The following is a 72,089-nucleotide window of genomic DNA, read 5'->3' on the forward strand; positions in this document are numbered from 1 at the left end:
AAATATACTGGTTATATTTATCTTGTATAAATATACTGGTTATGTATTAATGTGTGACAAATTATCCCCAAATTTAGTGGCCTAAAATAGCAATAAACATTTATTATGTTACATAGCTGGGACTCAGGAAATCAGGAATGACTTCAGAGAGTGGTTCTGGCTCAGAGCATTTCATGAGGTTGTTGTCAAGATGGCTGCAGTCATCTGAAGGCTTTACTTTCCAGCATGGCTGTTGACTTTCTGAAGAGGTAATAACAAAGAAGGAGCAAGTGAAAATCTTCAATGATTTTTATGACCTAGCCTGGTGACAGGTCAACCCTATTCACTGTGAGAGGGGACAACACAAGGGCATGGGTATCAGGAAGTAAGAGTCCCTAAGGACATCTACTACTACCATATGATCAGGTTTTCCATGACATTTCTAACTTGTAAACTTTTGTCTCATTGTCCAGATGTAGATCAAATGTAGATGTATTTGTACCCTGAATACCTCACAGTCTTAATTTAAGGATTATATTAAGATATTGGGTGCCATCAAAGGCTTTGTGAACTGTAAAGTCCTAATCAGAAAACTTTTTCAGTTTTCTTCCCAAACTGCCGATAAATATGGAAGTTTTTGTTTGTGATTATAAACTTAACATCTCGGGAGTTCCTGTTGTGGCACAGCAGAATCGAATCCGACTAGGAACCGTGAGGTTGAGGGTTCGATCCCTCACCTTGCTCAGTGGGTTAAGGATCTGGCATTGTCATGAACTGTGGGACGTGGCTCGGATCTGGCGTTGCTGTGGCTATGGTGTAGGCCGGCAGCTTCAGCTCCAATTAGACCCCTAGTCTGGGAACCCCCATATGCCACGGGTGTGGCCCTAAAAAATAAAAATTAAAAAAAAGTAACATCTGGATTTCCCGTCGTGGCACAACGGAAACAAATCCAACTAGGAACCATGAGGTTGCGGGTTCCATCCCTGGCCTCTTTCAGTGGGTTAAGGATCCGACGTTGCCTTGAGCTGTGGTGTAGGTCGCAGAGGCTGCTGGGATCTGGCCTTGCTGTGGCTGTGGTGTAGGCCAGCAGCTGTAGCTCTGATTAGATCCTTAGCCTGGGAACTTCCATATGCTGTGGGTGTGGCCCTAAAAAGACAAAAGACAAAATAGTAATAATAATAATAAAAGAATAAAATAAAATAAATGCAACATCTGCATTACACACAATTTAGAAAACTCTTAAAATGTTTTATCTAGTAATTAAAACCATTTTACATATTTCCACAACTCACAGGTAAATAATAACCATTATTATTCCAATCTATATTTTACTCTAAACAAACGTAGTAAAAAGCAAACAAAAATATTTTTGTTATGGAAAATTCCAATTTTATACAGAAGCACAAGGACATATGAACTCTCACATTCTATTCCCCAAATTCAACAATTATCAATTTTGTGTCAACTCAACCCTGCACCTTAGCCTCAATTATTTTGAAGGCAAATTCCCAGATAAATAATTCCATCTGTAAAAGCGTATCTCCAAAAGATAAGGACCTTTAAAAATATGACAATACTAGTATCATATGTGTAAAAAACAATAATAATTTCTCAGCATTATCAAATACCCAGTCAGGGTTCAAATTTTCTCCAGTCTCATTGTTTCACAGGTTTTCATAACCACACATTTAACTTGACTCCATCTAGGTTAAGAATTTTAGTTTTCCCTTCACCCACTCTCTTGGCCCTTGTGCCTCCCCTCCCGTAAGGTCCTGCTGACAAGCGGCTCTATTCTCTTCCAGGAAGCGGAGAGCCGGGTATGCCTTTAAATTGCTGGAAACTGTGGACTGAGGAACCAAAGTCGCACCTTCCCTTCGAGTTCCGAGGGAGCTCTTTTTCAGTTGCACTGAGGATAGTCTCCGCTCACACGATTGGCAGCTGGAACCGGAAGCGCTTGGGAGCCTGCGGCCGGGCCGAAGATTTTACCGCGAGAGACGTGCCAACCGGCTGGGGTGCGCGGTTTCCACCGAGATTGGAGCCCAGAGGAATTCGTACGCGGTAGCAATGGAGCGGGGCGCGGGCGACCGCACTGCCAGCGCCCTGTTCGCGGGGTTCCGAGCCTTGGGGCTTTTCAGCAATGATATTCCACACGTGGTGCGGTTCAGTGCCCTGAAGCGCCGGTTCTTTGTGACGACCTGCGTGGGCAAGAGCTTCCACACCTATGACGTGAGTGATTTCTTCCTTCGCCCGCTTCCCGGGAATCACCCTCCCCGGCTCCCAGCTTTGTCCGGAGGCGATGCCGCTCTCCCCCCCAACCTACATTTCGCGGCCTTATCACCTCCACGTGCTGATTCAGCCCTTGTTGTCTGCTTGGGAAGAGTTCCGGAGGCAGTATGGCTAGGGGGAAGCACAAGAGAACTTTTCAGTTCTGTAGGAATATATTTGCTTAGTAAATACTTGTTGAACATCCTTTGAAAACGTAAATGTGAATGAGAAAAGTTCCTAGTGCTTGCCACTATTTCTAATTAGAAAGACTTGCAAGGTAGTCTTATGCATTTCTTGACAAGAGCTGAGTTAGAAACACAGATTAAAATATATTGGGAGAACTGGAGGGGATGAAATTAATTTTGATGTAGGGGACTGTCCGCATTTGAGAGCAAACTAATTTCCCTAAACTTCCCCTGACTAGTTAGTTTCTACCAATGTTGAGAGCCTGGCACAGTGCCGGGTACCATAAGCCTTGCAGCAGTTTCTTTGCTATAAGAATGTTCGTTTTTCTGTGGCATCCATATAGTATATAAACTAGGAAACTACATCTCAGAAAAATGAAGTTACTTGCCCAAGGCCTTTCTAGTTGTTAGTGATAGCTTCTCTCCTTTAACATCTCAGTCATTGGAATAGCCTTTTGCAGTGTTTCTTTAGTCCTCTCCAAATGAGAGTATGGTCTGTGCAAGGAGGGACCTTTTCTTGAAAATGAGAATAGTCAGTGTTTTTTGTTGTTGTTTTGTCTTTTTCTTTTTAGGATCACACCCACAGCATATGGAGGTTACCAGGTTAGAAATCCAATTGGAGATGTAGCTACCAGCCTGCACCACAGCCACAGCAATGTTGAATCTGGGCCCTTCTGCGACCTACACCAAAGTTCAGGGCAACACACCTCACTGCAACTCGGATCCTTAACCCACTGAGCCTGGCCAGGAATTGAACCTGGGTCCTCATGGATACTAGTTGGGTTCATTAACCACCAAGCCATGTCGGGAACTCCAAGAATATTCAGTGTTAATTGAGCACTTTTAATGGAAAGTGTTATAAAGCTGCATTCCTTGAAGGATTGTGAAAAGCAAAAAGATTATTAGCAAGAATTGCTAGCTGTTGGTAACTGGTTGAGTTAGTGGCAGAGAAAGTGAGGAAGAAAAATTGAAGGTCCTCCCCAACATGGTGTTGGCATGGTACCACTTAACATTTATTGAGCATTTACTGTGTGATTGGCTCCATTCTAACTGTTTTACACAAAATTTACTTATGGAATCCTTGTAATAATCTGTAAGCTAGGTACCTATTTTAATCTTTATATTACAGATGAAGAATTCGAGGCACAGGAAGGTTGAGTAACTGTTCACAGAGTCACACAGCTGGATCAGTAATCATAGATTGGGGCTGGAACACTACAGCCTGCAAGCCAATTCTCACAACCATTTGTTTCTGTATGACTCATGATGTTTTTGTTTATTTATTTATTTTTCGATATGTGTTTGTGTTTATTCACTATAACATAATCTCCAAGTAAAATTTGCTAGTATATGCAGTATAATAAGGTTTTGGTGTGGAATGGAGACATGCATCTGCTTCCATTTAAGAAACATAGATTACTTAGTTGTTCTTCAGTCTTACATTCTTATATTCTGGGGATTGAATTCCCACCAATACTGCTCTGAGCTCTGTGCTGAGATGGACAGTTATGACATTTTTAAATGGCTGGGGAAAATAAAAAAAAAGAATACTTTGGAGCATATGAAAATTTTGAAAATTGTATTTCTGTATCCATAAATAACATTTATTGAAATATAGCCACATGTTTATATATTGTATGTGGCTGCTTTCATGATCCATTGTCAGTTGAGTCAATAAATCCACATAGCATTCAAAGCCTTAAAATATTTACCATATGACTTATATGGAAAATTATATGTGAAACCAACCCTTCAGTCAGCACTGCTGATGAAATAGTTGAAAATAAATGCTTTCTTAATAATGAAAATGTCAGTAAGTGCCTTTATAGGGAAGGAGAGCATAGCAAATTTATGTATGACATTAGATCTTAATCTTCAGGTGTTAGATTATTAATTTTTTTTTGTTAATGAACATCTAATCATTTTTTCATTTTTTTTAAACAGGTTCAGAAACTTAGTCTGGTTGCAGTGAGTAAGTACAGACTTTAACCTGAATTTATGCTTGTTTAGTATCTTTTATTTATTTATTTATTTATTTAGTCTTTTGTTCCTTTTTTAGGGCCACACCCACAGCATACAGAGGTTCTCAGGCTTGGGGTCTAATCGGAGCTGTAGCCAGGCTACAGCCAGAGCCACAGCAACACGGGATCTGAGCTGAGTCTGAGGGATCCAAGCCACGTCTGCAACCTGACACCACAGCTCATGGCAACACCGGATCCTTAACCCACCGAGCAAGGCCAGGGATCAAACCCGCAATCTCATGGTTTCTAATCGGATTCGTTAACCACTGAACCACAACAGGAACTCCTAGTATATTTTCAATTTTTGAAAAAGTCCATGGCAGGATCCTGTGTTGCCTTCAGTTCATGTCTCTGGTCTTTTTTAATCTAGACTAGTTTAGCAGACTTTCTTTGTGTTTTACAACATTGACATTTTTGAAGAATATATAGTTCATGTTTTCTCATAATTAGATTCAGGTTTTGCAGTATGGCAGAAATAACAAAGAAACAGTGCTGAATTCTCAGTGAGTCTTATCATTAGGCACATGTTGTTAGTCCTATTTCTGGCAGTAATACAGTGATAGCTTTGATCACTTGGTTAAGGTGACGTTTGTCAGGTGGCTTCATTTTAAACTTTATTCTTTGTAACTAATAAATGTAAAAAGTGTATGTGGTAAGATACATTGAGACCGTATTAATACTCTCTTACTTTTCAAAGTTTCACCTGCTGCTAATGTTAGCATTTAGTGATGATTCTTGCCTGAATTGGTTATTAGTATGATGATTACCAAATAGTGATTTTTCTGATTCTATCATTCTATTGTAAGAGAGTTTTCCCTTTTTCCGCACATTGGTATTTTTCCCAATGAAAGAAATATTTATTTTTTGGAAAACTGTTCAATAGAAGAAAAGTCTTGCCAGGGCTGAGAGGTTCTGGTTTCACCATCAAATATGATCTTTGTAAGAGAAACAGAAATATAGGGAATCCAGTGTGCATGTCTGATAAACTCACATTTTTATTTATTTATTTATTTTTGCTTTTTTTTTTTTTTTTTAAAGGGCCGCACTTGCGGCATATGGAAGTTCCCAGGCTAGATACTGAATCTGGGCTACAACTGCAGGCCTACACCACAGCCACACAGTGGGGGATCTAAGCCATATCTGTGACCTAAACCACAACTCACGGCATCACTGGATCCCCAACCCACTGAATGAGGCCAGTGATCCCGCATCCTCATGGATACTAGTTGGATTCGTTTCCACTGTACCACAACAGTAACTCCTTAAACTCATATTTTTAAAATGATTGTAGAAGACAGTAGAAGGGCACTAAAATCTAAATCAAATACTGAAGTGAATGATAAACCTATAAAAATAGTATTTTGGAAATGAAGTCCTAAAGCAGAATGTCAGCATGAAAAATAGTTAATTCTATTTTAACCCTCCTGCCCCAAAAATAGGAAAGAAAAAGAAAAAGCCAGTGTGACCATGGTAGTAAGAGAGGAGATAGGAAATCCTGTGATATGAGAAATGGCAGAGGTGATAGACATATATACTCTGAAGAATACTGAGTAAAATCCATACTTATTTTAAAGGTCAGTATGTAGAATATCATATGGGTTTTTTTTTGTTTTTAATTACTCCAAAGGGTAGAGTTAGACAGAGTTCTGGGTTTTGATTTACTTAAAATTTTTTCCTGGGGAGTTCCTGTGTGTCGCAGAGGAAACGAATCCAGCTACTATCCATGAGGATATGGGTTTTGATCCCTGGCCTTGCTCATTGGGTTTGCTGTAAGCTGTGGTGTAGATTGCAGACAAGGCTCGGATCCTGAGTTGCTGTGGCTATGGCATAAGCTGGCAGCTGTAGCTCCGTTTGGAGCCCTGACTTGGGAACTTCCATATGCTGAGGGTATAATCCTAAAAAAGCAAAAAAAAAATTTCCTGCAGTTACGAGGAACTTGATGTTCCTGAAGGCATTTACATGACCATTTGCCAGAGGTTTGTGTACTTAGTAAAGATTTTTTTCCAAATAACGTCAAAAAGCTTATTTCTTTAGAGTTATGTTTTTATGTCTGCAAATACCAGACATTAATTCTCTTAAGAAAGGTTAAGGTGATGTCATAGTCTCTGTGTGATTGTTATTATTAGATGTCTAAAATAACTTTAAAGTCAAAATTTTATACTCTGATTTTCACGCATACATATTTTAAAATTACAGCCATGAAGAATGTTATGTGTATACTTGAGGTATCTAAGATCTTAAAAATCCTTACTTCTTTGAAAAAAAATTTATTTTTTTATTTTTAATTTTTTTTCCCTAGGTAATTCTCTTCCACAGGATATCTGCTGTATGGCAGCTGATGGAAGGCTAGTCTTTGCTGCTTATGGGAATGTTTTCTCTGCATTTGCCCGTAATAAAGAGGTTTGTATCACCAAACTATTTTACTTTGCTTGGCTTTTGTAGTCAGTAGTTAATTGTCATTGCAATGGAAGGAACATTAATACTGCCATTCTTCCTCTGGGACACTCTGGATATGTACCTATTTTTTTTCTTTTTTAAAAATATATTCACTTTTCTGGAGGAAGAGAAAATTGATTTCATCAAATTCTCAAAATTAGTTACAACTGGTGCTTCAGATCAGTTTTCATTGCCAGGGCTCATTGTTAGAATTATTTGGGCAGCTGCTAAAGCATTTTCATGTTCAATGTTTCAGGTCCCATGTCTGGAGTTTTCTACTTTGTTTATTTGGTTGGGTAGGATTTAGTTAAGAGTATTTTGAAAATGTTTTCCTAAGAGATTTGTGTTTGCACTACTGCTTAATGTAGATTGACTTTTTCATTATGAACAACACAGCCCATGACTCATTTTCTAAGAACCAAGTGCTTGTTTCCTATGTAGAGAAAGCGAGATTCTCTTTTTTCTTATCCTCCTCTACTCATTGGTTTCTAAGTTTGACCTACAATAACCAATTTGAGAGGTGACCTGGCTTTAATGGTGCAGAGCGAAAGGAAAGTGGCTAGGGGGATGCCTGGATAGTCAAGTGATAGAATCTCTGTACTTCTCAAAGTTGTACTTGAACTGACATTGGTTCCCAGCATCCTCCATTATCACTACCTGTGATACAGGAAGATAACTTACCTATAGAGTTCTTCAATGGGAGTTGTTTGGATTTTTAGAAAGTAAGGAAAAACAACATTTTTGTTTTGCAAAATATTGTAGCTTGTAGTTTTCCCTGAGAGATACATACAGAAAGTAGCAGTAGAAAGGTATCAGAGACTGTCAGCTCTAGGAAGCTGTTACCATCCCTAGGGCCAAAGGGACAAGGAGAAGAAATAAGTATTCCTGGAGCCTGGTTCAAACTGAAACCATGGGGAAGGGATTGTAGTTACTGAGGATGTAGCTACTACTGTAAGGCTAAGGCTGTCTATGTCAAAACAGAAAGCTATAGGGAAGACGTGTCCTATATATGTCTCCCTCGTTTCAGGTGGAAGCCAGCTGGTGATAGATTTTAGAGGTCAGCTTTCTAGAACATACTGGTCTTCTAGGATACACGTAGTTGTGTTGGTTGGGTTGGGTTAGGGACCTAGCTGGTTAAATGCCTCCCCCTAAGCTGAATTGAGAAGGTAAGCCTTGGAGGTCTCAATTCTGTGTTCCTTGTCTGTGTTTTCTTATTGGGCTGGCTGAGGGATCAGGTGAAAAGGCATTGTTCCTTATTGTGTGTTAATCTAACCTTGGATAATCAAAAGTTGGACCACATTTCTTTATGTGAACATCTTCCGGATTATCATGCTTTTTGGTTAGTGTGAATATTACATGATGAATGAGTATTAATAAGAAATTTTTTTGAACTTGAATATTGTAGGTAGTACATACCTTTAAAGGTCATAAGGCAGAAATTCATCTTTTGCAACCCTTTGGGGATCATGTTATCTCTGTTGATACTGACAGCGTTCTTATTATTTGGCACATATATTCAGAAGGTAAGAATTAACCAATTTATTGCTTTATCTTGGGATAGTATGTGTGTAGCTAAAATTAAATATCTGTGTAAACATAACCAGAGGTTTCATGTGTAAGCAGTAAAAAAAATTTTAAGAGTCTTCAACATGTATAAGGAAAAAGGTTGTAAGTAAAAAATGGATAAGCAATTTTAGTCAGCTAGTTGAACTATTTATAACCTGTTTAATGTGTTTATCTGAACTAATACTAATACATTGCATTGCAGTTCTCCAAGTTTAGCGGCATATTATTTTCTCTGTAAGCTTTTGGTAAGCAAGACTGTAATAGTTTTTTTGAAGATCCAGTAATCTGAAGGAAAACATGCATCGTTTTTCTAAGAATATGAGTCAGTGTCCTTTAACTGATATTCTTAAAGAGTATCACTGAGCTATGTTTATGGGACCATGTTATCTTCAAAGGTTAGGAATTTATCACCAGAATATCTCCAGCTTATTTCTGCAGTTGTGAAAGTGGGTCTATCATGAATTAAAGCTTTTTAAGTGTTTTAATGTGTTTACATTTTTAGCCTTTGTTACGTCTTGATTGACTCATTTTTTTGGTGTAGTATGTTTATTTTTGGTAAAAATCCTAGAGATTACCCTCCTGGGAGTCATTCATGTTCTTGTTCAGATTAGTCACTCTTTGTTTTATCTTTGCTCAAGTGAAGGGAACAGAATTCCAACTGTCCCATGCAAATAGATGTTAAAAAGCCTTTTATAAAATTAGGGAGTCTTACCATTCAGCAGGCTTTCTATTGATGCTGATGTCCGTCTTTTTGCTACTGTTGTGGCAGCACGTTGACCCAGTGTCTTCAGGGAGCTGTTTGTAATGCTCCTAAATAAAACTGATAGAGGCAAGAATCTTTTAAAAGAGTATTTAAAGTTTATGTAATTGTCGCTCATCTATGCTTCTTAAACTGGGATACGCATACCCCTGGGAGTGTGCAGCAGCCAAATAGTATGTGAGGTTAAAGATTAAGAGAAGTGTATGTTCTCTGATAATCAAATTTATTGGGAAATTCAGTGAGGAATTGGTTTCATCGTGGATAAGCTATGAAGTAGAAAACTCAATTTATACACACAAATTATAAACATGTAAGGTTTCAAAAAATGTTTTGATCTTTCAGCAAAAGACGATTGGCTGTGCTGTTCCCTACTCCATAGGGCTATTAAGTTCTTTTCCTCTCCTCTTCTAGAGGTTCTCCTGTGGAAATGTGAGAAGCACTGTTATTAGTTTCACTAAGGTTTGCCTCTGACTTTTTACATGTTTGAGGGGCCCATCAAGCTCTCTAGATATTTGATCCTTCACTTCCCAGCAGAGCTCAGCTCAGTACAAGCACTTTACTTGAAATTAGCTACCTCCTGATCAGATTATAAAAGTAGTAAGTCTGGTCCCTAGTATTATTTTTTTATAATGCTTGTTTCATTCCTATAAACCAGTTGGGCAGTAAGTGAAATTTTTAGTAGTACCGATATCAGAGCTTTTAGAAAATTCTTGATAGTCTAAATCATATTTGCAATTATATATGCAATATTTGCACATTTATTTCATTTCTCCAGAAATGTTTATAAGCTCGTATATGTCTTTGATTTATATTGATACATAAATCTTTGATATAGTAGACTTTAAGTGCTAAATATATGAGCATATGAAAAATATTTTAACCTATTTGATTTTTTTAAATTACATGTTATTTATAACTTTTACTTTTGTAGAAGAATACCTGCAGCTGTCTTTCGATAAATCAGTATTTAAAATTTCTGCAATTTTGCATCCGAGTACCTACTTGAATAAAATACTTCTTGGCAGTGAACAGGGAAGTCTCCAGTTGTGGAATGTAAAATCCAAGTAAGCACTTTGTTTAGAACATAATGTAGGTGATTACTACCTTATCCTCATCCACTGCTCCTTAATGCATACTTAAGTCTCTCAGTTCTCCCTGCCTTCATATGTTTATTTGGAGGGCTATTTTGGAGTTGTAACTCACGGCAACACATATGTAAAGCTGGCCTATGGTCCTGGCACATGGTAGGCAGCTTCATAAACACTTGTTGTATAGTCTCATGGCCTTAGTCACTCTAAAGAATTCATATAGCTGTAAACAAGACCTTAATACACAAGATCAGAAAATGATTATGAGATTGTCACTGGGCAACTTCTAGTTTTTGAAAGGTAAGAAGGCAAAGCAAATCAGTGTTAATTTGGTGCTAGCATTTAGGAATGGTTTTCACAGTAAAAGTACATTCTCATCAACCACAAACATGGGGAGTATCTTCTATAATGTTGGTATAGCTGGAGAGCTAGATAGATAATTTTTTTTTTTTTTTTTTTTTTTTTTGCTTTTGCTTTTTAGGGCTGCACTTGCGGCATTTGGAGGTTCCCAGACTAGGTGTCCAGTCGGAGTTGTAGCTGCCAGCCTACGCCACAGCCACAGCAAGGCCAGATCTGATCTGCGTCTGCGACCTTCACTACAGCTCACAGCAACCAGGTCCTTAATCCACTGAGCAAGGCCAGGGATCACACCTCATGGATGCTAATCAGATTTGTTTCCACTGAGCCAGGAGGGAACGCCCTACATATATGATTTATGTATGTAGGGAACTCCCTACACATATACCTCTGCCTGTTATTTGAACATTTATCTAGAGAAAAAAGTGGCAGCTCAGGTTTCTTTGTATAGCAAGCATTCAAAGGGAAAACAAAAATGTTTGACCTTCCAAGTTGTCCTTCCCAAAGCCCTTAAAAATTTGAAAGGGATAATAAGATTTTCAGAGGTTTAATGTTTATCATAGTTCTTAGTTTCAAATCAGTGTTTCTGTTCAATTTAGCAAATATCATTGACTACCTACTCTATACTAGTCTCAGTGTTAATGACTGAAATATTCTCTGCCCTAAGGTTATCTCTTTAGGTTCTTTATGTGATGTTTACTTTATTGTAGGTTAAGTATCCCTTGGATGATCTTTGAGTGACCTCATCTGTTACTACCACTTAAAGAATTTAATATGTGATTAAATACTTTATTGACATCATACCAGTTTCAGATATTTCTTCTCTGCGGACTCTATCCTTCATGGCTTGATTCTGAAATTTGGAGTGACAACATTGTCATATCACAGATAACATATGAGGAGTAGTGTAGTCATAATGCATTCCCTTTTGTGATATGTTTCTAGGAACACATTGTAGTAAAAAAATGAGATCTGCCAGTATTTTAAGATTTTTTGTAGTCTGTAATATAACATGGTTTTTACTTATGTCTTTTTTGGGGAAGGGTCTATTTAATTTTCTAAAGAAGTTGCATAGGATAGTAGTTAATTAGCAGCTTAGAATCTGGAATTGGTCTTCCTGGGCTCTATCGATGTTAGCCATGTGATTTTAGCCTAATTTTTTTTTTCACATAATTAAGTTTCTTAGTGTCTTTATCTGGAAAATGTTGATATCTACCTGATGGAATTGTTTTGAACATTAAATATGTTTATATATATTTAATATATATACTTAGAAGACTGTGAGACAAAGAACTTAATAAATATCACCTGTTACTATTTTACCTTTTAATAATACAGTGTTTTCAACTATTTTTCTTCTTATAGTAAACTTCTGTATACATTTGCTGGATGGAAAACTGGAGTGACTGCGCTTCAGCAGGTTAGTATTTTTCTGTTAAGTCAAAGAAGAAATGAAGTTCATAGTAGGATCTTTCAGTTTCAGGGGTCCACTGTATTTTTAGACCTAAAGATAAAATAATAATATTAACTAGTATATCTTTATAAATACTACCTTAAAAAATAATGTTTTGGAAAGGTAATTGAAAACAATACCTTTGTGGAAACCTTTTTGCCCGGAATTAGCTCTGAATCTGTGTTTGCTGTGGAACTACGTTTACTAATCATTTTGTAGTCCAATGCTTTATAAAGAGTGAAGTTGAGTTTTTTAGTGAAGCAAGGGAGATTGTAGGTCATGCAGAGGAATTTCTTAGGATTTTGAGATTTGTAAGTAGGTAATTAGGGCCCAAATCTTAATAATTCATTAAATGCTGTACTATTCCAGAAGTAACTGCTTTTTTGTGAGTCTGTAGGACATGTTTGAATGAATAACTGTCTGCAGAGGATCAGTATTTTGGACACATATGTAGACCATGTACCCTTGTCTTTCCAAATATTCATTGTTTATTCCTGCCCAGTTCGTATACATTCTTTCATTCTCTCTCTTACTACCTTCAACCTTGATACACTTTTAGCCCCCCAGACAACCCCAAAGGCATCAGATGATTAGATCCTTTGAGGGCAAGGCATCATATTTGTTTTAGTATCCCCAGTTTCTACACAGGGTCTTATGCAGAGTAGTTATTTGATGGCAAAGTAATAAAATGTTTAGCCTGATTCCATTTTATATGGTATTGGGCATTAATCTTCTGTGCTAAAACAGAGAAACTTGCTATGGAATCTGTAAGACCATTGTATAAAATGAAGCTTATAATCATAGAGCTGGAACAGACTTAATTGTAAAACTTATTTGCCTTTTGAGTTTCCCTGTAGCTTAGTAAGTTAAGGATCTGGCATTGTCACTGCAGTGGCTTGGGTCACTGCTGTAGCATTGATTTGATCCCTAGCCTGGGGAATTCCACATACTGTAAGAATGGCCACAAAAAACAAACAAACAAACAAAAAAACTTACTTGCCTTTTAACAAGTTTTATGGGTTTTTCCTGTTTTCCTTGCGTAAGCAGTTCTTTACTTCTTTTGTAATTGGCTTTTTCTGTTGCCATGCAAGTGGGAAAGTCTTCTAAGATTTGTTTTTCTGTTTCTGTGCAGTCAGTGATCTCTTGATTTCACAATCAGCTGCCCTTTGTATCATGACTGTTTTCTTAGCAATTCGGCTATGTTTTAGGGGCAGGGAGGTAACTGATGATGACTACCAGATTTGAAACTGGGAAGTAACTTGGAAAAATCATTCCTAAATAGTTCCATGCCAAATGTCAATTAGAGTATGCCAGAATGGTAATATTTAATTGCTTTTACTGCCTCCAAAAAGATAGTCCATTATTTATTTTGATAACACAAATAATGATGTATATCATCAGGATTATTAAAGCTAGTTGATTAAGACAATAAATTGAGTAATTTAATTTTCAGGCACCAGCTGTGGATGTTGTTGCTGTTGGTCTTATGTCGGGTCAGGTGATCATTCACAACATCAAGTTTGATGAAACATTAATGAAGTTTCGTCAAGACTGGGGACCTATTACTTCGATTTCATTTCGCACAGGTAACTCTTAACATGTTTATTGGTAAGAGTTAAAAACACTTAAAATGCATTATTTTGAGGCTTATAGAAGTTTTCTTAATATTTTCTTATAATTTAATCTAATAGAAATGAATGAAATACTAGAAAGAAAGAGCCAAAGGAGTATTCATAGATTGTATATAGTCTTCTTTTTTAACTATATTAATGGATAAAAGGGTGGAAAAAGGAATTATTAAGTTGAGTTGTTTTATGGAGCATGTTTTTCTTAATATATTTTATTTTCATAACAGATGGTCATCCGGTAATGGCAGCTGGAAGCCCATGTGGCCATATTGGACTCTGGGATCTAGAAGACAAAAAGTTAATCAATCAGATGAGAAATGCACATTCTACAGCAATTGCTGGGCTAACATTTCTCCATAGAGAGCCACTTCTTGTCACAAATGGTGCTGACAATGCTCTCAGGGTACTGTGATTATTATTTTTATCTTTGCTAATCTGTCCTTCCCTTTGGGCTATTTCAAGCCTGCTTTAATGTATCAGCCCAGAACCTTGAAGCTGAAGGGAATATGAGATAAGATGCTGATATAGATGAAACAGAAAGCTTAGCAGGTTACATGATTTCAGTTAAGAGAGGGAGTTACAGTTTTTCTTTCCCCCAACTCCCATTCCAGGGTCAGCGGTCTCTACGTAGTGCCAGTTGATTTATCTAGAAGATGATTTGACTCCTTACAGATCACTTAACACATCGTGCAAAAACCTTACTTTGTTTATTTCTTGGCAGATATGGATATTTGATGGTCCCACAGGTGAAGGCCGGCTTTTGAGGTTCAGAATGGGACATAGTGCTCCTCTTACCAAAATAAGATACTATGGACAAAATGGACAACAGATTCTTAGTGCAAGTACGTTTCTACCTTGTGCTATTAGTTTATTCCGGAAAGTACTGTGAGTGGAGTGTTTAATATTTATTAGGCTTGCTATTGACATATTTTTAGATTCAAATGTCCCTCCGAGTGACTTAGAAATCTGTGTAAAATGAGGTGATTGGTTTTGAATACTTTAGGAAACACTGTAGCTGATACTACTTTCATTTAGAGAATCATTCTGTTTGCTAATTGTTAGAGGCAGGATGGGAAAATTCCAGAAATGTGGCCATTGCCTATTCAGTTAATCTGTTGATGATTATTAGTGCCTCATTTTATCCTTTGTTCTTACTAAATAGCATTCTATGTGCAGTTGGATATTATAAATTAGATGGTTGCAGTTGGCTCTCTTTAAAGTGCTGCAGACTAACTTCAAGCTTTTCATAGAATCTGCTTTTATAAGAGCAGTGATTCAAATGGTCCATTGTTTTGCTGAAGCTTGATTAGGCATTTTCTATCTGTATCAACAGGTCAGGATGGAACCCTTCAGTCATTTTCCACGATACATGAAAAATTTAACAAGAGCTTGGGACATGGTAGGTTATTTGCAAGATGAGGAAAAAAAGCTCCTGGACACACACACACACACAAATATTTCAAGAGTCTGTGAGACGACCAGACGAGTTTTCATTGATAAAGTTCCTCTTTCCTAGGATGAAATAAAAATTCCTTATATGAAAGAGTAGTAGTAGTAAGATTCCTAAGATCATTGGTGATATAGAAGTAGTGGTTGAGGTGCTGCTATAAGATTATTAAAGACTTAGATATCTTAGATGGTAAAAACACACCAAAAGACTTTGATGATCTAACTTGAGGCCATCAAAATTTTAAAGATGGAAAGGAGTTTAGAGAATGCATCAAAGTAAGGAATATCTCATCTTTTTGCAGATAGGACTCTTTTGATGCCCTATCCCATCCCATGGTTTCTGTCATTTGAAAGATTTTGTTTATTAAATAAAAATGTTCAGTTTTGGAGTTCCCATTGTGGTGCAGCAGAAACAAATCCAACTAGGAACCATGAGGTTTGATCCCTGGCCTCACTCAGTGGTTTAAGGATCTGGTGTTGCCGTGAGCTGTGGTGTAGGTCACAGATGCAGCTTGGATCTGACATTGCCATGACTGTGGAATAGGCCAGCAGCTACAGCTCAGATTAGACCCCTAGCCTGGGAACCTCCATATGCCATGGGTGTGGACCTAAAAAGACAAAAGACAAAAAAAAAATGTTCAGTTTTATTTATAATTACACTTCTTTGAGAGCTGATATGCTCGCTCTGCATGCATGTATATACTTCTAGATGAATTTCAGGATTATTTTAAAATCAGTATCCAAAATAATTCTTGGAATCAAAATGGAGTGATTTGGTATTTTTAAGAACTGTCACATTTAGAAATATGATATATCCTCATTCAGGTTGTCTTTAATGTTCCTTAGTGAAATTTTTTTGGTTTTCCTCCTATTGGTTCTACATATTTAAGATTATTCACTGATATTTTATATATTTTAGTATAATTTGGTTTTTTTCGATAATATTTTGAATGCTGTACAGACAGCATTTTTATTTCTAACTACAACTCTATTGCTAATAGCGGTCATAATATCTTTATTTTGCACCTGGCTTAAATGGGAATGTCTTCAACTTTATAGTTCAAGGCAATGGGTAGTTTTTCTTTTATATACATTTTTTCATTAAAAAGAATTCATAACTGTATTGCACTCTCCCCTCACCCCAGGATTAATAAATAAAAAGAGAGTCAAACGTAAAGGACTTCAGAATGCCATGACAGTGAGACTTCCACCCATCACAGAGTTTGCAGCTGGTAAGTAACTTCATGCTGTGTTTCGAGTTCTGCTCTGTTATTGATTTCCTCCTATGTATTTCTTTGTTTCTTCCACTTTAGTAAATGTTTTTATAAGGATTAATAAGAACCCAGAATCCATCCCAAGTGCATACTAATCTTGCGTGAAGACTAAAAATGAATTATTTATAATTTGAACTTGTTATCTATTAATTTCAGGCTTTGTTCTTCTCTATAAGCTATTAATACGGAATATTTGACATTTCATTTTGTAGCCCTTCTGTTTATTCTATTATGTGCATGGTATAAGAAAGTCACTAATGGAAAAAGGTGAGAACTGAGAACATAGAGCTCTGGCTAATTTAATAAAGATCTAACCACACTGAGGTCTTAGTATGCTGTGTCCTTTGAGCAGTGTTTCATTCGAAGAAGTGATTTTTTAAGAAAAATGTAGATAGGTGATAAGATTATTGAGGGAAAACTGTCATAGAAAAAAACTGCTTAGGTACCATTTCCATTTCAATGTTATGGAAATGGTGATTTTCATCATTTCAACCTGATGATAGTAGTTTTTTTTTTAACTTTCATCCTGACCACTCTCTTGTCTATTTTTTGTCTTGGAGCCTGAGTGATCTTTCTAAAACATCTGAATCATTCACCTGTTTAAAATTCTTTCAGTGGCCCCTTATTACCTTTTGGGTGGAATCTCCTCTTCTTAACATGGCTCTCCTCTTCTTAACATTACCCTGGTAATATGACCCAGTTGCCTTTCCCTCCTCCCAGTCCTCTCAAGAAAATACTTGATTTATTTGCTGTGCTTAATATTGTTCAAGTTACCCTGTGTCTCTCATCCCCTATCAGCTGTGGAACCCCCCCCATTAATTTCTACTTGTTTTATTGCTTCTTTCAAAGAGCCATTCGTTACTCTCCCCACATCTCTTAACTCTTAAACTCTTCCTGAGTGCCCTTATGAGACCCTATCACACTTCATCGTGATTTCTTCTAATCAGAATCTCGTTAGATCGAAAGCTGATAGCTATCAGGAATCACCTGTTTACCATTCTGTCCCTAGTACTTAATTACAACATAGAATATGAACTGCTTAATAAATAATAGGTGAATGAATGAATGAATGAGAGAAAGAAAAGCAATTTGATTTTTGATTTTAATTTTGTCTTAGAGGAAGCTCGTGAAAGTGACTGGGATGGTATCATTGCTTGCCATCAGGGTAAGCTATCTTGTTCAACCTGGAACTATCAAAGATCTACAATAGGTGCTTACTTTCTCAAGCCCAAAGAGCTGAAGAAAGATGACATAACTGCAACAGTAAGTGAACTTGTTTATAAGGGCACTTTCTTCTATAATACTGTCCTGTGACTCTTGTTTTACTCAAGTTTATAAATAGTATTGGTTGAAAGAACAAAGAACGTAGTTTAACATTTTGAAATTATTGTCTAATAGAATTAAGCCTTCCAGCTTGGAGAGAATTATTTATTTATTTATTTAGTCTTTTAGGCCCGTACCTGCTACATATGGAGGTTCCCAAGGCTAGGGGTCAAATTGGAGCTGTAGCCACCAGCCTATGTCACAGCCACAGCAACGCGGGATCTGAGCCACCACAACTCACCACAACACCGGACCCTTAACCCACTGAGCGAGGCCAGGGATGGAACCTGCTACCTTACGAATACTAGTCGGATTCGTTTCCACTGATCCATGACGAGAACTCCGAGAGAATTATTTTAAGTTAAACTTGGCTTAATTAAATATAGTATATTCATTACTTTAACTTTCCACTTAATATAGGATTATTCAGAATACTGTTTGAGCAAGATTTCAGCATTTATCAGTACACTCTTACCTGAATTTATGTTGCGTATACAGTACTATATTCAGTGAATGAATCTTAAGATTCTTCCTTTTCTTTCTTTCTGTTTTTCTTTCTCTTTTCCTTTCTTCCTTCTTCCCTCCCATCCTCTATCCTCTCCCTCCCTTTCTTCTTTCCAGTATAGGAGTAAGATTTAGCTAAATCCTTAATGAGTTATAGCTGTAGAAGTTATTTAAATCCTTTATTTCTTGTATTTGTCTGAGTTTTGTCCAAGCCTTTTAAAAAACAGTTTTTAAATGCCAGTGTTAACGTCTTACTTCTCTTTTGAAATTTTATTTTATTTTGATAATGTGTAAGTCTTTTAAGGTATAAAGAAACGATGTTAAATTTGGTTTGTGCAGTTGTTGCCTCTGCTTTGTCAAAAATGTTTTACTGATATATAATTCACATACCATAAAATTCACTCACTTAAAGTATAAAATTAACAGGTTTTAGTGTCTTCATTGTGTTGTGCAGTTATCACCAAAATGTAATCTCATTTTAGAACACTTCTGTGACAATGCCAGATCCTCAACCTGCTATGTTACAGGAGAACTTCTCCTGTGATTTCTTCTAAGAGTTTCATAATCTTAGCTTTTAAATTTAGGTTTGTAACTCCTTTAGAGTTAATTTTCACACATAGTGTTTTGTGTATGTGGAAGTTCATTCTTTTGCATTTGGATATCTAGTTATGTCATTGTCATTTGTCCAAAACACCGTTCTTTCCCCATTGAATGATCTTGCTACCTTTGTCAAAAATCATTTGACATGAACGTGAGGGCTTATTTCTGGACCCTCACTTTTCTTTAATTGTTACATATGTCTATTTTTATGCTTGTGTGACACTGTCTTGTTTATGGTTACCTTTGTAGTAAGTTTTTTGAAATCAGGAAGACTTTATTGTCCAAGTTTGTTCTTTTTTTTCAAGAGTATTTTGGCTGTTCTAATCTGTTGCATTTCCATTGCATTTTAGGATCAGCTTGTCAATTTTTGCAAATAAGGCAGCTAGGATTTTGAAAGGGGTCTTGTTGGTTCCTTAGCTCAATTTGAGGACTCTTAACATCTAAATGTTACTTCTGATCCAGTAACATAGGATGTGTTTTGATCCATAAACATAGGATGTCTTTGCATTTATTTAGCACTTTAATTTCTGGCCGCAATGTTTTGTAGTTGTCGGTATACAAGCCTCATACTTCTTTGATTAAATTTTTTCTTAGTGTTTTATTATTTCCAGTGCTGTTGTAAATAGAATTCTTAATTTTGTTTTGGATGCTCATTGCTAATATAAGGAAATATAATTGATTTTTGCGTATTGACCTTGTATCTTATAACCTTGCCGAACTTATCTCTTAGTTCTAATAGTTTGTTAGGGGATGTCTCTGCTTTTGAAAATGCATATTAAAATTAAAACTTCGCATTTTGAACAGATTTCTTTGTAATTATGTATGCTGTAGTATCTTCACTAGTTCCTGATAGCATAATTATGTAACATTAGCATAAACATTTATGAGTTATTTAAAATAGGTAAGATTATGTTTGTGTTCTATTTAGGAAGATAGAATGCTTTTGGTTTTTTATTTTATTTTATTTTATTTTTTTGTTTTTCATCGTTTTTAGGGCCACACTTGCGGCATATGGAGGTTCCCAGCTAGGGGTCAAATCGGAGCTGTGGCCACCAGCCTTTGCCAGAGCCACAGCAATGAGCCACATCTGCAACCTACATCGCAGCTCACCCACTGAGTGAGGCCAAGGATCAAACCTGCAACCTCATGGTTTCTAGTTGGATTCATTTCCATTGTGCCATGACGGAAATTCCTAGAATGCTTTTAAATATTAGTTCATAATTTTATTTCTTTTCTTTTTTTTTTTTTTTTTTTGTGTGTGTGTGTTTTTGCTATTTCTTGGGCTGCTCCCGCAGCACATGGAGGTTCCCAGGCTAGGGGTCGAATCGGAGCTGTAGCCACCAGCCTACACCAGAGCCACAGCAACGCGGGATCCGAGCCGCGTCTGCAACCTACACCACAGCTCAGGGCAACACCGGATCGTTAACCCACTGAGCAAGGGCAGGGACCAAACCCGCAACCTCATGGTTCCTAGTCGGATTTGTTAACCACTGCGCCACGACGGGAACTCCTAGTTCATAATTTTCTATCTAAAATTTTTTTAAGTAGTAAGCTATATTATCTGGAAAAATACATGTAAGTGCAGCATATTTATGTGAATGCTGTGTAAATGTGTCTTGGCTCAGTGTAGCAATTTTATGCTGCTTTGTACTGTTGAATATCCTTTCAAATATTTTCTTTTAGGTCTTAGAAGTCATCTCTTTCTTTAGGCATAAATTCATCAGTCTTTTGAATGAACTCTGGGATGGGTGACATCTGACTGATCCGCAGTGGCAATGAAGGATTTCTCTGGCCATGGTGCACTACAGAGCCAGTCCCATGTTTTTTTGTTTTTTTTTTTGTCTCATTGAATAGAATTTACTCATTTACCACAAGCAACCAAGCAGTCCCATGTTTTTAACAGAAAAAAAAATGCATCTTTTTAATTATTGCTGCTTTAAATATTGTTACCTTAAGTATTAAAATGAGTTTATTTTACAGAAACTGCTTATAAACTAAATGTTTTCCATGCAATATCTTATGTATTTCCTTACTAACATGTTGTAATTAAAATATTTTGGGCTTTTTCATTGGCCATCCTAACATACATTTTCAGTTTTATATCAACTATAGAAGCAATTAACGAAAGTAAGGCAAGGTACAAATTAGGCAGTAGAATGCTTTGACTTTAGCACTGTTGTGACTAAATTAAAAATTGAAGGCCAGCTGATAAACCATTCTCCTGACTTTGTAAATTTCAATTGAATTAACATTGGTTATGTTTTGTCGTCATAGATAGTAATTTCTTCATACCTCCTAGAGAATGAAGGTAGAATCAAGCAGATATTTCTTATATATCCAAATATAACTACATTATGTTTAAGAAAATTAATGAAGCATTTCATTTATCATGGTTTTTTTTTAAAAATCGAGATAAGTATTAGATTGAAAATTACTTTAGAAACCATAAAGTACAATAAAAATGTTAGTTATTTTCTAGTCATTTGTGTTTAATTTTTTTTTTTCCTTAAGGCAGTGGATATAACTTCTTGTGGAAACTTTGCTGTCATTGGTCTCTCATCAGGAACTATAGATGTATATAACATGCAGTCTGGTATACATCGAGGAAGTTTTGGCAAGGATCAAGGTATTGAATTTTTTTTAATTTTTTTTTAAGAAGTAGTATAAATAGATGTAAGGCTAATAACTATCGCTGGCATTTATTAAATTCTTGAGTGCCAGGCATTTTGCTGAAGTTGTAGGTGGGTTATCATCAATCCTATGTGGCATATACTGCCATTTTACCTACTAGAAACACCGGGTTAAGGATCCGGTGTTGCTGTGAGCTGTGGTGTAGGTTACAAACGTGGCTCATATCTGATGTGGCTGTGGCTATGGGGTAGACCAGTGGCTACAGCTCCAATTCAACCTCTGGCCTGGGAACCTCCGTATGTTGCGGGTGCGGCCCTACAAAGACAAAAGTAAAATAAAGTACTCAGAGGATGAAGTCATACTTGTATTAGAGGGGAGTGGATATTATAGAAATTAAAGTTTTTGTTTTCTTCTCTTTGCTTTAAGCAGAAAATATTAACTATTTTTTGACACCTTCATGGCATTAACCTGATGGATTTTTAAATTACTTGAGTGTTATAATCGTCTCTCTGTTCCCTAAAAATCCAAATTAATTTAAAGGTATTAGAGGAATTAAATAGCAGGTACCTAGATATTTAAATAATCACTCTGTGTAATATTCAGAGAGGAGATGCCAACTTATTTCGTTTTTCTTTTAACATGTACTTTAAAAAGCCCATAAAGGATCCATTAGAGGTGTTGCAGTGGATGGATTAAACCAGTTGACAATTTCAGCTGGTAGTGAAGGATTACTCAAGTTCTGGAACTTTAAGAACAAAATTTTAATTCATTCTGTGAGCCTTGATTCATCTCCAAATATGATGCTATTACATAGAGACAGGTAAAGTTTTTCTTTTAATGATGGTGGACTTTCTTCTGGATGTTTTCAGTAAAAGTTCTTAATTTAAGTAAAGTACAGTAGACCTTTGAACAACACAGGTTTGAACTGGGCAGGTCCATTTATATACAACTTTCTTTCACTAAATGCTATAGCACTACATGATCCACTGTTGGTTTGCAGAACCATGGACACAGAGGGCCACCTATAAAGTTATATGCAGCTTTTTGACTGCGCAGAGGGTGCCTTAGCCCTCATGTTCAGTGATCAGTGTACCATAATTTACCAAGTGGGTAAAACCAGACTTTCATAGAAAAGAATAGCATTTTGCCTAATGTCCCCCAAAAGTATGCCTGATTAACAAAAATGAAATGACTATGAGATTTTGGCTCAAGGTTTTGTTTGTTTGTTTATTAAAATTGGTGCATTTATCTTACTAGTGGCATTCTGGGACTCGCCTTGGATGACTTCTCCATTAGTGTTTTGGACATAGAAACTAGGAAGATTGTTAGAGAGTTTTCTGGACACCAAGGCCAAATAAATGACATGGTAAAACAAACTTTAGATGTTTAAATAAAACTGATTCATTTCTACATCTGTTTAGGTTTAAAATGTTCAAATAAATGAAACTTTTATCTTTTAACAGCACTAAATTCATCGTGTGTGGAGATGTTGAAAAATAATTTGGAAACTAATTTGAAAGATTTTTTTTTTTAAGGAAAATTTGGAAATAAACGGAGTTTTATATTTCTCAGGAAGTCAATGCTATTAAAATCCCAAAGTTCATCTTTTCCTCTTAAACTCTAAACAAGGCCAAAATATACTTTGGAGAATGAATGATTCATTGAAACTTAAGTATATCATTTTTTACTTAATACTAAGCTAAGCTGAGAGAACTTATTTCTCTTTTTCTACATGCATAATGAATTAATAGTAGGAGACCAGGAAGATCTGGTACTTGGTTTATTCTAGTTTAGTGTTATTTCTAGAGTTGATATGTCTTAACTTCAAGAGTTTAATTAATAAAAATGTGTTTTAGCTTACTATTATGTTCTTGTAGTGAGAAATATTTTCAGAAGTACTCTAGTATTAAAAATGTGTGTTGATCGCTTCTCGGCGTTTTGGCTAAGATCAAGTGTAAAAATATATGTTGAAGATTTTGTATCAATTGTAGATAACTTGTTTAACTTGAAAACAGGAAAATCAAAATAAAATCCTAGCTATTTAGTGGTACTCCCATCAGCTACATTTACCTATCAGTTCTCACACAAGAATCTGAATTTTTAATGTTTACCTATTGCCTTAAAAACAGGGGGAAATGTGGTCAGGAAATTGTTTTGTTCTGCAGATAGGAAATTGGCAGAACTACCCATTAACAGAATTTGTTGCGACAGCATTAATAGAAATGGGAGTGGGAGTGGAGTTATTTTCATGAAATTGCATTTTTGAAAACATTTCTCAGTGCCAACTTAACTCTTCCTTTTTCTTTGCTTTTTAGACTTTACTTTCAAGTTATGTGTTTGGAATTTCTCCTAGTCAATAATAAATTACTCCTGTCCAGTTAAATTTATGAGCATTTATAGTATGACTTTTCCTATTAGAGTCATGTTCCCATTCTTTGTAATCTGCACTGTCCTTCTGTAAATCGACCTTTCTGTATCTTAAGATTTGATTATCACTGCAGCCTGGTGACTAAGTTAGTGGTCACTTATCCCAGTATCATTGGATGATTGTAACCTCTATGGTGTGTTTAGACTCCCTGATGAACAATCTATTACTATTATAACCTTGTAGTTTTTCCATTTGGGTCTTCTTTCACATTTGATCTGGTTTAAGCCTCACATGCTGCAGGCAAGGAGAGCTGTTATTTTTCCATTTTTATCAGCTGCGAAGATTCAACTTCTTAAAGGTGGCAAAGTAATTTATTTAAATTTATTTTGAAAACCTGACTATTGTGGTTTTAAATTATATTTTGAAAGTAAACATCATAATAAGGAAGAAAAGATTTTTAACTGAATCTACAAGTAGAAATAGGACATCTTTTTTTTTTTTTTTTTGTCGTTTTGCCATTTCTTGGGCCACTCCTGCGGCATATGGAGGTTCCCAAGCTAGGGGTCGAATCGGAGCTGTAGTCACCGGCCTACATCAGAGCCAGAGCCACAGCAACGCAGGATCCGAGCCGCGTCTGCAACCTACACCACAGCTCACAGCAACGCCGGATCGTTAACCCACTGAGCAAGGGCAGGGATCGAACCCGCAACCTCATGGTTCCTAGTCGGATTCGTTAACCACTGCGCCACGACGGGAACTCCAGAAATAGGACATCTTTAGTAACTTCACTATTTTAAGAGAATTTGTACTCTTGTTTTCAAAATCATTTTGGATTAATTCTTAGAAAGTTAGTCCAATATATAGACTCTTTCAAGGAAATGCAGCTTTTGTTGCGTTCACAGATATTTTATAACTGAAATTAGGCTAACAAAATATTTCTAATTGAATATTCTCAGAAGAGCAGTTTCATGTTAAAAACAATTAGTAGTCAAACAATCTGTTAATTGTCTAAATTGAAAATTGGTGATACTATTCCTTTTTAAATGTTTCATGATTCATGTAAAAGTCTAATCTTTAGCTGTATCCAAAGTAGTGGTGTATAAGAAATGGTATTTTTTTTTAATGTTAGATAATGTATAAATTTTATGCAATCAAACTTTTTTAATGAAGCATGCATTATCTTTTTATTTCTTATATTATTTAAGCTGTTAAATATATACAATACATATAAACACAATATATACCTACATAAATACATATATATGCACGTGTGTGTGTATATATATATATATTTTTTTTTTTTTTTCTTTAATTTAAAGGCTTTCAGTCCTGATGGTCGTTGGTTAATAAGTGCTTCAATGGATTGTTCTATTAGAACTTGGGATCTTCCATCTGGGTGGTAAGTTTTTTGTTTTTTTTTTTTTTTTGCTATTTCTTTGGGCCGCTCCCACGGCATATGGAGGTTCCCAGGCTAAGGGTCTAATCGGAGCTGTAGCCACCGGCCCACACCAGAGCCACAGCAACGCGGGATCCGAGCCGCGTCTGCAACCTACACCACAGCTCACGGCAACGCCGGATCGTTAACCCACTGAGCAAGGGCAGGGACCGAACCCGCAACCTCATGGTTCCTAGTCGGATTCGCTAACCACTGCGCCACGACGGGAACTCCTGGGTGGTAAGTTTTTAAATGCCTAATCTTATCAGAAGTTTTCTCAGTCGTTGGCTTTACATGTGACTTTTACCTGTAGTTAATGGATTATATACTTTTTGGTTTTTTTATTTTTGTTTTGTCTTTTTGCCATTTCTAGGGCCACTCTCTCAGCATATGGAGGTTCCCAGGGTAGGGGTCTAATTGGAGCTGTAGCTGTCGGCCTATACCACAGCCATAGCAATGCAGGATCCGAGCTGCATCTGCAACCTACACCACAGCTCACGGCAACTCCGGGTCCTTAACCCACTGAGCCAGGCCAGGGATCGAACCCGCAACCTCATGGTTCCTAGTCGGATTCGTTAACCACTGAGCCACAGTAGTTACTCCTGGATTATATACTTTTTGAATGTGAATGTATTTGGGGATTTTTCTAACCTGACTATATTTTATCCTTGGAGTGTTTTTTTATCTCAAATAGCAGGGAGTAGGACCTGATAATGGTGAGGCTATATGCAATCTCTTAGGTTCTCTCCTCCTGCAAAATTGAGAAAAGGAGTGAGTTGCATGAACCTTAAGAAAGCTCATTTGGCCTTTTTGATACTCCAGAATAGAGATCAGACTTTAGGACTGCAAACTTTTATTTTGAGTATTTTTTGGTGATGGTTGTTGTTGATATTGAATTTAGTTAAAAGGTTAGAACCCCTAATTCTGCTTTGTGTAATTATGTGTTTTCTATCTCTAACATAATTCCTGAAAAAAAGACATTTAGCAACATTAAGGTAATGAAAATGTGTGTCTTAAGATTTGGGTACAACCCAGTTGTATCCAGAAATCTGTCACAGATTGAACCTTGCTACTAAAATAGCACTTGAAGAGAAAACATTAAATTCTGTTAAATAATTTGAACACTAGAGACCTACAAAGACAGAGTACTTCGTTGTTAAAAATTATGTAGAAATAGTTACAATTTGAAATCATATCATTTAACATAGAATTGCTTAGAGTTTGAAAGGAGTGATAGGAAAAGGAACATACTATCAGGAAAGGGAAAGGTGAGAAAGATGAGAAGGAAGCTAGTATTTTTCAGTCTTTTGAAATATTCTTAACTTAATAAGTTTTGTCCAATTCTCTTTCTTTCTTAGGAATTGCATAAGCTCATACTTGAAAGAAACTTGACCTTTAGAAAGGAAAAACTGTGATGTACTCATTTCCCTTCAGGTTTGACATAGGAATGAGGCATAACTACCTATAGAGCAGATTTGGAATATGCACAGTAAGGGTGTCAGTAATGGGTCTGGAATAACTAGGGAGTTTTGTCCACAGGTGTGTCTCTTTTTTTATTTAAAACAGAGTAAAGCAAAATATAATTAGTTGGAGTTCCCATCATGGCTCAGTGGAAACAAACCTGACTAGTGTTCATGAGGACATAGGTTCGATTCCTGGCCGCACTCAGTGGGTTAAGGATGTGGCACCTCTGTGAGTTGTGCTATATGTTGCAAACATAGCTGGGATCTGGCGTGGCTGTAGCTGACAACTGTATCTCTGATTCAACCCCTAGCCTGGGAACCTCCATATGCCATGGGTGCAACCCTAATAAAGACTATATATATGTATATGTATGTGTGTATATATATAAATGTATATAAAATTAGTTGACTGTGTACTATAGCTTCTTGGTACTTACTTACTTTAAAAAAAAAAAAAGCTCTTTTTGAAAAAAGGTACCATTAGAGATACTGATTAGTCTTTGGCTTCTTGGACTTTTGCTGTTTTCTAAAAGTGAACATTACAACTTGAATTGCTTTACAGTAGGAAAGTTGTACAAGAAATAGAGTTGACATAATGTCCTTTCATTTTCCTTTTTGGTAGTTTTAGTTCACATTAGATAGGAGAGACAGCTTAATGTTCAGTAGTACTAAACTGGCAAAATATTTTTTAAAAGTGGTGAGCATTTTTTTAGAATGGAAGAATTAGGATCTGAAAGTGGCATTCAAAGCCACCCGTTTTTGATTCGACGTTTATCATTTTTTGGTGAATTTCTTATTTTAGTAAACAGATTTAAATCTGATAGGCTTTCAACTCTAGTATCTTATTTTTAGGTAAACACTGAGGCAATTTCAGTGAATACAAAAACCTAAAACTGGGAGAAACACAAGAGCAAGAAATGAGTCACATAAGGATTGTTAAAAGAAAGTATAACTACACCAATTGGATCAAAGTATACTTTGCATAAAGAAAAAAATAACTACTTTGGTTAAGACGTGAAGTGGAGAAGATGAGAAAGCTTGAAAAGCAGTATCACACAACTGCTATTGCCTAATTGCAATTAAGCTAACATTTATCATGGGTTGCAAGGCATTTTATATGCTTTTATTTTTTCATCTTCTCTCATATCCCATTAGGTGTAGGTACTATTACTATTTTTATGTTTTATAAATGAAGAAATGGAGGCTCAGAGAGAAGTTAAGTGTTTGCCTAAGGCAGCATAGTTTGCAAATGATATTTTGTAAGCACAAGAGAAAAAAAAATTTCCCAGCAGTTGTGACATCTGCCTTGCTTGGGTTATGTCATATGTTTTAAGGATGATTTGGTTTTCTTGCTGTAGAAGATATTAAGGAAGTAGGGATCAGTATTTCGTCATACAACCACTGGTAACTGTTGGGCCTTTTGATTCCCTGTCTTTTTTTGGTCATTATTAGTATGGCAACCTATGGAGAGTCCTACTTCTTTCTTCAGTAAGAAGTTTTGCCATTTACATAACATGTTAAATATGTAAAGAATGCATATACTTATTATCTAGGCTAAAAAGTGAAGCTATGTATGAGTAACCTGTAGGTGTGGTAACATAAAAAGTTGTATCCATCTGGAGTTGTGCCTGTCTAAAACAAATTGCATAGGTATTGAATTGTTTCTATAAAGTTTGGTTTTGGTTTTTTTTTGTAAGTACTGAAAATTTTCTTGTGATTTTAGGATTCTCAGAGAAGCAGAGTTGAAGTATTTTATTCCTAAAATTATGTATCATCCACTACCACTATCACTTTTTATTTCTGGTAGCTTTTTTTTTTTTTTTTTTTTTTTTTTTTTCTTTTTAGGGCCTTCAGCACATGGAGGTTCCCAGGCTAGGGGTCAGATTGGAGCTGTAGCCACTGGCCTATGCCACAACCACAGCAGTGTGGGATCTGAGTTGTGTCTGTGACCTACACCACAGCTCACGACAATGCCAGATCCTTAACTCGTTGAGAGAGGCCAGGGATTGAACCTGCGTCCTCATGGTTACTAGCAGATGGACCACAACAGGAACTGAGCCACGACAGGAACTCCTATTTCTGGTAACTTTTAATCTCTTTTTTTTTTTTTTTCCTTGTCTTTTTGTCTTTTTAGGGCTGCACCTGCAGCATATGGAGGTTCCCAGCCTAGGGGTCCAATTGGAGCTGTAGCTGCTGGCCTACACCACAGCCACTGCAAATGCCAGATTTGAGCTGCATCTGCGACCTACACCACAAATCATGGCAACGCCGGATCCTTAACCCACTGAGCAAGGCCAGGGATTGAACCTGTAACCTCATGGTTCCTAGTCAGATTCATTTCTGCTGTGCCATGATGGGAATTCCATCTGGTAACTTAATCTCTTAAAAGTTTAGGTTGAACTATTTTGGGAGTAAGAAAAATATGAAATTAAATAGTTTTAATAGAATTTTGCATTTTGTTTTGTCTTATTCCCTCACCCCTACTTTCTGAGGAGCATTACATAAGAATATTGGAATAGAACGTTGTGTTGCATTTCACCTATACCTTTGTTCTATTCATTAAAGTTTCCTTACATGATTCCATCACTTTGTAGATTGAAAATCTAGACATTGTTAGCCCTTGTTCAGAATATAATCAGAAGTCAATTAGTGTTATCTATAAATATATATAGATTATATGTAATGAAATATATAAAGATTTTTATCTATATATCTTTTATATATATATTTATCTTTTATAAATATATTAAGATTTTTAGTGTGAAAGAAAGGAGATACAAATAAAATAGACTCTAAGTAAAAGCACCTGGTAATCTAAATTTAAATTGGAGAGATCAGTATGAGCTCCTAATGTATTTCATCTTAAAATTTATAAATACATATATATGTAGATGAATAAACAAGTAGAGTTTCCTGGCTGTGTTTATAAAAGAAGCCCCCAAACAATGACCAATCTAGAAGCAATAAACACCTTTAGCACCCAGTTTGTTGTCTTGAAATAATATTTTCTCTCTCTCTTTTTTTTTTTTATGTTTTTAGTGCTGTACCCATGGCGTATGTAAGTTCCCAGGCTATGGGTGGAATTGGAGCTGTAGCCGCCAGCCTACACCAAGCCACAGCAACACCAGATTTAAGCCATGTCTGTAACCTACACCACAGTTCACTGCAATGCCAGATCCTTTAACTCATTGAGAGAGGCCAGCGATCCCACCTGCATCTTCAGGGATACTAAGTCAGGTTTGTTACCACTGAGCCATGATGGGAACTCCCAGGAATTATTATTATTATTATTTTTTTGTCTTTTTGCCATTTCTTGGGCCGCTCCCGTGGCATATGGGAGGTTCCCAGGCTAGGGGTCTAATCGGAGCTGTAGCCACCAGGCTACACCAGAGCCACAGCAACAAAGGATCCGGAGCTGCGACTGTGACCTACACCACAGCTCATGGCAACGCCGGATCATTAACCCAATGAGCAAGGGCAGGGATCAAACCCGCAACCTCATGGTTCCTAGTCGGATTCGTTAACCACTGCGCCACGACGGGAACTCCCCGGGAATTATTTTTTAATGTTCTCTCAAAAACCTTCTAATTTACCTGGGACCTTTCATTTTGCAGGATTAGCAGAATATAGGGTGGTTTAGATCTGGGATTAAGCCTGCTTTATGAACGAATGTGGCCATGTAAAATATGCTGTGTACGTAGAAACCACCTTCCTCAATCTGATGCTTTTACACAGTGGAAGGCCTGTCTACCCACACACAACAGCTGTGGAAATCATGTTGCGCAAAGAATTTCCCAAAGTAATTATAGTATCAAGGGACATAAATTTGCTCAAGTAGCTTTCTCTTTTTAACAGATAGATTCTAAACAATATTAGCACATTTCACCCCTCACACACACTTTTACTGAACAAATGTTAAGACAAGAAATGGTAAGATCCGAAATTATTGACATTAGGTTGAATCTTCATCAGTGCACATTGAGAATGTTTTCTCTCTGGGTTGTTTGCACTAAATGAATTGACAAATAATTTAACAGTAATTGTTTAGTAAATGTTTCCTTTTCCCCAGTTTCTTTGATCCCCGAGAGCAGCTGATCTTGTGAGTTTCCAAAGAAGGTTTGAGCAGAAACTAGGCAGATTATTTTGTTCCCCATAAATGAGAATTAAACATTGGTCATCTTCCTGAGCATACTTTAAATTGGTTTCTAGTGCTCCTAGAATTCTTTGAATTCTTTAGTTAAGGTTCATGTTGTTAATCCTCTGTGAACAAATTGAGGGAGATTTTATTATGGACAAGTCTTTTTTTTGTCTTTTTAGGGCTACTCCCACGGCATGTGGAGGTTCCCAAGCTGGGGGTCAAATCAGAGCTGTGGCTGCTGGCTTACACCACAGCCATAGCAATGCGGGATCCGAGCTGCATCTGCAACCTACACCACAGCTCATGGCATCACCAGATTGTTAACCCACTGAGTGAGGCCACAGATGCTAGTCAGATTTCGTTTCTACTGATCCACAAGGGGAACTCCAGACAAGTCATTTAATGCATCCACTGGGGAGTCTACATTTGAGCTGCTCAGAACCTGTTCCATGAATCGCAAGTCTTCTGGTGTGTGTGTGTGTGTGCGCGTGTGCGTGTGCGCGCGCTATCAAACTGTTGTACCTATAGTTTTAATACTGGTTCTTCCGAGTTTACAGTGATTAAGAGTGCACATTTCTTGGTGACAGATGTGGCTCAGTTACTGTTCACCTTAAGCATGTTTTTAAATCTTACCGGGCCCCATTTTTCTAATCTGTATAATAAGGACAGATCTGTCTCAGCATTGTGAGAATTAAATTCGTAGGTACAAGTGCTCAGGATACATCCTAGCACAAAGAACTAAAAAAGGCGTTAACTGCTGTTTGTTTGTTTTTTTTTTCCTTGAAATAATTTGTTTTATTTAATGTAGATTCTGAACTTCAATCGTTTTTGCCATGCCTTCCCATGAATAGTGTTTTGCCTTCAGTGAAGAAAGTAGTTTTTAAAACAGCTCTGATTAAAACCGGTATAGAGTATTCACATTCTCAGCCAGCTTAAGACGCCTCTTATGCAAGATACCCCTGTGTTAGGTCTTTCTTTTACTTCTTTTTTTTTTCAAGACCACAGTATGTTCATTTTATTTTCCAAGTTTTTCAGCTGTTACAATAAAACTCAAAGCAGTAGGGAAAACAAAAAGAAGTGAAACAAAGGGTGGTCTTCTGGTCAATAAAATTCAGTTTCAGCAGTTACTCCAGCATGTATTCATCGTGGTCTTTGGGCAGTTGTGTAAATGACACTCACATTGGGGGTCGAGTGTTGCCGCCTCTCTCTTACTTCTTAAACTCACCTCTTTTCACTTCCTTGTTGCCACCATCCTAGTTCAGATTTTCACTGCTTGTTAGATGACTACTACCATAGTGTCACTGTTCTTCGTGTTCAAATACATTCTGCTGCAGACTTTTTTTATAAGGGTGAAGATTATAGTGACTTTCCATTGATTAAAAGATAAAAGGAAATGCATATATTTGGTATTCAAGACCAGTCTGCACTCCTCCCTAGACACAGTTTTTCCTCGCCTTGCCCTTCACGTTTCATCTCCATGCATTGAACTTCTGTCCATTCGTAAGGCTTATCTCACACACTGTTCTCGGGGAAGCCTATTCTGAGTCTCCTACATGGGTGTGATCACTTCCTTTTCCTCCCCAACTTTTTAACCCTGCTTACAGCATTTTAAAGTTCTGAGACTCATTTCCATAAGCTACTTTATGGTTACGCACTATAGACAGAATTTTCATGTTTCATGTAAAGCATGGTTACCTATTTGAAAAACAGGTAGAATTGCTGAAACATTTTTTTCATTACCATTGTCTTATTCTTATTTACCATTTCATTGCATTACTTTCTTCTGTGGCCTACACCTGTTATTTTCACTGGACTAACAAAAACAGAATACTGATAATTTATTTTAAATGTGTGACGTTTTTAGAATTGTTTCCAAGCAAGTCTACTAAAATGGCATTCCAGAAAAACAGCATTTCCTCCTGTATTCTCCCTGTTGTTGAAACTCTTGCCAGCCAATTGGTCTGTTTAGTGTTCTGGGTCTTTGTCACTAAGGAGATAATTTTTGTATAGTCACTTAGTTGACAGAGCTCTCTGTTAGTGATGACTTTCTGGTATTGGGGATTTAAAGAACAAAAAAACTTTCTGCATCCTTTATCCTTTGTTCTTTTAGCAAAAATGTGTTTTGTGAATTACATGCTTTTCGGTAGACTTGAAATATTTTAACACCTTGATTCTTTTTATAGCCTTATAGACAGCTTTTTGTTGGACTCAGCACCTCTTAATGTTACTATGTCCCCTACTGGAGACTTTCTGGCCACTTCCCATGTGGACCACCTTGGAATTTATCTATGGTAAGTTCTTTTGTATGGTAAGTTCTCTCTGAGGTAAGAAGGAGAAGGAAGATGATATTGTCCATCATAGTTGCTAACATTGCCCTTTAGTTTTGTCTTCTTAAACCTATAAAATAGAAATGTCACATAGTTAACTCAGAAAGTTAATTCACAAAAAAATACAAAAAAAAAAAAAAGGAGTTCCCGTCGTGGCACAGTGGTTAACGAATCCGACTAGGAACCATGAGGTTGCGGGTTCGGTCCCTGCCCTTGCTCAGTGGGTTAACGATCCGGCGTTGCCTGTGAGCTGTGGTGTAGGTTGCAGACGCAGCTCGGATCCTGCGTTGCTGTGGCTCTGGCGTAGGCCGGTGGCTACAGCTCCGATTCAACCCCTAGCCTGGGAACCTCCATATGCCGCGGGAGCGGCCCAAGAAATAGCAACAACAACAACAAAAAGACAAAAAAAAAAAAAAGAAAGTTAATTCACCGTAACTCTAAGACTGATTCAGCATCTGCTTGATATTTTAGATAGCTTTGCTCAAGTGTATATTCTAAAGCACATAATTGATTTTTATGTTACCCAAATATTTGGCTTTTATTGGCAGAAAGGGTAAATAAGTTTAAAAATGTTAGAAAAGGGATATCTCCAGTTATGCTGGTCATCCTGCTGCTACCCCAGTGCCCCTAATGACCTTGGTCAGTCACTTCTCAACTTCAGCCTACTTTATAAAATAAAGTATATGTGTGGGAAAAAATGCTTTCTAAGATTGATTTTAGTTACTTTTCATAATCATGTAAGATATTGGTGGTGATCTTCTAACTCCACTGTGTTGAACATGTAAGAATTCAAAATAGTCCATTATCTGGGTCTAGAAATTTTTTGTCTATTTTCTGAGTTCAGATGTCTAATTATTTTTTAACTCTTATTATTGGGGTAGAGAAAAAATGAATTCCTTTTCTAATTATAAGATTTTCTAATCGTTTTTTTAGGATATGAAAGTAAATTCAGTATATAATAGAAATAGACTCTTGTCACCTTAATAGGCAAAATGGAGTATCTCCTGGAGTCTGTGAGGCTTGAACAATCAAGACAAGAGAAGAATGGCAGCTCTGATACCCCAGCAACAAGAGTATATAGTAAAGCTATTAATATAACTAAGAACTTGATAGTTCTACTTTTTATTTTCGATTAGGAAGCAGAATCTGATTAGCCTGCTTTGGAACAGGTATCCACATCCTGATTAGTCATGCAAGGCCATGGTCCAGGCTGTAGTAGAGAACCATTCTAGAGAAGGGGAAATCCATGCCTATTCAGCTACCCCAAGGATCTGACCAGCATATTCTCTCTCGGACTTAATTTTGAGTCCATCTTTCCTTCACTTGTAATTTCCTTATATGAAGATTGCCATTTGTGAAAGCAGTGTAAATATATGGATGTTATGTTACCTTATCAAAATTTTACACACTACTGATCTCTAAAGTAAATACTTTTTTGTGCTACATTAAAAGTAAAGACTCCATTAATAATGTTTATGCATCACTTTCTTGTGATAACATCTATGACATGAATCAAAATATTTTCTAATTAATATTATCTATTTTTGAGAACTTTTGTTTATTTTGGCTATGCCTACAGCATGTGGAAATTCCTGGGCCAGGGATCAAACCCATGCCACAGCAGTAACAATGCCTGATCCTTATCCCACTGAGCCACCAGGGAACTCCTTGAGAACTTTTTAAACTTACAAGTGATCAGAATCGTAGCCAAATTCAAGATTGTGGAGATTATTACCTATAATTGATGTTTCTTTTATATGTTTTAAAATATTGCTTATGTTTTTATCTCTCAGGTCCAATATTTCCCTCTACTCAGTTGTTTCATTACGGCCACTTCCCACAGATTATGTTCCTTCAGTAGTGATGCTTCCTGGTACTTGTCAAACCCAAGGTAATCACAAAATAATAAAGGAATTTTTGAAGTGTAATATGATAAACTTAACAATGCAGAATGTTGCTGCTGAAGGCAAAATTTAATGCATTCAGTCAAAATATTTTTTAGCTTATATGAAATATTGTGAATGACTTCATGAATTTTTTCAAAGATAATTGATGTGGTATTGATATCAAATAGTATACCAGTGGAAAAATGTTTTGAGTTTGGTGATGGGAATTGTAGTTAATATGAGAAAATAAGAAAATGAACTAATAGAGTTTACAAGGCTATGTTGAATGAACATGTTATGAAATACTGATGGATTTGGAATGAATTAAAGTTGCTTTTATATGATAAAAATCTCATTTGGCAATAATTTGTTTCACTTGAAAACTTTTTGTTTTAAGATATAGAATTATCAGAAGAAACCACAGAACCAAGTGATGAAATGATAGCATATGACTCCCCAGAACAGTTGAATGAGCAATTGGTGACTCTTTCACTTCTTCCTGAATCCCGGTGGAAAAACCTTCTTAATCTTGATGTTATTAAGGTAATATTATACCATAGTATACTTAATATTGGTCCATAGAGACACATTCCAGAAGCGTTTTCTTTAGTAGAGATAGCTTCCCTTTGAGGACTTTAGGAGGAGCAATTAATGACTAAGGTAGTAAAGAGTACATCATTTAGCTGAATGCTATTTAATCCAGTATGATGATCACAAGATTTTCTTCCTCTGTTTTTCTCTCTCCCTCTCCCTCCTTGTGTGTGTGTGTCTCGACTTTGAGACAACTCAAGGACTTTGGATATAGCAAAAGTACAGCTTGCAACTACAGAGCTATTAGAAATTGTATGTTTTAGACCCAGCCAAATAAATTACTTGTTTAACTTCTGAAACAAGAAAAAAAATTGTTGCCATAATGTGTAATGTTTCTATCACTAGACATTTGGGGACTAGAAGGCTTTCACTGTTTTTTGTTTGTCTGGGGGTTGTTTTGTTTATTTTTTGGTTATTGTTTTTAGAGTATAGTGGTGAATCAGTTTCTGCTGTACAGCATAGTGATCCAGTCATACATATACATACAGTCTTTTTCTCTTACCATCTTCTATCACGTTCTATCCCAAGAGATGGGACATATTTCCCTTGCTGTATAGTAGGATCTCATTGCTTATCCATTTCAAATGTAATAGTTTGCATCTCCCAACCTCAAGCTCCCTGTCCATCCCAGTCCTTCTTCCTAGCAACCCCAAGTCTGCTCTCCATGTCCACGATTTGTTTCAGTTTTGTAGACAGGATCATTTGTGCCATATTTTAGATTCCACATGAATGTGATTATCATATTGTATTTGTCTTTCTCTTTCCGACTTACTTCACTTAGTATGAGATTGTCTAGTTGCATCCATGTTGCTGCAGAAGGCATTATTTTGTCCTTTTTTATGACTGAGTAGTAATCCATTGTGTGTGTGTGTGTTGTGAGTGTATTACATCATCTTAATCCATTCATCTGTCATTGGACCTATAGGTTGTTTCCATCTCACTGGTTTTTTTAGAATTAAGCTTCATTCACCCTTTGTCATACCACAACCTGCTCTGTCAGCTATGAGAAGATTTGCTGTGTCAGGTTCACGCACATATATAAATATGAACTAGGTACTAGTTACTGTCCTGAGACCATAAGAATGGGAAAAACCGGAGTTCCCATCGTGGCTCAGTGGTTAACGAATCTGACTAGCAACCATGAGGTTGTGGGTTTGCTCAGTGGGTTAAGGATCTGGCATTGCCATGAGCTGTGGTGTAGGTCACAGACACGGCTTAGATCCCTCATTGCTGTGGCTGTGGTGTAGGCTGGCAGCTACAACTCCATTTGGACCCCTAGACTGGGAACCTCCGTATGCCATGGGTGCGGCCCTAGAAAAGACCCCCCCCCCAAAAAAAAAAGAATGGGAAAAACCCCTAGTCTCTTTGTCCTTGAGGCGTTTACAGTTTTACATGAAAAAAGGGACGATTATTTAAAAAAGGAAAATGGACAATTATGGCATAAATTAGTGTTTTTCAGGGCATGTTTCATGACCCCTGTTTGTAAGTAGCAAAAGCAATTGAAAGATAGTCTAGCATGGAAAATTGCAAAGATGATCCTGGTAATAAGGGTAAGTATTGTTTTATGATGTGGTTAGATATATACATACACACAGTCACTAGAGGTTATGTCTGTACTGAGTCATATATAGGCTGGCATAATAAAAGTGTAAGGAACACTGACATAGATAACCATGACAAAGTGTGGTAAGTATTTTTGTAACTAAAAACGTAGCATCAGAGAAGATATATGTGTCTTGTGTAAGAAAAGAGAAGTGTTCACATATTAATTTTACAGAATTTAAAAGTGCTTTTTACTTGCTCATTTTTTACAAGATTGGGCATCAGCATAAAGGTAGGAGAATAGTTGTAAAATCTCCTTCATGTTGTGTAGTCTGTCAGCTGTAAAGGAAGTACTTCATGGAAGAGCTCTGAAGGCAATACATTAAAAAGTGCAAGCAGGTCAGTGTGAAAGGAACAATCGTAAGTCCAATTAATTGATCTAAATTTGGGGACCACTCTGCTTGCTAAGATATATTTTGTTCTGCATAAAAACTAGAAACCCAAGTGAATGATCTTTATGAGAGAAATATGCTAGCACCTCTAATATTTTTATTTTCCTCCAAATGAAAGAAGCTAGATTTTTTTTCTTCTTTTTTTTTTTTTTTTTTTTAGGGCCATACCTGCTGCATATGGAAGTTCCTAGGGTATGAGTAAAATTAGAGCTGGAGAAGCCAGCCTGCACCACAGCTCCACTGAGCAGAGGCCAGGGATTGAACCCGAATCCTCATGGATACTAATCGGATTTGTTATTGCTGAACTACAATGGGAACTCCTAGATCTTTTTTTTTTTTTTTTTTTTCTTTTTAATGGCATATGGGAGTTCCCGGGCCAGGGATTGAGTCTGAGCCATAGCTGAGCCCTACACTGCAGCTGCTTCAATGCTAGATCCTTTAACCCACTGTGCCAGGTTTAGGATCAAACCTGCACCTCCAAAGCGACCCAAGCCACTGCAGTCAGATTCTTTCCTTTTTGGTCTTTTGTTCTTAGTCTTTTTTTCTTAGGGCCTCACTTGAGGCATATGGATGTTCCCAGGCTGGAGGTCCAATTGGAGCTGTAGCCACCGGCCTATGCCACAGCCACAGCAACGCAGAATCTGAGCCGCATCTGCGACCTACACCACAGCTCACGGCAATGCCGGATCCTGAACCCACTAGCAAGGCCAGGGATCAAACCCGCATCCTCATGGATGCTAGTTGGGTTGGCTAACCGTTGAGCCACGACAGGAACTTGTGCAGTCAGATTCTTAATTCAAGTTCACTATAGCAGGAACTCATATATTTTTTCATTTTTGCCCTGTGGGTTTTCTACTTTGTGTTTTCTTTCTGAAATTAGGTAACTTCCAGAGCCCCCTGGAGCTTCTCTAAAGTCTTTTGTCTTCATTTACAATTCAGTTGACTGTCTGCCTTCTAACTCAAGAACAGTGAGTTAGAAGGGTAATCTGACTCTTACTATATTTCTACTATTCCAAAGAAGGGCTGTTCTTACAGTACTTTGTCCTGCTTTCTGATAATGACTTTCTTTTATGCTTTGCCCCCTGGAGGCCACAAGCATCCCTGGTTTTCTTTCAAAAAGCAGGTTTCCTCAGGGTTCCTAAAGAATAGAAGAGGAATAGTGTATGGTAAAATTTTAAGATTCCTTTATTAGGCAGTTTACCATAGAAAGAATCCATCAAATGCTCCTGTGGAGAGATAGATAACAGTGTAGTCACCATAACTGAATGCTGTCAGTAGGAATTCTGATGGAGGTTTTCCTCATAGAATTTTGCCAACACTTGAAATATTTTATAAATGAGTGATTAATACAAAGTTCTAAAGAAAAATAAAATTTCCAAGAAAATAGAAGAATTAGTGTCATGCTTCACTCAGAAAAATTTCACCAAATTGCTCCTAATGGCAGAGTCTGCCTCTTGAGTCCAAATTTTCTTTGGAGAAAAGAAATTTGAATTATTGAGCATTTATGTAGATTTTGCTTTCTAGCCCATTTTGCAAAAAAAAAAAAAAATTGTATTTCAGTATAAAAGTTCCGAATTGCATGTTATTTCTTCACCTGAATATTCATGCTTCAGGAAAATGAGCTATGTTTGTCTTAGAGCTTTCCTGAACTCTGCATTTTTCTTCTTGTCTTATCAGCAAGAGTACTGGAAGTTTGCTTTGGGAAGCCCAGTTTAAAGATAGCTGTGGTATTGGTTGGTTGGGATTTTATTTTAGCATCCTAATCTGAAAAAGTTTCAGTCCTTTTTTTTCCTTTTTCTTTTTTCTTTTTTTTTTTTTTTTTTTTTGGTCTTTTTAGGGCCGCACCGAAGGCATATGTAAGTTCCCAGGCTACAGGTCGAATCAGAACTACAGTTGCTGGCCACGGCCACAGCAACACCAGATCTGAGCCATGTCTTCGACCTACACTGCAGCTCTCGGCAACACTGAATCCCTTAATCCACCAGGCATCAAAAGAGTATTCTTATGGAAACTAGTTGTATTCTTAGCCCACTGAGCTGCAATGGGAATTCCTCATTCCTTTTTTAACTTTTGAACTTTTTAAAATTTAAATGGGAATTAAATGTTTGAAACTGTTGGCAAGATAATTACTGGTCTTTTTTCCTTTTCTCATTTTCTCATAATTAGAAAAAGAATAAACCAAAGGAACCACCCAAAGTACCAAAATCAGCACCATTTTTTATTCCAACAGTTCCTGGCCTTGTACCCAGATATGCTACACCTGAACAAAATAATGATCCTCAACAGGTAAGAACCATATTGGAGCTTTGGAAGTATATGGGGTGTGTGTTTTGTGTTGTACATTTGTAGTTCTTAACCAAGACCTAATTTTATAGATATAGAGTAAATCTAGCTTTTTGAAATTATAAACCATAACTTTTTTGTTACATTTGTGGTTTCTGAATAATGTGTATTTGTTTTTATTTAAGTCTAAAGTGGTAAATCTTGGAATTTTGGCTCAAAAATCAGATTTCTGCTTGAAACTTGAAGAAGGACTGGTAAATAATAAATGTAAGTTAAATTATAAAAGTTTTACCAAGTATCTTCAGCTTATTCTACTTGATATGAGGAAAAATTGGGTAAAATAATAGCACATTTCTCAGTAGCTGAAAGTAAAAACCAAAACGATTGAAATTTTGGTTTTAATCTGAAGTAGTTTTAGCTTTGTGTTACACATTGAATGAGTGACACTAAACTCTGATGATATTGACATTATAATAATCTTTTGAGAACCTTTCCTTCTTTCTGCATGGAAAATTGGATTTTTTTCTTTTTTCTTTTGTTTTTATTTACAAATACAGTTTGCAGTATAGTTTGAAAAACAGCAGAGACTTTCGTTTTAGGTAATTTCAGATATTACCAAATTATCCCATAAAAAAGGTGATTTTGAAATTTGAGTGTTATAAATTCTGAAAGCTACAGTCTGTAGCTAATGATAAACAATAAGAGCTATAAGCATTTAACAGAATCGTAAATCAAAATTCTGTTTGATTTATTCTCTTGTTATCTGACCCAAATGCTTTTGTTTTTATACCAGTATCACTCGAGTGCACACTGACAAAAGTCAGAGAATGGTATTAGTGGATCACTGTAGCCGGCTAAAGAGTAGCAGTATCATAAAAGGAGTAACTTGTTATATTTATGGAGGAACAAAGAAGAAAAGCACTATTATTTAATATATATTGAAGAACAGAAAATAAAATGTATTACTTTTGTCATTGGTGTTCATTTTGAAAAAAACTACAAGCATACCTACTGCCAGTATAATATGAAATGCCTCATAAAGTTTTGGAGTTCTTTGGTAGCCTAGCAGGTTAAGGATCTGGTATTGTCTGTCACTGCTGTCTCAGGTTCCACCCCTGGCCTGGGAACTTTTGCATGCCACAGACACAGCCAAATAAAAACCTTTAAGTATGTATTATGTTTTCGTAGGATGCATATGCAACAAGAATGCTTACTTCTAGGGAAAAGAAGTAGATTTGGGGTGGGTAAGAATAGAGTCTTTCCCTTCATATAGTTCTGTACTGTTAGTGTTTCTTAATGATCATGTGGAATTATTACAATTTTACAACAATAGTAAGAAAGAAAAATAACAGCTACTATTAATAACTTGGGATATATACCTATAGCTTTCTTCTATTTGTATTTTTTCTGGTTGATTTAGGATTTATGAGCATCTTAAAATGTCTTTTGCTAGGCATTAATTAGATTGTAACAGCTTTAGTAAGAAAAAATTTAAAATACTGAAAATGCCAAAAAAAAAAATTAAGCCACAGAAGTAATTTCCTTTGCAATTTCATTGTATGTTGCTTGGGAGTCTGAAATGAAAACTAGTTTTCTAAATGAAATGATTGTAGGTAATAACTGGATTCTTAATAAAACTTACTATAGATGAAGCTGCTCTTAGCCTTCTGAAAGAATTAGGCCCATCAGGAATTGAAACAGAGCTGCGAAGTTTGTCTCCTGATTGTGGTGGTTCTATAGAAGTTATGAAGAGCTTCTTGAAAATGATTGAGATGATGTTGGATAGAAAGCGTGATTTTGAGTTAGCCCAGGCATACCTTGCACTCTTTCTGAAGGTAAGTCTAATATGTAAAAATTGCCCTCCTCTAGAGTAGTGTTTGATAGAACTTACTCCAAAGATGGGAATGTTCTATATCCATACTTTCCATGTGTGGCTACTGAGCACCTGAATTGTGGCTAATGTGACTGAGAAACTGAATTTTTCATCTTACAGAAATTTAATTAATTTAAATAGCTTCCTATCTCTAGTGACTACCATGTTGGATAGTTGGACAGTGCAGCAGCTTTGTAATTGTTTTTTGTTGTGTTTTGTTTTACTTTTACCTCAACACAGTTTTGATTCAACCTCTTGACTTTTCGTTGTGTCATCCATTTGATCAGTATACTAAACTATTAACTTTTTAAAGTAGTTATGTTTTGGCAATTTTTTTATGATGATGAAGAGAACGTCAGGCTTTATGTTTATTTTTTGTATTTTTTTTTTCTACTGCTGAAATGCAAATTTTTACTTCTACCCTGGTTGAAAGAGTTTCAGATAACTTGACAGTAACACTTCTTTTATGGATAATATAATGGAGAACTCATGTTTATCTAAAATGGAGAACTCATGTTTATCTCAGTAAAATGTATTGAAGGAGGTAGATGATGCTGATTTTCAGTGATAGCAGATATGATATGATAAATTTATTCCATTTATATCCAAGTATTCACTTGATCTCATTATTTAAAATTATTTAAAAGTAGATTTATTGATGGTAGTGTGAAGGATTAAAAAAAAAATAGAAGTGAAGTGCTACAGATTGTTTTTATGTTCTTTCCCAGATTTGGTTCCTGAATATAAGTTTACTTAAATCTTTAGAAAATAAAGCAAAGGGCCCCTAGGCCATTCATTACTAATGTGTTACAACGAAAGGAGGAGACTTAAAAGAAGCACAGAAATACAGATTTAGTGTAAGAACTGGGACCTTGTCTCTGCGTCTGTATCAGGACTGTCCTTAAGTGGAAGAAAGTGATGACCACTTTAATTCTAAGAGAGTGATAAAGGAACTCTATCAAAGTTTGATAGAGGAGAGGGAAGTTGGAGATGGTTATAAACCAGATTTATGAAAAAAATAGTCTCTCCTGATGTTCCTTGATAAAAGAGTTAAATCCAGTTAAATTTTCTTAAAACATTCCACTATTATTTCTCTTTTCAGTTACACCTTAAAATGCTTCCTTCAGAGCCAGTACTTCTAGAAGAAGTCACAAAGTTGTCATCACAGTTGGAAGAAACATGGATCCATTTACAATCACTCTTCAATCAAAGCATGTGTGTTTTAAATTACATAAAAAGTGCTTTGTTATAAAAATAAACATAGGTAACTAAGTCAAAGATTTTTATATTAAAGGAGTTGAGTTTAACTCTTATCTTTTTTCCAAGTTCCTCATATGAAAAGAAAGTAAATGCCAGCACTGCCAACTAGTCAGTCATCCTCCACTTTAAATGCTAAATACTTTCTTGAAATAAAATTATACCTATCTTTTGCTTTAAAGATATAAATAATTTTCTCAAATGATTTATTTTCTGAGACTCTTCATGTCAATTACTTGGATATGATTTTTTTTTTTAATTGTCATCACCAAGCTCATGTTTTTTTTTAATATTTGTAACATATGAGGTGTGCTGGTGTTTCCTATAAGGTATTGCTGAGTTAAACTGAAGATAAAACTGATACATAATGTAGCTGTAAAAGTGCCTTCATGTTATGAGGTAAAAGGCATGTTTCTTTCCTTGGTGGCCTTTCCTGAAAACAGAGAGCTGGGAGGCGTGTTGGACAGTGCAGCGCTCTTGTATTGCTCAAGGAATTGACGAGGAAGTTGCTCAAGATCTCAGTGACAGATCCAGATTTTCTAACACTTCCCTAATCCTGTCTCCACTGTAACCTTTCTAAAGGAACTTATTCTTTTATATGAGAGGCTCTTTCACAAGCAACTTACTGCAGGAGACAATTGAACAGACCCCTAGGATAAGTGAGGGAAATTCCAAATTCCATTAAACATACCCTTGAAATGCTTTTCTTCTTCACTGACGACCTTTTTATTTGGGAAGAAACTGCTGACTGTACTTTTCTTTCATAACCATTGTGAAACCAGATAGCTCTGGAAGTTTCTTTTTCTCTCATCATTGTTGTTGTGGTTCAAGACTTCAGCAAAAGCAGTTCTTCTTAAAAAGCACACTGTTCTAAAAACTTTTTAGTTTTTATAGTTAAAAGTAGTATCATTCATAAATTTAAACAGGTTGTATTTGAATACAGGTACATTCTAATTAAGGATATACTTTTACAGAATAATCTCCTGAATGAATAGTCCTTTAATTGTCAAGGTGTTTTTGTTTAATCGTAAAAGGCAGAATTATTAAACTGCTAAAGAAATAAGCCAATCTGGTTTTTATACTTTGTTCTTTTAGAAATGTATGTAAACTTAAAACCATTTTATTAAATGTTAATAATGACTTAAGTTCTAGCTTTAAAAACTATATTTCCCTTGCTCCAAATACTGTATTCTAAAGACAGGTACTATCTTTATGCAAGATATGATGTTCACTTATGTACTATGTGAAGATTGTAAATATCTAGAAACATTAATAAGAGTTCTAAACAACTTGTATTGCTGTGACAAATCTTGAACTTTTTTTTACATGGAAATACAGGAGTTGAGTATATTTTTACTGGAGATATCTTTAAATAGTTTTAAAGCTTCATTCTGGCAGGTATTCTTCCAGAATCTTGTATGTTTGCCATCAAGGAAGAGAGGGAGAAAAAAATACAAAGAATAATTTTTTGTGTATATATTTTTAAAAATATATCGGTCTGTACACACTGCTTTTTCTTTAAATTTTAAACTACAGACCCAGTATATGACTACTGTTTACTTGTGAAAACATTAAAGACAAGTCTGTTGCTGATGATTACCTTCAATCCTAATACCTTCCCTAGAAGTAACATTTAACTTTCCATCTAGACCTTTTTTTGTGGATGTATATACATGTTGTATATTGGTACAGGAAATAGTGTGTAGCTTCAGTTTTTATTTAAATATATGTATATCATTCTGCAGCTTTTCTCTGTGGTTTCTTTGAGTATAATCTCACCTAATTTCACCTATTTAACTTTTGTATAGTGTTCCACAATCTGTTTAGCCTATAATGGACACTAGGGTAATTTTTTTTCCCCCTATTTACAAACGGTGCTGAAAAGAATGTCATCCTCTGCCTCTTTATGTGCATATAAGGATTTCTCTACTATATGCTTAAGCTTTGAATTGCTGGATCAGAGTTAGACAGTTTTAAAGAGACACTTTATTGGGCTATCAGAATGGCTATTATTAGTTTACAGTTTCTCAGCAGTGAGTGAATACCTGCTCCCCATATCATTAAAGACATTTGGTTTTAGATTAACAATTTTTAAATTAACCTAATATGTGAAAAATTGTCATTTTTATTGTTTATATTAAAAATATCTGACTCTAGTGAGGATGGTCATCTTTTCATATATTTATTTTGGACTATTATTTCTTTGCCAACCCTGCTCATTTTTTTGTTGAATGATTTGTCTTTTTATCTTAAGGACTTGTGAGGAGATTTTCATACAGTTTAGATAAATATTAGTCTTATACATCTGTTATGATGTTTTCTCCCAGTTGGTCAATTGTTTTTACTTTTGGTGTCTCTTTTAGACAGTTGTTTTATATTATACCTAATCAAATTGATAAATATTTTTCGACTTTTTTTTCAAAATATAAAGCATATTCTGTATTTTCTTCTAATTATCATATATGCATCCAGATCTCCATCTGGAATTTATTTTTGTGAAGAGTACAAGGTGCAATGCTACTTTTATTCAGAAGTCCAAAAACCATTTGTTGAAGTATATTCTTACTCATTTTGGATGCAGTTTTATTATGTGCCAAATTCTTTAAGGTATTTGATATTCCTAATAAATAATGCATGGCTTAGATTATAGTCTTCCAGTATGTTTTCAGGGATGGTGGTGATAAAGCATTCCTAATATTTTTTTCAAAAATGTCTTGGCTATTGGTGAGTATATCTTTTTGTTTTGATTTTAGTTGCACTAAATTTATGGTGTTAGTTTGAAGAGAATTACAGTTTACCCTTAAACAGAGCGTTAAGGGTGCCAACCTTCTGTACAGTTGAAATCTGTCTATAATTTATACTTGGCTCTTCATACCTGTGGTTCCTCCATATCTGTGATTCTGCATCTGTGAATTCAACTGAAAAGTGTGTAGTACTATGGTATATACTGTTGAAAAATATCCCTGTGTAAGTGGACTCACCCATTTCAAATCTGTGTTGTTGAAGGGTCCACCACACAATAGTTATTTTTCTTCAAGAACAATCTATGTCTTCATTAAACCAAGTGTGGGCTTCTCTTTGCTTCATGAGATTTCTTTATATAATCATACTTTTTTTGAAAGATTTATTTCTGGTTATTTTATTTTCATTATATAGTGAAATATATATTTTTTAAAATATATTTTATAATTGGTTATTGCTGTCATGGTACAAGCAATTTGCTTTTTTTATATGCTGAACATTTATGACACTGAAAAACTCAAAAGTTTGTGAGTATATTCTTAGGCAATCCAAGAGAATCCCATCTTCTGCAGTTGAATCTTTATTTTCTATCTGATATTCATATTTCATTTGTTTTTAATTAGGATTACTTTAGCAATCTGGCACAGAATGTTAGACAATAGCAATGCTTAGAAATTTTTGTGTTATTATTTTAGTGGAATGTTTTTAATGTTCCACCATTAAGGATAGTGTATGCTCTGAATTTCTGGTAGCTATACTTAGTTAAGTTCTATTTTATTACTAATTTGCTATTTTTTTTTAATTTTAACTAGAAGTATAGAATCTTATCAAGTGATTTATTTTCCCAGTATATATTGGAAAATCAGTATCTTTAACTGGTGTAATTAGTGCATTTTATTCCAAGATTTCTTACATTGAGATGTACTTTTATTTTTGGAATAGAACTTTTTTATTTTTATAAGAGATGAAACTGGTACATTTGTCTGTTTCATGGAATTTATCTATCCTTGACATGTATTTTAAACTAGCCAAAGGGGAAAGAGTCTTGCATAAAGTTGTTATTAAATAGTGATTTTTGTTTAATTTTTTCTATGGTTACCGAACTAGTTGGATTATCTGTCTCAAGCCAGTGTTGGTAAATTTTCCTTTCAAATCATGACATTAATCTAGATTTTTCAAATTTATTAGTGTAAGTTATATTAGGATCATGCCCTTTTATTAATTGCTAGGTTGAAATGACCAAAACCTAACTCAAATATAGGAGCATCTAAAGTCCAAAGATAAATATTAGCTTTACCTACTGCTGGATCCACAGGTTCCACAGGAATTAGTCCCTTTCTCCATCTCTCCTTTTTTGCTCTCCTCATTATTAGTAAACTGTTCAGTCAAGATCTCTCATTCCCTGATTCATCAGATAGTTTATTGAGGACTTAGTATGTGCCAGAATTTTGTTTGTGCTGGGAATATAAGTTGATTAAAACTTGAGGTAATACTGCTTCTGGCAGCTCTGAATTTACATATTTTCCCCACAGACTCATTACTGAGTAAACAAATCCTGAAAGAGAATTTTTGCGAGCCTACTTAAACTGTGTACCATAGTTCATGGTGATTGAAGTAGCATGTTTAAGCAGAGGAAGAGGCCTCTGACAGTTCACACACAGCTTTCCCTGACTGTATGACATTTGGAGAGCTCTGAACTTTCCACCTGCTTCCTGAGGGGAACAAGGGAGAACTGAAAGTTTAGTGTCAACGGACTGGCTGTAGAGCCACCAAGTCAAAGGGAGCCATGACCCCATATCAGAGTGTGACTGCACTATCCTAGCCCAAGGCCCAGTTGGAAGGCTAGGTGAAACCTGGGGCACAGGCTAAATGGGATGATGGTGGTGAGTGGAGGAAGGAGAAGGAAAGGATCTGGCATCACAAAAGGCTTTTCCTTTATCCACATGCCATCTTGGAAAGGAGAAGGGAGTGGACTGAACCACTGAGAAGAAACAGCCTTAGTAGAAAATCTGAACATAAAATTTCACGAAATATTTGTTCAAAAGAGCCTAAACTATGTGAAAGAGACTGAGGTACCTTTTATTTGGTAAATCTGTTTCCCTCATCCCCTTCCAAATCCAGCAGTATGAGGGTTTAGGATGAAATGTAGTTTGCTCTATAAAGAATCTGTAGGGATTTCTTTTTTAGTGTCTGTATGGTAGACTGAATTTCCAATTCCAATTAATGCTTATTTACAGTTCCAGCTGAATTCTACTAAATGTCTCAAAAGGAGTACATAAAATATTCAGTACTTATTTTTTTATCTCCACTTTTTAAAAATGATTTATCTACACCAATGACGTACATAGCAATGATTTAATGTTCATCGAAAAAAAATAAGCATGGCATAAAACCTGGGCAAACTTCTTTTTTTCAGCAATATCATTTATTTGCCATTACAGTCAGGAATGTATATTTCAAATCAAAAAGTTTTGTTACCATTTTAATTTTTTTCCCCACTATCTCTGACTAACCAGTCTTTACAACTTATTTATTTTGGTTCTTTTTCCTTATCTGTACTTTCCAAGTCTGGCCTCTGTCCCATAACTCTGGCCTTATTTCCTCAGTCCTAGCCACACCCTGCTCTCTACACTAAATATTACACAAGCACAGTGGCTGAATTAGTACAAGCGCATGGATTTTCCAACCTGGATTCACCTTACTGTGTGGATTGAGTCTAGGTATAATATACCAAAAGGTGAAATCCTCCTCCACCGAGCACAGTGCTTCGCTCCTCCTTCCTTCAATCACTGACTTACTGTCTCATAAATGCTACTCACTTAGCAGCTACTCTATCTCAGGTGCTGTTTTATGCTCTTGAAATACTTCAGAAAATAAAACAAAGCGCTCTGGTCCTTGAAGAGCTTAGTTTTAACTCACCATCACCATTCTTTTATATTCTTTTGGTTGGCTATTTTCCTTTGCTCTCTTCTGGTACAAAGACGAAAGTGTTTCTAAGCCGCCACTTTGCAAAGGGACTGCTTGTTGGGAGTTTGTTTCAAAGTGCGGAGCGTGCGTGCGTAAGTACGCACGTGCGTGCGTGCACGTGTACGTGCGGAGAGAAGGTCTCCATTAGCTCCCAGACGAGCAGGTACCTGCGTGAGAGAACATTCAGTGTGGGAGTGCGGCTGCATGCCGTTTCGCTGCTCTTATTTTTAAACAAAGCGTTTGGTTCCAACTTCGAAAAGCAGCGCATATGATGAGACAAAATAATTAAGAGAAAGAACTTTTTTTTCCTGAGAAGACACCACCACCTCTTCGTTTTCTGGCGAAACCAGGTTGGTACTAGAGGGCTAGATTTGGGGAAGCGGAAGTGAGGAATTGGGCTGGAGGTGCTAGATAGATAGACAGGACTCGTGGATCTGAGGTCCACTCCCCTTTGGCACACTGGACCTGGTCTGACCCAAAGGGAAGGTGGAGGCAGGGGACAGGCTGCATGTTGTCACAGTGACAAGGAGGTGAGGTGAAGGGCACTGCACAGGTGGGAGCCGTTGCGGGTGAGGAAATAGATGCATGTGGGGACTGTGTGTTTCTTCAGTCCATTCTGTTTCCTTTCCTCCGTGGTTCATTCCAGATCTTGTGTGGGCTTCAACAAGGTGTTGGAGATACCACCGTAAATGAGGTAAAGGCCTGCCCTCCAACCCCAGATGAGCCACATAGAAGAGCATCTGTGTATGTGGAGCCAGGGGAGGCTGCAGAGGACAGCTGTCAGGAGAGCTCAAAAGACAGGTGGGTGGCAGCAGACAAGAATTCAGTCAACGTGGAACGTAAAAAGCAGTGGAGGAGTTCCTGTTGTGGCTCTGCAGAAACGAATCCGACTAGATCCATGAGGATGCAGGTTCCATCCTGGCCTCCCTCAGTGGGTGGGGGGATCCAGCGTTGTCATGAGCTTTGGTGTAGGTCACAGACGCAGCTCGGAACCCACGTTGCTGTGGCTCTGACTTGACCCCTAGCCTGGGGCTTACATAGCCCGTGGGTACGGCCCTAAAAAGGAAGGAAAGAAAAACGGTGGAAACTCAGGGGTTGCCAAATGCATGCTAGTTGTTACCACCAGGAATTGCGAAGGCCAGTGGTCCTTGAACTGGGTGCAAAGGGAACTGACTTTTCTGCAGTATTTTATGTAGTTTTATTTAAAATTAGACAAAATTGGGTAAAATGTTAACAACTGTTGAATTTAGGTGTTGCTATATATACATTTCATTACTCTTTAGATTTAACTCTTTTGCATTATGTTTTACTCTTAATTTTTCAAATAACATTCATATGTGTATATATATATATATATATATATATACAAGCCTTACCCTTTAGATTTAACTCTTTTGCATTATGTTTTACTCTTAATTTTTCAAATAACATTCATATGTGTATATATATATATATATATACACGCCTTACCATCTATCTTTCCAAATGTAGATATATCCTATTATGTACATATATCCTATGTGACTGGAAAGAATTGCACTTCCTCTCTGAAGGCGACAGTGCTTGCTGCCCAATCACTGGACCTTCCCACAAACCTCCACACTTAACCTGACAATTCTTGGGAATGCAAGTCCTTAGCATTGGGTCTTTGAGAGGAGCTAATACTCTCGAGGTCCTATCTTCTCTCCACACTTGGCTGACAAGACCTGGGATGTAGAAACCCCTGGAAGTGGCCATGATTCACCTGGTGCTGGGTGAGCCTGGAGCTCTTCCAGGAAGTGGTGTGAAAGACAACTGGCAAAAGAGATCATCATCTAAATGATGTGATGCATGCCTGAAGTTTCTCGGAAAGCTTGAGGAATATTAGGGTGGAGAGTTTCACTTACCTTCAGTGATAAGCAGAAATAACCCACTTGATGCCTAAATGAACCAAATGGCAAAGAGAAACACATATCACATTAGCTTATCTCTTTACCCTTTACCAGAGCCAACAGAAGAAAATTCCCATTCTCTTTCCTGCTGGGAAATAATAGTCACTCAGCAAATATACCACACCTTGTATCACTTGAAACCAATTTTATCTTTAAAAAAATACACTAATCCTTAAAAAGATTCTTTTTTGAAACAAAAAAAGCCTTTTTTCTTATAGTTCTTATGTAGCAAAACCCCTGAACAAATAAAGTTGACCAGAAACATTTAGGGTAAGTTTAGATGATAAGGGAAAGTGTCTCTCATTGTTTTCCATCGTCTTCAAAGTGCTTCACCTGGCTGATTTTTGCCTCTTTTGCCAACATGGCCATCATATTCCCATGGCTCTGCCCCTGTTTGTGCTGTGGCCTTCAGCTGAACTTCCAAATTTGGTATAAAGTCCATTTCATTGTTGTGTGTACACAACAGGTGTTAAATAAATAATTCCATGGTTTTCATGGAGTGATATTGTTTCCTGGGGGTTCCAGAAATTCTTTCAGAGGGTCAGCAAAGTATTATGAAAAACCATTTTCATAATAAGACTCAGAAGTTATTTGAGTCTTTTTTGACTTCAGTATTTCAAATACAGGAAATACTAATAAATATAATCTGTATAACCAAAGCTTGGGGGGGTCCTTAGTAATTTTTAAGAGTGAATGAATCCTGAGATCAAAAATGCTAATAAGTACAGTTCTAATTGATTGGTCAAATACATGACCTTACCAAAAATGCTGGCATAAACTATGCAGTACCCTATGCTTATATCTGAAAATGCCTTAAAACCTGATATTTCAGGATACAGGAAATGAATCAGTACTACTCTCAGATTTTCCAAGAAGGCCAAGGTGGCTCTCAGGGTTTGTTTTTTGCTTTTTAGGGCCACACCTGTGCTATATGGAAGTTCCTAGGTTGAGTAGGAGCTGCAGCTGCTGGCCTACACCACAGTCATAGCAGCATAAGATCTGAGCTGCATCTGTGACCTACACTAGAGCTCACAGCAATGCTGGATCCTTAACCCACTGAGCGAGGCCAGGGATCGAACCTGCATCCTCATGGATACTACTCAGCTCTTTACCTCTGAGCCACCACAATGGGAACTCCCAGCTCTCAGGTTTTGAAGGTCCATTCAGTGTCAGATTTAGTTGGAATTGGAAGCTGTGGTGTGTTGAGTTCCGTGAAGACTAGCTGGCTAACTTTAGGCTAAGACAATGAAATGATAAGTCAAGAGTGCTCAAGTTATTAAGATAATGAAATGTATCAATCCAGGTGCTTACAATCTGTTACAGCTATTTCAGCAGGAAAACAAAACAAAAACTGAAGAACCTTAGGGATCTTTCCAAGTCTTTTGTGGCCTGTGCGGCTAAGAAAAATGACTAGATCACCCCCAGGTAACTTGCATGGCCAGCCTTAGTTGCTGGGTATCTCTGGCACCTCCGAAGGCTGGAGATCTTAGCCACCACTCTCGCTGGAACAGATTCTGTATGGTACCTCCTCCATAGGAGTGACTTACAATTTATATTTGCATCCATTGGAATAGTCTGAGGCTCATGCCTGTACCCAAGCCACAGGGGAAGCCAAGAGAATGAAGTTCTGGATTCTGTGTTGGGGATGCAGGGACTTTATGTTGGAGATTTTCCAGCAATTTCGGGAGGTATTTGAAGCAAAAAAGTAGAATAGATATCCCCGTAGTTCTCTTTGCTTTCTAACATACACCCTTCTTCCATGCTTAAGCATCCTAGCAACAGTAATAAAATGCTATTTTTCATACAAATGAAAAAAACACCCTTGCCTCTAAATGGAAAAACAACTTTATCAAATAAAGATGGCTTGAGGATTAAATAACAGAAAATGCTGACTAACCATGATTAGAACAAACGGGAACTAATTTTTCTCATATGTCCAGAAGTCTAGAGGTAGGCAGTTGTTCATATTGGTTCATTTATTTGGTGATGCTGTAAAAGGCATAAGGGGTGTGTGTGTGTGTGTGTGTGTGTGTGTGTGTGTGTTTCTCCTGCTTTCCCTGCTTCTTTTTTTTTTTTTTTTTTTTTTTTTTGTCTTTTTGCCATTTCTTGGGCCGCTCCCGTGGCATATGGAGGTTCCCAGGCTAGGGGTCTAATTGGAGCCGTAGACCCCCATGCCAGAGGCACAGCAACATGGGATCCGAGCCGCGTCTGCAACCCACACTACAGCTCACGCAACGCCAGATCGTCAACCCACTGAGCAAGGGCAGGGACCGAATCCGCAACCTCATGGTTCCTAGTCGGATTCGTTAACCACTGCGCCACGACGGGAACTCCCCTGCTTCATTTTTTTTTTTTGACAGGAACAAAGTTCTTCCTGTTTGTCATTTTGTGGTCTCAAAATGGCTGCCAACAAACTAACATCAGACCTTATCAGACCTTCCCAAGCATGAAAGAAGGAAGATTAGCAAAATTATTTATCCTTTTGAGGCTTTGTTATTTTATTAGAAAAGCTCCCTGATGACTGCCCCAACAGATTCTCCCTCAGCATCATGGGACATCACTGGCTGCATGACTACCCCTTGGCCAGTCACTGTTAATGAGTAGCTTAGAAATGATTAGCTTAGACCACATGTGATTTTTCCCCCAGGGCTGGGAAAGAGAGCAGTGAGCACTATCTAAGCATGAAATCATGATGCTGTGAGAAGGGAAGAAATGGCAGAGATTGCTCAGGTTGGCAGTGAATACTGTCTTTGGTTCATAATACCAAAACAGGGGAAAATTACATCATTCTTTGTCTACTGGAGATTGATTTTATTGAGTTATGGGTTAAATATGATTTAAATGAAAGAAATTTGGTGTATAATTTAACAGTGGCCACATATTTTAGTGTGAAATGAAAGTGAACGGAGATTAAGGAATGAAAATGGTCCAAATAGTCCAACTTAGTCTGCTTCGTGAGCCTGCCTCACTGTTTCTGAGTAGCTATAAATCATGAACACAGCTCTTCTAGAATTGGCAGCAATATGGCTCTTAGAAAAGAACCCAGAAGGTAAGATTTAAAGTCATAGATGACATTTGTCATAAGATCTGACCCTGCTCTCCTGTGTACATTTGCTTTTTAATAGCAGTCTAAATTTCAGACTTGCTTCAACTTAAAGGCTGGTCTCATTGGTCTCAGATCCCAGCCTCCTCAGGCCCTCACTCTGCTAAGTCAATATAGGCATAGTAGCTGCTCGAATAATTGTTTTTTAAAGCTTTGTGGAGGTATGATTGATGTAAAAATTGCGTACATGTAATGTATACATTTTGATGAGTTGGGGCATATGCATAGACCCATGATAGCATCGCCACACCTTGGCTGAGTCAGAATGGCCACTGCTGACTGTCGGAGTCCCATGCTCAATCAGCATGAACTAAAGCATTCGTACTCAGGTGTAGCACACGATATGTGGGCAAAGTGCTGATGAGTCAGTCTTCTCAACACCTCATCTGTTAAGTAGCAACACTTTGTAAAAACTAAGGATTCAAAGGATGTATCAATCAAGGGATGGCAAACAGAACTGGTTCCGACTGTTTCTCATCTAAAAATGTTAAATGACTTAATATCAGAAAAAAGATGGTAGGGAAGATTTTAGAACATTTTCCAAGGGCTCATATGGAATTAAAAACCATCTCAGTATCATCTGTAGGAAAATATGCTGTATTCAGGAAAAAAAAATGCTTACTTTAAAAAATAAAAACATTTTAAAATTTTACTTTTCATTAAAGAAGTGACAAAAAGGAAACTGATATTTTAAGGTGAGAAAAAACATGTCACCTTCTAGGAACAACTCATGCTAAGTTTTTAAATGAATTCTGAAGAAAACAAATGTAAGTAACATAGAATTTAGTGTACTCCATGTTTTTCTCATTAAATTTATAACAGTGTAAAAATATATCTTTTCTTCCTTCAAAAACAGTAACCACAAAGCTTCCTGTTTAAAAACCCATATCCATATGCCGCAGGAGCAGCCCAAGAAATAGCAAAAAGACAAAAAATAAATAAATAAAAATAAAAACCCATATCCACCACGCTCTACAGTAGAAATTTGACAGAACACTGTAAACCAGCTATAATGAAAAAAATAAAATGAAAATTTAAAAAATAAACATTATGCAAAAAAAATAAAAAAATAAAAACCCATATCATTTGGCACTTTTTCAGTGACCAGAAAGTTGTTGGTTTTGGCAAGCTGAATTGCTAATTGTAGCTAATACTCCACTCTCAGGGTCTCCAGCTGAGCTCGAGAATTAAATTGACATAACATCAATTAACAGGAGAACAACATACAGATTTATCCCATATAAGTTTTATGTGATGTGGCAATCTTCATTAGGAAATGAAGACCCAAAGAAGTGGCAAAATCTAAATGCTTTTATACTAAGACTGAACAAAGAGAGTCACTTGTGGGAAAGTAACTAAATATATGGAGGCTAAAGGAAGGTGAGAAGTATTTTAACCAGGTTTGCTTGTGCAAAATTCTTTCAACCTCTCCAGTTTGTGGTGATAGTTTTTTCCCCCTGTGTAGGAAGGACATCTTTCAAATGGGAGTTTTATTTCCTGTTTTCAAGAATAAAAGCTGAGGTCAAAGCATCTTTCTTACACCTGCTCTTTTTCAAGATCCTTTAGCTCAAAATAATCCTTATGTACAAATGGCATGTTTAGAGATGACAAATTTTGCCATGCTTCAGTCATTTTAAACTATTTTCACATTTTTTTTTTATGGCGACACCTGCGGTAAATGGAAATTCCCAGGCCAGGAATTGAATCCGAGGTGCAGCTGCAGCAACACCATATCCTTTAACCCACTGTGCCAGGCTGGGGATCCAACCGGCACCTCTGCAGTGAAGTCAGTGCAGTCGGATTCTTAACCCACTGCCACAGCAGGAACTCCTAAACTATCTCCAATTTGAACTTGCAGTTGGGCACAAATCATGATATTAGAAGACCTTGGAGTCAGAAGCACCTGACTTCTAAACAGAGCTCTCCTACTTGCCAGCTTAGAGACTTTAACTTGTTGAGTCTCAATTTCCTCATCTGTAAAGAGAGGATAAAAATAATTCTGCCTTATAAGGTCATTTTGAGGGTGGATTCCCTATCCTGTTCTGGCCTCTGAGAGATCTAACCCTCTTGGATTGGGGAGCAGTCTGAGAAATAGATTGAGACATGATTCCAGTTCTGGCCTGAGTTACACTAGCATCCCTAAGTGAGCCTCCACCTATTTGCACAGAGATAAACAGCAAGTTTTCAGTGCCCCCAAAGTTCTCAAACATGCAAGACTGGATTTACAAATGTTCTCACAATTGTAAACTCCTCTTCCCGTGTTCTGATTTACCCAGGTGCCTACCTAACGCTTCCCTCGAGGTGGTCTATTCCACCAGAGGGCTCAGCTGTGTACATCTACCATTTTGTACAGTATGTCTGTATAATTTGTAGGATGGTCTGGTACCTTAGCTTTTGTTGACATCTGCGCTGTCTTTCCCTGGAGTTATCCTCCTTATTCCTGATACTCTGTTCATTCTATGCAACCACATTATACTTTTGTTACTTGCAGAGAGCCAGAAATTTTCCTTCCATTATGTTTTGTGGACACCGGTTGTCAACACCAATTTATGTGTCTGTATTTTATCAGTCTGCCCTTTTTTCTCTTGTTTTGTGCAAGACTTTATCCTTAGATTGTCTACTTATTTTTAAAAATAGTATTTAAACACATGAACATATGTTTTTAGCCAGTTGGCTGATTTCCTTACTAGCAGAATTGTATCTGAAAAGTCTGAAAAAAAAACAGCATAGGGACCTAATGCAAAGATAGACACTTAATATCTGAAAATGGAAAACAGACTTGAGAAAATTCTACTCAGATGCTTCTTTAGGTGTATTTATACTAAAAATGGAACTGCTAACAAACAATTCAGTTAGGGTCCATTCAGAAACTACCCATTTCTAGGATCAGAAAAACAAAGAGGAAAGGTTGGAATTAATAAAATGTAGGCACTTGGAGAAGGGGTCTCGAGGAGCAGAGCCTAGTAGGTTTCTGAGGCATGTATCCTGTCCAAATGCTGCTGGTGCCTGTGCATCTGGAATTCATCTCTGATGACAGTAGTGCAGCCTGGCTGGAACTTGTGCATTGGGAACTTGGAGGAGTTGCCACACTGAGACAGACCAGATCTCTAAGGAGGCTGCATTGGCCAAGTGGTGCCGGTGCCTCTGAGTGAAATCCAAAGCCTGTTGCACTTAAGGAAACTGGCACAGTGTCATTAACATTGAACAGAGTATTTTTACACATCCCGTAAATTCTGGGGTGTCCTGGCTGGGATTATTTACTACTGGTAGTCTCATCTTCTACCTTGAGGAAAAGAACTATGCTTGTGCAGAATTTTTTTTTTTTACTCAAATGAGTTGATCACATCTGTAGTTGTATAGTGATCATAACAATCTGATTTCACAGGATTTCCATCCCACAGCCGAAGCACATCCCCCCACCCCCCAAACTGTCTCCTCTAGAGACCATAAGTTTTTCAATATCTGTGAGTCAGCATCTGTTCTGCAAAGAAGTTCAGTCTGTCCTTTTTTCAGATTCCACATGTCAGTGAAAGCATTGGATGTTGGTGTCTCATTATATGGCTGACTTTACTTAGCATCATAGTTTCTAGGTCCATCCATGTTGCAAAAAAATGCCAATATTTCATTCTTTTTAACGGCTGAGTAATATTCCATTGTGTATATGTACCACCTCTTCTGGATCCACTCCTCTGTCGATGGACATTTAGGTTGTTTCCATGTCTTGGCTATTGCAGATAGTGCTGCAATGAACATTGGAGTACATGTGTCTTTGCGAGTCATGGTTTTCTCTGGATAGATGCCCAGGAGTGGGATTGCTGGATCAAATGGTAGTTCTATTTTAGTTTTCTGAGGACTCTCCATACTGTTTTCCACAGTGGTTGCACCAATTTACAATCCCACCAACAGTGTACTAGGGTTCCTTTTTCTCCACACCCTCTCCAGCACTTATTTTTTGTAGACTTTTGGATGATGGCCATTCTGGCTAGTATAAGGTGGTACCTCATGGTGGTTTTGATTTGCATTTCTCTAATAATGAGTGATGTTAAACATCTTTTCATGTGTTTTATGGCTATCTGTATGTCTTCTTTGGAGAACTGTCTTTTTAGATCTGCCCATTTTTTATGGGTTTTTTGTTTTTTTGGTATGGAGCTGCAGAAAGTGTTTATCAATTCTGGAGATGAATCCCTTGTCAGTCGATTCACTTGCAAAGATTTTCTCCCATTCTGTGGGTTGTCTTTTCATTTTGTTTAGGGTTTCCTCTGCTGTGCAGAAACTTTGAAGTTTGAATAGGTCCCATTTGTTTATTTTGGTTTTTGTTGTCAATACTCTAAGAGGTGGCTCTGAGAAGATGTTGCTGTCGCTTATGTCAGAGTGTTTGGCTTATATTATCCTCTAAGAGTTTGATAGTGTCTGGTCTTATATCTAGGTCTTTAATCCATTTGGAGTTTATTTTTGTGTATGGTGTTAGAGAGTGTTCTAATTTCATTCTTTTCCATGTGGTGGTCCAGTTTTCCCAGCACCACTTATTGAAGGGGCTGTCTTTTCCCCATTGTATATTCTTGCCTCCTTTGTCATAGATGAATTGGCTGTAGGTGCGTGGGTTTAATTCTGGGCTTTCTATCCTGTTCCACTGCTCTATATTTCTGTCTTTGTGACAGTACCATGCGGTTTTGATGATTGTTGCTTTGTAGTATAGTCTGAAGTCCGGGAGCCTGATTCCTCCAGCTTCATTTTTCTTTTTCAGGATGTCTTTGGCTATTCTGGGTCTGTTTTGCTTCCAAACAAACTTTAATATATTTTGTTCAAGTTCTGTGAAAAATGTCCTTGGTAATTTGATAGGGATTGCATTGAATCTGTAGATTGCCTTGGGTAGTATAGTCATTTTGATAATATTAACTCTTCCAATCCACGAGTGTGATGTATCTTTCCATCTATTTGTGTCATCTTTGATTTCTTTCATCAGTGGCTTGTAGTTTTCAGAGTACAGGTCCTTTGTTTCTTCAGGTAGGTTTACTCCTAGGTATTTTATTCTTTTGGATGTGATGGTAAACGGGATTGCTTCCCTAATTTCTTTCTCTGCTATTTCATTGTTGGTGTATAGAAATGCCGTCAATTTCTATGTATTAATTTTGTATCCTGCGACTTTGCCAAATTCATTGATGAGCTCTAGCAGTTTTCTGGTAGAGTCTTTAGGATTCTCTAAGTATAGTATCATGTCATCTGCAAATAGTGATAGTTTTACTTCTTCCTTTCCAATTTGGATTCCTTTTATTTCTTTTACTTCTCTGATTGCCATGGCTAGGACTTCCAGAACTATGTTGAAGAGTAGTGGCGAGAGCGGACATCCTTGTCTTGTTCCTGATCTCAGTGGGAATTCTTTCAGCTTTTCACCATTGAGAATGATGTTTGCTGTGGGTTTGTCATATATGGCCTTTATAATGTGGTAGGTTCCCATTATGCCCACTTTCTGAAGGGTTTTTATCAGAAATGGGTGTTGGATTTTGTCAAAGGCTTTTTCTGCATCTATTGAGGGGATCATATGGTTTTTATTCTTCAGTTTGTTAATGTGGTGTATCACACTGCTGGATTTGTGGACGGTGAAGAACGTTTGCATCCCTGGGATAAATCCCACTTGATCATGATGTACAATCCTTTCAATGTATTGTTGGATGTGGTTTGCTAGGATTTTGTTGAGGATTTTTGCATCAATGTTCATCAGTGAAATTGTCCTTTAGTTTTCTTTTTTTATGCTATCTTTGTCTGGTTTTGGTATCAGGGTGATGTTGGCCTGATAGAATGAGTTTGGGAGTATCCCTTTCTCTGAAATTTTCTGAAATAGTTTCAGAAGGATAGGTGTTAGCTCATCTCTAAATTTTTGATAGAATTCACCTGTGAAGCCATCTGGTCCTGGACTTTTGTTTGTTGGAAGTTTTTTAATCACAATTTCAATTTCAGTTCTTGTAACTGGTCTATTCATCTTTTCTATTTCATCTTGGTTTAGTCTTGGAAGATTGTAGTTTCTAAGAATTTGTCCATTTCTTCTAGGTTTTCTGTTTTATTGGCATATAGTTGCATATAGTAATTTCTTATGATCCTTTATATTTTTGTGGTGTCCGTTGTTACTTCTCCTTTTTCATTTCTAATTTTATTGATTTGAGTCCTCTCTCTTTTTTGCTTGATAAGTCTGGCTAGGGGTTTATCAATTCTGTTGATCTTTTCAAAGAACCAGCTTTTCATTTCATTGATCTTTTCTATGGTTTTGTTTGTTTCTATTTCATTGATTTCTGCTCTGATCTTTATGATTTCTTTCCTTCTACTACCTTTAGATCTTGTCTGTTCTTCTCTCTCGAGCTGCTTTAGATGTAAAGTTAGCTTGTTTATTTGAGCTTTTTCTTGTTTCCTGAGGTGGGCTTGTATTGCTATAAACTTTCCTCTTAGAACGGCTTTTGATGCATCCCATATGTTTTGGAGTGTTGTATCTTCATTGTCATTTGCTGCTAGGTATTTTTTAATTTCCTCTTTGATTTCTTCAGGGATCCACTGTTTGTTTGGTAGCATGTTGTTTAGTCTCCACGTGTTTGTGTTTTTTTGCAGTTTTTTTCTTGTTGATTTCCAGTCGTATAGTGTTGTGGTCAGAAAAGATGCTTGATGTGATTTCAATTTTCTTAAAGTTACTGAGGTTGGATTTGTAGCCCAGGATGTGATCAATCTTAGAGAATGTTCCATGTGCACTTGAGAAGAATGTGTATTCTGCTGCTTTTGGATGGAATGTCCTATAAATATCTATTAAGTCCATCTGGTTTAATGCATCATTCAGGGCCTGTGTTTCCTTATTGATTTTCTGTCTGGTTGATCTGTCCATTGCTGTAAGTGGGGTGTTAAAGTCCCCTGCTATTATTGTGTTATTGTTGATTTCTCCTTTTAAGGTTGTTAGCAATTGCCTTATATATTGTGAACCTATGTTGGGTGCGTAGATATTTAAAATTGTTATAACAGCTTCTTGGATTGAACCTTTGATCATTATGTAATGTCCTTCTTTGTCCCTGAAAATATTCTTCATTTTAAAGTCTATTTTGTTTGATATTGCTACTCCAGCTTTCTTTTGATCCCCATTTGCATGAAATATTTTCTTCCATCCTCTCACTTTCAGTTTGTATGTGGCCCTAAGAGTGAAGTGGATCTCTTGAAGACAGCATATATATGGGTCTTGTTTTTGTATCCATTCAGCCAGTCTATGTCTTTTGGTTGGGGCATTTAGTCCATTCACATTTAAGGTAATTATTGATATGTATGTTCTTATTGCCATTTTATTAATTACTTTGTATTTGTTTTTGCTGCTCTTTTTCCTTTCCTTCTTCTCTTGTTCTTTTCTGCCTAGAGAAGTTCCTTTAGTATTTGTTGTAAGGCTGGTTTAGTGTTGCTGAATTCTCTCAGCTTTTGCTTATCTGTGAAGCTTTTGATTTCTCTGTCAAATCTGAATGAGGGCCTTGCTGGGTAGGGTAATCTTGGTTGGATGTTTTTCCTTTCATCATGTTAAGTATATCATGCCACTCCCTTCTTGCCTGCAGAGTTTCTGTTCTAAAATCTGCCAATAGCCTTATTGGGGTTCCCTTGTATGTTACTTGTTTCTTTTCCCTAGCTGCTTTCAAGATTTTCTCTTTGTCTTTAATTTTGGTCAGTTTGATTAATATGTGTCTTGGGGTGTTCCTCCTTGGATTTATTTTATTTTTTTGTCTTTTTGTCTTTTTGTTGTTATTTGTTGTTGTTGTTGTTGCTATCTCTTGGGCCGCTTCCGCGGCATATGGAGGTTCCCAGGCTAGGGGTTGAATCGGAGCTGTAGCCACCGGCCTACGCCAGAGGCACAGCAACGCGGGGATCCGAGCCGCGTCTGCAACCTACACCACAGCTCACGGCAACGCCGGATCGTTAACCCACTGAGCAAGGGCAGGGACCGAACCCGTGACCTCATGGTTCCTAGTCGGATTCGTTAACCACTGCGCCACGACGGGAACTCCTGGATTTATTTTATATGGTACTCATTGTGCTTCCTGGATTGGGGTGAGTGGTTCCTTTCCCATGTTAGGGAAGTATTTGGCTATTATCTCTTGGAATATTTTTTCTGTCTCCTCTTCTCTCTCTTCTCTTTCTGGCACCCCTGTAATACAGATGTTGATGCGTTGAACATTGTCCCAGAGTTCTCTGAGACTCTCTTCATTTGTTTTCAGTCTTTTTTCTCTTTTCTGTTCTGCATCCGTAATTTCCACTAATCTGTCCTCCACCTCGCTTATTCGTTCTTTTGCCTCCTGTATTCTGCTATTAGCTGTTTCTAGTGAATTTTTTATTTCAGTTATTGTATTTTGCATCTTTTCTTGTTTAAGTTTTATATCTTGTATCTCTTTGCTCAGTGTTTCCTGTAAGTTATCCATCTTTGCCTCCAGTTTATTTCCAATGTCTTGCATCATCTTCAGCATCAACAGTCTTTTTCCTGGAGGCTGAGAATCTCCTCATTGCTTAGCTGATTTTCTGGGGTTCTTTTTCCCTCATCTGAGTTATAGTTCTCTGTCTTTTCATTTTTATAGGTTTTTGTTGTGGTGACCTTTTTATGGATAATAGAGTTGTAGCCTCTCTTACTTCTGATGTCTGCCCCCCTGTGGCTGAAGTCCATATGGAGGGCTTGCAGTAGGCTTCCTCATGGGAGGGGCTGATGCCTGTCCACTGGTAGGAGGAGCTGATTCTAATCCCTCTGGTGGGTGGGGCTTAGTCTCTGGATGGGATTAGAGGCAGCTGTGTGCCTGAGGGGTCTTTAAGTAGCCTGTTTACTGAGGGGCGGGGCTGTGATACCACCTGGGTTGTTGTTTGCCTTGGGGCTTCTCAGCAGCTGACTGATGGGTGGGGCCAGATTTTCCCAAAATGGCCACCTCCAGAGAAAGGCACTGTTGCTGAATATTCCTGAGGGCTTTGCTTTCAATGTCCTTCCCTCACAACAAGACACGTTCACCCCTGTTTTCCAAGGATGTCCTCCAATAACTGTGGTCAGGTTTGACCCAGATTCCCATGGAGACTTTGCTTTGCCCTGGGACCCAGTGCACGTGAAATTCCATGTGCACCTTTTAAGAACAAGGTCTCTGTTTCCCCCAGTCCCGTGGAGCTCCTGCACACAAGCCCCACTGGCCTTCAATGCCAGATGCTCCAGGGGCTCTTTCTCCCCATGCCAGATCCCCACACGTGAGAGTTTGATGTGATGCTCAGAACTCTCACTCCTGTAGGTGAGTCTCTGTGAACCAGTTAGTTTCCATTCTGTTGGGCTTCCCACCCAGGAGGTATGGGGTTGTTTATATTGTGAAATCTCCCCTCCTACCTTTTGATGTATCCTCCTCTTTTTCTTCTGGAGTATGATATCTTTGTTAAGGTTTCCAGTCCATTTGGGTGAAGAATGTTCAGTCTTTAGTTGTGAATTTTGTTGTTTTTAAGACAGAAGTTGAGCTCCAGTCCTTCTATTCTGCCATCTCCATCCCTAGATCCCAACACCTTGACTCTTGTTTCATTTTGAAAGATGTACAAATTTCAAACCAAAAGAGTAAAATTGCTGCTGGGAAGATGTGGAATTTGAATTTCTCCAAGATCAGACAGTCTCTTAAAAATGTTTACCATAAATGTAAGAACCAGCACCCAAATTTAATTAGATATCCAACTATGACCTCCTGTGATTGTGATCAAGATGACATTAATGCTGATGAAGAAATGAATCTTATAGCACTGCTCCAAGATATTAAAACTTCCCAGATTGAACTCCTAGGCCAAATGACTGACATTATCAGTGCAGTGTCAGAAATCCAGGAAAGGATTGACTTTTATCAGAAGGAGATGGAGGTACTTACTAAAGGGGACAGGTGGGGGGTTGGGATGGATGGACCTTGGGATTGGCATATGCATACTGTAGTATATGGAATGATTGGCCAATGGGGACCTTCTATATAGCCCAAGGAACTCTACCCAATAGTCTGTGGTGGTCTACACAGGAAAAGAATCTACTTTCTTGGCCTCTCATTAATATCACTGAATACACATGTTATTCTCAGCAAATACATCTTTTTCACGGGGTTGATGTTTTTGGTGCTGGTGGGTAAAACTCACTGCCTCAGCACAAAGCGAGGCAGTGGCATCAAGCTGTAGCAACAGTCACTGTATTCTTGACCACCACACAACCGTAAGCTAAGTTTACAGGTACTGCTTGGTGCACAGATGGCGCCCGGTTTCAGCACAGGGAAGCCCCAAAGGTCCCAAAAAGGACCCCAGAGTTGGAAACCGGAAGGCCGGCAGCTGTTGAAATGGACGAGGAGACAGTATGTCTTGCCCTCCGTCCAACATGATCAGTTAAGCCAGATCTGTGCAGATATTTTATAAATGACCTATTAATTTTCTCATCAATTGGAGAATCCTTTCACTAATCTGGTGCCTGAATAGCTGTGTAAAGTTCACATCAGATTGCCCTCTGGATGTTTTTGTTTGAGAAATAGATCAAAAAATCAGCCTGGCTAACAGCGGAGCTCATTAATTATTGCTTTGATCCCCTTCAGAGCACAGCACAAGTTATTTGGAAACTGCCTTCCTGACTTACCTGTACTGGTAAACCTCATTATTTTTAGAGGAGGAAAAATACAGCCAGCCAGGAGATGATTTCTTGCTTAGTTTCAGTCTTCTCAGCTTTCAAGAAGGCAATTGAAACTTCAGAGCCCTTGACTTATGTGAAGTGCTGGCAAGGCACTTTGAATGACAGCCCTTTATTTTCTTTTCTAAATTTTATTCTTGGCATTTAATTTGCATATATTTAAATGCTCACATATTAAGTACTCAATTCAGTAAGTTTTGACGATTAAACAGACTCACTTTGTTTTGTTAATAAACCAAACAAAATAGAACGTTTCCATCACCCTGGAACATTACCTCTTGTCTCTTTCCAGTCATTTCCCTTATCCTCTACACACATATCCCAGAAACAACTATTGTTCTGATTTCTAAACCATAGATTAATGTTGCCTGTTCTTAGATTTCATATACATAGAATCATACAGTGTGTACTTTTGTGTGTGTCTGGCATCTTTCAGTCAACATAATGTGTTGAGGTTTATCCATGTTTTTGTGATTGTCAGTAGTTTTTCTTTTTTATTGCTACTTAGTACTCCTTTATATAAATCTACTAACTAACAGTTATTTTTCTATTTATAGACATTTTGGCTGTTTCTAGTTTGGGCTTGTTTAAATATCCTTTTTAAACGAATCCAGAATGAAGTTCCCACTGTGGTGCAGCAGGATTGGGGGTGTCTGGGGAGCACTGGGGATGCAGGTTCAATCCCCATTCTGGCACAGTTAAGGATCAGGCATTGGTGCAGCTGTAGTTTAGATTGCAGCTTCAGGTCAGATCTGATCCCTGGCCCAAGAGCTCCGTATGCTGTAGGGCAGCCAAAAAATAAGATAAAATAAAAGGATTCCGATTAACCAGAGTAGATTTCACGCAAAATTGTCAAAAGAGAGCATAATATTTTGCAGAGAGGAGGTTTCTCTAACAAGAGTTCATTCCTTTTCTGAAGAGAAGATAGAATTGAGTTTGTTTTGGAGCCGCGAGGGTTTCAAATGGACTTCTAAAAATCTCAGCTGTAAGATTTGAGGGACATGGAATTCTCTTCCAAGAGAACATGTGGCCATAATCATACTCATTCTGACTGATGTGGGATAATTTGGATGAAATTCTGAGGCAGAAGGAAGGACTCAATCAGTATACTCCAGATGTTACTCTTAGCCCCAAGCTGATTAAACCATCATTCTTTCAAGAAACTACTTAATTAGCATCATGCAGACATGTGCTATGCTATTTGACTAGATTCTCCACTTTGCTTGTAAGAAAAACTTTGACTTCCCCTAAAATGCCAAAATTACATCCCATGACTATTTGCACGTTCACTCAGTTATTCTTTCATTTAGCACATGCTTGCATACCAACTCTGAGCTTTACTAGATGTTAAAATTGAATAAAACTTACTTCTTTTGCCATTATATGAATTGATGTCTCTCATAAAGTCCCAGTACAAAAGTATTCCATGTTATTGCTTGGTATATAGTTAAGATTCTAAACACGTGGGTAGCTGCCATTAGATTTATTGTGGCAAAGACTTGGCTTGTGCTTTTCTGCAACTGGAGGATTTCTCCATTTCCATGTGGGGCTAGGATGCAGTTCTTCGACAGTCCTCTCTCATGGGGAGCCAGCGATTCCAGGTTGGGGAAAATGAGGAATGCAGGGAGAGTCTGGTAGGTCACGAGTGCCCAGACCTGACTGACGGCCGCCAGCATGTAAACTCCTCTTGCTGCCTATCAATGTGTATTACACACATACTGCTCAGCTACAAGCACCTGAGGTCTTCTAGAGCATGGACAGGGCAAGTGTGCAGCAAACAATGGAGAGTTCACATACAGCACAGGGATGAAAAGTTTGACTTTGAACCAACAGTATCTAGCAGCATTGTGTCAAATGGCCATTGGGTTGCCCTCTACCCAGAATGTCAGTTCCTTTCCTCTTTTTTTTTTTTTTTTTTTTTTTTGTAGCCACAAAGACACAGCATGTTTTATTTGTAAAATCACCTCCCCATAAACATTATGTTCAGACATCTTCTTATCATAAGAGAATATGCAAGGGCTACATTGCCACTTGTTAAAAAATAACAATTAAAAAATAACGTATAAAGCATTAGGCATTATCTGAACCCTAACTTCTAGGTGACCTCTCAGGAAGTGGCATAGAAAAGTTCCAAAATCTATAATGATTGGATTTAAAATTAAACACTGCTATTGCAACAGAGTTATAAGATTACCACAGAATAATCTGGAACATAGTCATGTTGGCACTCATCAACCAAAGAATGAGGCATTTTAAGAAGTGACTGATGGGATGGCTTTGTTGGAAGTATGGAATCCAAGATGTGCTGAATTGTGGCAGCAATAACCAACCTAACATTTAATCATTCCTCGCCTCTCCCCTTCTACTCGTTAACTCCTCCCCAGGGAGGGGTGAGTGACTTATCTGGTTGGTGGATATGGGAGAAGAAATTTTTCACGTTCACCCCAGCCCCTTTTTCCATTCCTTTATCTTTAAAGAGTGTTACTGTCTACAGTCTGCTGCATGGTAAAAGTGGCCTGCCTCTGGAGTCGGGAGGCAGTGAGAGGGCTGAAGCTGTCCAGTCCTGCCAGGAACTGGGTGAGCGAGTGAGGTAAAATCAAGAGTGAAATATTGGCAAGGCTTTTTGGCTCCAGTCAGGTTTTCCAGTAAAGAAAATAGATGTTTTGACTATAAGTATTTCACTTTTCCTAAGCTTTTATCTATATCCTAATTTGCAGTGGAGTGGGGGAAAAGAGTGATAAATATAATTGAAAAATATGTAAAACTCATACACATATGTAATAAGCACATGTAAAAGATATATTCACTTTTTAATGATGGAAATATCAAGAAAGTAAAGCTGGTTCAAAGAGGATACAAGAGACTGAAAGAAAGTAAAAGACAGCTAAGATCAATTCCTCAGATATAAAACTAGTTAGTGTTCTATGGGGCAATAAATTTCAAGCTTTTCTTCTGAAAAGAAGTTACTTGCATCTCTACTTGACCAAAAAAATTGCAATTTATCAATCTTCTCTAAGTTGATAAATAACTGCACAGAATCAGGGCCTTAATCAAAAGTAAATAATATCTAGTTACCTTGCCTTACATCATCAATGACCCTTGTTAGACAACATGGCTTCTTCTTGTTCTAGTATGATTTCAAAAGGCATGAAGTAATCTTTTCCCATATTTGCAAGTTTGGATCCTTTTTTTAACAGTTATTATCCAGACACCCAAAATCCTAAAAAACAACTACTCCTTTAATAAAGAAGAAGGCCTTTGTCACTAACTGGGCACCTTCACCACCACAAACAACATTCCTAAAACGAGTCCATGCCCCGTAGCATTTGTTATGGACTGAATGTTTGTGTCTCCTCTCCACCCCTCTTCATAGCTGAGATCCTAACCCCCTTCCCCAATGGATTCTATTAGGAGATGGAAACTTTAGGAGATGATTAGATCATAAGAGTGGAAACCCTTATAATAGGATTAGTTCCCTTATAAGAAGAGGCATGAGACAGCTAGTTTCCTCTCCCTCTGCTCTGCCACAGAGCATACAAGGCAAACATGGCCATCTGCAAAACAGGAAGAGGCTTTTACCAGATGACAGATCTACCAGGTCCTTGACCTTGGACACGCCAGACTCTAGAACTATGAGGAATAAATGTCTGTGGTTTAAGTAACCCAGTCTATGGTATTCTGTTAACAGCAGCCCAGATTGACGAAGATAGCTTCTATATAGTGATTGACTATGAACAGGAATCTTTGCCTGTGTATGAGTAAATTGCAAAATGTGCCTTCAGATTGCTGAATTACTGTAATAGAGTTATTTACTGCCTGGACCATAGCTTGTGTTTATGTGAGTGTTAGCTTCTACTTTTACTGCCTGTATGAATACTAAGGAGTATCAGATGTAAATCATGGTTTTTATTATGAATCATTAATATTTAGCTCTTCCAGCAATAGTTGACCAGAAAGTTTCTGTGTCTTCTTGAAACCACACCTGGTTTGTATGCTATAAACATAGAAGAAAGCAATCTCTTAGCCATGGCTGGAAGTTGTGGAGCTGGTTGATCTAAAAAAAAAAGTGTCTAGTTATTTTTACTAAAGAGAGATCATATAACCGTTCTATGCTATTTTGTAATGGAATGTGTTCTGTCAATTGCATAGTCCTAGTAACTTTGAGAATTACGGTATTTCATAGGGAAAAAAAAGTTCTGAGGCAGCAATAATAACCTGATACCTATTTAAAGGTAAAATATCCTGGCTCTTCCATTGTTACTTTTTATAAGATAAGGAATTGATAGCAGAGATAGAGTCAGAAATTGTATTCTGATTAAAAACCGTGAAGAAAGTCTTATATAATTCTTAACAGTTTACTGAATTGTAAAAGTTCAGTTGTTAGTTTGTCCAAGGTTTTCTTGTGCCTTTTATAGTATACTCAGTTGAGAAAGTTGGACCATAGCCAATTGTGTATAAAATTGGTATAGAGTTATAAGGAAATACCTAAAGGAATTAATTGTTGCCATTTTAAAAATAGAATTATTACATCATGAGGTATGTCTGAGAAGTCAAATAAAGGTGTAGACAGAAATTAGCATATATTCCATGTGCTAGGATTTTGTTACAATTATTTTATATACTTATTTTAATGAGCTGTATTAATTAAGCTAAATTCAAAGCTATTTTCAGAATGTAGCTCTCTTTTTATACCAGAATGTAGAAAGAAAAAATCATTGTGAAGATAAAAAATGCCAGATGTAATGTGACTTTCCCCCTTTATTTGAGGATATTAAATTTTACATAGGGAACCAGATAAAAAAAGAAATGAATGGAAAAAACAACTTATCTTTGTTAAGGAGAGATAAGTAGGTTGGTGACCTCTGATATATGTTAGACAAAGGAAGTAGAAAATATGTATGTGGAACACAGAAAGGGATGGAGCAAAGAGGCGCTAGATACACTAGTTATAATACAGTAACTATACACGGGACCCTCAGTATTTGTGAGATCTGAAATTAGCCACTCGTTCGTGCCATCTGTTCTGGCCCTATCTGTCCTCTACCAGGATAAAAGCCATATCTGCTCTTCAAGCTAATTGTTGGGCTACATAGTTTCTTGTTCTTGGGTAGTGTGCTCACTGGCAACCTACGTATCAAGGTAATTTCCCTTATGACACCAGGAATTGAGAGAAAGGGTATTTCAAAAGCTTGGAACTGTAATTGTATACCCCAGACAGTTAGTTTTATGTTTGTATCCCTTTATAATTGCTCCCATCTTTTATTCTCTATAAACCATAGTGCTTAATTCTTATAATGAAGTCAGTGATAGTAATGGTATTTTTTTTGTCTCATCATAGATTCAGACCTGCAAGGTTTCCTTCACCTAATTGTTGTTTTATGTTCCTTCCTTTCCTCTCTGTCCCTTCTCTGTCTCTCTTCCCTTCCTTTTTTCCCCTCTTCCCTTTCTCCCTATGTACCTAACCTTCCCTCCCTCCCTCTCCCACCTTAACTTCCTTCCTCCCTTTTCCCTTATCCTCTCCCTTTGTCCTCTCTTCCCCCCTTTTCCTCTCTTTCCTTTCTCTTTCTTTTGATCTTTATCACTACTTCTTTTACATGGTTTATTTTAGAAAACTTTTAGGGTGGTTTAACAGGATAAGGGCAGCAAAATAGTATTTATGAATACAGGTGAAAAAGAAAAATGAAAATCTTGGATGGAGATATATAATGAGACTAAAGGAGTCCCCTTCGTGGCTCAGCGCTTAACAAACCTGACTAGGATCCATGAGGATGTGGGTTTGATCCCTGGCCTTGCTCAGTGGGTTAAGGATCCAGCATTGCCATGAGCGAGGCCAGGTTGCAGATGCATCTTGGATCCCTAGTTGCTGTCGCTGTGGTATAGGCCAGCAGCTATGGCTCCAATTGTACATCTAGCCTTGGAACCTCCATATGCAGCCCTAAAATAGCAAAAAAAATAAAAATAAAAATAAAATGACACTAGAAATATAACACAATACAGAACCCTCCTCGTTAAAGAAGACCTACATGCTTGGCTCAGCCTTCAAGAAGTTAATGTGAAAAGGGAAAACTGATCAGTCACCCCAACTTTTGGGCACATTGCTAGTTTGAACAAAACTGGATTCTGTTAGTAAGGAATAAAAGGTTATTGAGTAAAAAACTATAGAGTGTTACTTACATCCTGTTGGTAGGAACTGTGTCATAATTTTTCTTGGAACAAAACCAGAATTCTTACAATGAAGGAGAAAGGGTGAATAGAAATGGAAAAGGCAACTCTCAGTGTTGTTACTGTGTCCTTCCAGGCTGATAATAACACTCAAAGAATAATTAAATAATAATTTTAAAAATCAAGAGAGGATCCTAATATAATACACTCCAGGTCTATAACTCTTTAATGTTTTAGTTTAATCCACAACAAGATTTTAAAGTTTTCTCCTTATATTCCAGATACAAGGAATGAGGTGCAATATCACATTTTGCCAGTAGGTGGTGATACCATCTAACCTGTGAAAATTCCTGACCAGAAATCCCTTAAGTTTGAGACCAAATAAGGAATCAATATTTTCTGTCATCACTTACCTTGGTTTGACGTTCTACCAGTTGACTTTATTTAATGAGAAATATATGTTTGAATAGTAATAGAAACATCAGAGTTTGGTTGTATATACTCATCTTTTAGTTAGTGGTAATAATGTAAGAAAATAATTTTCAGGGTAATGCCAATGATTTATATATACTATATATATCTTAAAAAATACATATTTTACTATAGATTAGCAGTATTTTCCAGATGAACGAACTATCTTGTAGAGAAACCAGCAGAAAACTGATTAGATGAGCTTAACTTCTGTGGCCACAAAGCTTTCAGATAGAAGTTTTCAGTCTTGAGTGTATATAGTCATCACTGAGGTTAAAAAAAAAAAAAAAACGACTGATGCCTGGGCCTTATCCCAAGAAATTCTGATTTTATTGGTTTGGAGTGTGACCTAAGCATCAAACATTTAAAAAATTTCTGAAGTGATTCAGTTGTGCAGCCAAGATGAAAACATTGGCCTATGGCTTCCGTTGCCCCATGTAGCAATCAGTGCTTAAAAAGGGCCAGCCTCATCCTCATACAGAGCAGGAAGTCATGTACTGTGTGTAACCTGTGGGGTGAGGAAAGCTCTTCCTCTGTATTAGAGAAAAGCTGTGGTGGCTGCATGTCCACTGTCATGGTTGCATTTAATTATCGCAGAGAGAATTTTTTTTAAATTATCATTATTATTATTTGTCTTTTCTAGGGCTGCACCCACGGCATATGAAGGTTCCCAGGATAGGGGTCTAATTGGAGCTAGAGCCACCGGCCTATTCCAGAACCATAGCAATGCCACATCCTAGCCACGTCTGCGACCTGCACCACAGTTCACAGTAACACCACATCCTTAACCCACTGAGCGGGGCCGGGGATCAAACCCACAACCTCATGGTTCCCAGTCAGATTTGTTAACCACTGCTCCATGACGGGAACTCCACTTTTTTTAAATTTATGAAGATCACACTTTGAGCTT

At 37.2% G+C, this 72,089-nt stretch overlaps 1 protein-coding gene across 4 annotated transcripts; it reads left to right on the plus strand.

The window, feature by feature from the left end:
- Positions 1 to 1,943: 1,943 nt before the first annotated feature.
- On the plus strand, positions 1,944 to 45,778 carry WDR36 (WD repeat domain 36). Of its 4 annotated transcripts, XM_003354239.6 has the most exons (23): positions 1,944 to 2,205; positions 4,374 to 4,401; positions 6,750 to 6,850; positions 8,292 to 8,409; positions 10,144 to 10,276; positions 12,023 to 12,077; positions 13,564 to 13,696; positions 13,966 to 14,141; positions 14,460 to 14,580; positions 15,072 to 15,137; positions 16,333 to 16,419; positions 17,579 to 17,724; positions 21,400 to 21,514; positions 22,174 to 22,339; positions 22,777 to 22,885; positions 25,207 to 25,286; positions 33,107 to 33,214; positions 35,044 to 35,141; positions 35,534 to 35,679; positions 39,888 to 40,007; positions 40,190 to 40,271; positions 41,652 to 41,839; positions 42,980 to 45,778. In XM_003354239.6, the coding sequence occupies exons 1-23, from the start codon at positions 2,044 to 2,046 to the stop codon at positions 43,127 to 43,129; spliced, it is 2,688 nt and encodes an 895-aa protein (XP_003354287.3). In that variant the 5' UTR covers positions 1,944 to 2,043; the 3' UTR covers positions 43,130 to 45,778. The 4 variants fall into 4 exon arrangements, 1 of the variants encoding a protein (XP_003354287.3); XR_014838515.1 differs by lacking the exons at positions 39,888 to 40,007; positions 40,190 to 40,271; positions 41,652 to 41,839; positions 42,980 to 45,778 and adding an exon at positions 38,392 to 39,105 and having other exon boundaries at positions 35,534 to 36,909; XR_014838516.1 differs by lacking the exons at positions 33,107 to 33,214; positions 35,044 to 35,141; positions 35,534 to 35,679; ... (2 more) ...; positions 41,652 to 41,839; positions 42,980 to 45,778 and adding an exon at positions 27,097 to 27,242 and having other exon boundaries at positions 25,207 to 25,696.
- Positions 45,779 to 72,089: the final 26,311 nt, after the last annotated feature.

The sequence above is a fragment of the Sus scrofa genome, chromosome 2 (genome assembly GCF_054392235.1).
Source record: "Sus scrofa isolate SSC_HxYL_T2T_F1_AM1 chromosome 2, Sscrofa_HxYL_maternal_Yorkshire_Landrace_v2.0, whole genome shotgun sequence".
Lineage (NCBI taxonomy): Eukaryota > Metazoa > Chordata > Mammalia > Artiodactyla > Suidae > Sus > Sus scrofa.

Bases quoted from the DNA above. Each gene is read 5' to 3' on its own strand.
- WDR36 (XM_003354239.6), top strand. From the start codon at position 2,044: ATGGAGCGGGGCGCGGGCGACCGCACTGCCAGCGCCCTGTTCGCGGGG. The intron at 12,078-13,563 runs GTTAGTATTTTT...TTTAATTTTCAG, and splicing joins GAGTGACTGCGCTTCAGCAG to GCACCAGCTGTGGATGTTGT. The intron at 17,725-21,399 runs GTAAGTGAACTT...TTTTTCCTTAAG, and splicing joins AAGATGACATAACTGCAACA to GCAGTGGATATAACTTCTTG.